Source organism: Bufo bufo, chromosome 2 (assembly GCF_905171765.1).
Source record: "Bufo bufo chromosome 2, aBufBuf1.1, whole genome shotgun sequence".
In the NCBI taxonomy this organism is placed as follows: domain Eukaryota; kingdom Metazoa; phylum Chordata; class Amphibia; order Anura; family Bufonidae; genus Bufo; species Bufo bufo.
The window spans coordinates 640,749,502-640,821,590 of NC_053390.1; the positions used below are offsets into that span (position 1 = coordinate 640,749,502).

Consider the following 72,089-nt stretch of genomic DNA (forward strand, 5'->3'; position numbering starts at 1 on the left):
TAAGTTGCCTAATAATTATGCACAGTAATAGTCACCTGCACACACAGATATCCCCCTAAAATAGCTAAAACTAAAAACAAACTAAAAACTACTTCCAAAAATATTCAGCTTTGATATTAATGAGTTTTTTGGGTTCATTGAGAACATGGTTGTTGTTCAATAATAAAATTAATCCTCAAAAATACAACTTGCCTAATAATTCTGCACTCCCTGTATAATGGCAACTGCTCCTGTCAATGTAACCATTGCGATCTGTAGGTTTAAAATAGGTTTTTGTTTTTATCCTCCCTTGTTCGACCGCAATTTCCAGATCCAAGAAATGGATCATCCTCTTGCTAATATTCTCAGTGAATACAATATTCCAGGGGTTATCATTGATATATACAATGAACTCTTTAAGCGCGGTTTCTGTGCCACGCCAAATACAGATACAGTCATCAATATACCTCTTCCATATTTGCAGACTGCCTGCTTCATTCTCCACACACACCAGTGGGTCAATGTAAAAATGTTCCCAGTATGACAAAAAAATATTCGCAAAACTGGGCGCGAATTTCGCACCCATCGCAACACCCGATACTTGCTAATAAAAATGATCCTCATACCAAAAATAATTATGGGTAAGGCAGTATTTAATGCAATCCACAATAAATGTTTTATGCTCCTCACTCATCTTCTCATCCTGGTCCATATAAAAACGTACACCCTTTAGTCCTATTTCATTGGGTATTATGGTGTATATGGAAGTAACATCAAGTGTCACCATATACGTATTGTCTGGAAGTGCACTAAACCCCCTAAGGATTTCCAGGATCTGTCCCGTATCTCTAAGGTAGGAAGGGGTCGTAGGCACATATTTCTGTAAGAATATGTCAATATATTCTGAGACCCTACTAGTTAAGGAGTCCAACCCTGAGATTATGGGCCTCCCTGGCGGCTTTTCAGCGTTTTTGTGTATCTTAGGGAGAGCTATTTAGGAAGGATATTTAACACTGAGTCTGAGTCTGAGGGAATTCAGTTCCTCAACCCCTGACGAAGCCTAAGGCGAAACCCGGGTCGGGTGTGATTTTATGAAATGTCTTTTATCACATGGACTTTGTAAGTACAATAAATTGGATACTTACTTTTACCACTTGGGTATTGCGCTATGTGTCTCTTTGTCTTGTGAAGGAATTGGTGCCGTATATTGAAGTTTTTGGTTGGTATCAAGACGCTGCAGGAGATGTCCATAGGAGTTATAACAGCTGCCTGCTGGAGCGTGTGTTGAAGTCTGCATTGTGTCTATTACTGCTGGTATCCCTGCAACTACTTGTGGATTTGACTGTTTTAAGGAGACTCAGCCTACTCCTGGATAAGGGTTCCGCTGCTTATTTGTGACTGTGCATCTAGCCCCCCCTTTTTTTCTATCCCGTACATCATGGCCTTTATCGCCCATTGTCATCACCACTTACATCTCTCACATAACACCTTCAAGTTGTACCTTGTGGGCGTCCAACACCACGCCATGCTCCGTAACCCGGGAGGGGGCTCCATTTTTTCATCGCATGCAGTCAAGGCCACCTTGCGTGGGGTCCAGAAAGGCAGGGTCAACCCCCCTTCCCGCAGACAGGCGGTCACGGGCGAGATGTTCCGGAGGATGTCATCAGCCCTTAATGGCAACCCTTTTGGGCCCTTCTCCAGCTTGGTCATCAAATCTGCCATGTACCTGGGCTTCTACGGGTTCCTTAGGCCAGGTGAATTCACTTGCAGCTCAGCAGGGCGCATCGGTCTGTTAAAGGAGCAACTAGTGTGGAGCCAGGGCCACTATACGCTCAAATTATTGTCCACTAAGACAAGCCAGACAGGTCCCCCAGTTGAGGTGAAATTCTTCCAATCTAGCAATAATTGGTGCCCGGTACAAGTCCTCAGGCAACTCATGAACGCCATCCGTGAAGCTCCCCCTAACAGCCCACTGCCCATCCGTACACTTGCATCAGGCTTAGGCTTTGACCCTAGCTCAATCTCTGGCCATTCCTTCCGTATCGGAGCCGCATCCGCAGCTTCCAAGATCAGGGTCCCCGCTCATGTCATCCGGAGAATGGCACGTTGGCGCTCGTCATGCTTCGCCAGGTACATACCAAACCCACAGATAGAAATTTCGCTAGCTTTTCATTCTCTGGTATTGTGATTCAATAAAGTCTTGCATTAACTACCTTGGTTTCCTTTTTGCCCCCTTATAGGCTGCTCTCGTACCCGGCTCCAGGCACAACTCAGCCGGTTAGATGTCGAGACGGGCACGCCTGCCCGGGTCCAACTTTTAGCCCCGACCACAAGTTTGAAAGGCTGAAGCTCAGCCTGCATTTATGGGAGGGGCTTGAGCCTATATCAGCCCCTCTCACTGTTACCCGGCAGGTGTTTCGGTTATCGACCCACCCTCCCATTCCCCATATTTTCTAATCTTCTCCTCCAGGGCAGCCCCCTTATAGGCTGCTCTCGACAACTAACCGGCTCCAGGCACAACTCCGCTCTGGATTCCTCTGCTTTAAATCGGACCTTTTTTTTATTATGGCCATTCTGTGGTGCTTCACTTTGCACTTCCCCCCCCCCCCCCCCCCCCCCCCACCATCATTGGTGGCAGCGGCAGTTCCGATCGGAGTCCCAGAAGTGTAATGCTGGGGCTCCGATCGGTTGCCATGGCAACCAGGACGCTACTGAAGTCCTGGCTGCCATGGTCAATTAGTCAGCATTGTACTCACCTGCGCTGGGGCCGCCAGGCGCTCCTTGTTCTCAAACTCACAGGTCTGTGCGGCGTATGCTTATACAATGCTGACTAACTGACCATGGCAGCCAGTACTTCAGTAGCGTCCTGGTTGCCATGGTAAACGATCGGAGCCCCAGCATTACACTGCTGGGACTCCGATCGGAACTGCCACTGCCACCAATGATGGGGGGGCGCACTGCCAGCAATGATTAATACTGGGGAGGGAGGGGGTATGAGGGTGCACTGCCAGCAATGATTAATACTGGGGATTGAGGGTGCACTGCCAGCAATGATTTATACGGGGGGGAGGGTTTGTCAGCGCACTGCCATCAATGATGTTTAATACGGAGGGGGGATCCACACTGGTCACCAATGATTGTAATACTGGTATGGGGTGGTTAGGGCGCACTGCCCATGAATGATTTTAATAGTGGGGCGCACTGCTGCCCGGCGGCACCCGACCTCTGACAGGGTGCGTGATCCGCACAATTAACCCCTCAGGTGCGGCACCTGAGGGGTTAATTGTGTGGATCACAGTGCCCTGTCAGAGGTCAGGTGCCGCCGGGCAGCAGGGAGCCAGTATGTATGCGCCTGTTGGTATACATAACTTCAAGCCTCCCCATCACCATTGGAACGCCTCTGTGTTAGAATATACCATCGGATTTGAGTTTTCACAATCTAACTCAGATCCGATGGTATATTCTAACCACCAGGCGTTCCCATGGTGACGGGGACGCTTGTAGGGAGGAGTATGCCTGACTCATTGACCACAAGCATTTTAAGCAGGGAGGAATCATTTGTTCAGATGTCAATTCAGCAGATCTTTATCCAAACCGCGATCCCACCAGAAGAGTACTGTTTTCAGAAGATATCACCCGACCCGACTCACACTTCCAAAGATCCAGGGTTTTTTAGTCCGTGATAGTTTTCAGCCAGCTTTCTTGCCAAACTTTCCAAGTGTCCTCACATTCCAGCTCTGCTCACACACACAGCAGTGTGTCCACCACCAGATCTTTGGAAGTGTGAGTCGGGTGATATCTTCTGAAAACAGTACTCTTCTGATGGGATCGCGGTTTGGATAAAGATCTGCTGAATTGACGGCTCCTGGTTCACGCTCACTCTACCAACAGAGCTCTTCTATTGAAGATACCTATGAGGTCTCTATCCACACGCCTTACAAGTGGAGTCTTGTGAGTATATTGCATTCACCCGGTGCGATAGGTGTTTAGAGCATACTACACCATAGTGCGTTTTGTTACTACATTTCAGGTTTCCATGCCATTGTTGAGAGTTATCGATTGCATGTGGTCCTTTTAACTGAAGATTTTACGAATATAAGGGAAAGAGAAGAAACAGAAAAGAATCTTCTCCTGCAGCGCAATCCTTCTTCTTATCACTTTATTTAGCAGACTTTTTTACCCACATTGTCCTAGGATTTGCAGCGCTTGAGGGGACAAATATCCTGTACAGAGATTTTACTTTTTATTCATGTTGTGGGACTATTTGTGCACTTCTAGTAATTATTTGGTGGCTGAAAATATGACATGAAGGTTTTTCAGGTTCGCTGCCATTCAATGGGGCCCGCTGCGAACACACGGTTCGCGAACATTTGACCACAAACGCGAATACCGTCCCGGCCAATGTTCGTCCATCACTATTGGACAGATGACATAAGTCACTGTAGACACCCTCTATAGAAAAAGTATTGAAAATGAAGGGAAAAAATATGCTAGTTTTCACTTATATTTTTCCTATCTCTGGCCCTGACACACAGAAGGTATTGGACAGATGTCACAAGTCAATGCAGACACCCTCTATAGAAAAAGTATTGAAAATGATGGAAAAAATAAATTGATAGCTATATTATATTGCTGCCACCACACACAATATTCCTTAAAAGGACTTTTCGGTCTTTAAAATGTTTTTCAACTAAGTAGATTGCGATCACACTCCCTACACTATCTGTCCCTTCCCAAGCAGCATCTCTATGTCTACAAATGAGCCGAACATGCGTCATCGGGTGCTACATAGCTCCCGATGACGTGTTACGGCCAGCCAATCACTGTAATGCCAATAGCTAACATGGCTATTGGCATTACAGTGAGTGCAATACTTACCTGCATGTTTTTTGGCTGCATTGCAGCTGTGAAACAAGCAGGGAGGAGACTCGAGCATGGTGCTCGAGCACATATGGTACTCGGCCGAGCATGCTTGCTCAATACTACAAAATACTTTATATTTGTATTGAAAAAGGTTTTCCTCTGGTGTCATGGCCTATGCAGCATACTTGTAAGACAAAATAGTATGGTTATGTTTGTTAAGTTAGGATACAGAAAAAAATAAATGATTGTGCTTACTAAAGGTTTCTCTGTAAGTTCAGCAAAGAGAGCAGCAGCAACAGGAAAGGTTTAGCAAGGTTAAACACATATCTAATGGTGTGTTTTTCAGACCCTGGATTTCAGAAATGGTTGGTCACAGAGCACTCTTCCTTTGAACTTGAAACTAAATACTACAGTCTGTGAGGAGAAAAGCAGCTGTATGTTCTCTTCGCTAGTCTTACTTTATTTATACGTGCTCTCCTGCTATTTTGACTTTATTTAGCACTAAATTGAATGTTGAAGTAACATTTAAAAAATTATATTTTCCCACAGCGGTAGTGCTGTAATAGTTTACTCCTATTGATTCCGACTCCTGAACACATCCATAGAGGAGTTATTAGCTGACATATATAAGGTGTCTCAAAAGTAAGGAAACAAACCATATAAAATGAAAACATTTTGGCAGACAGTGATCCAATTTTACATGCAAGCTGTGTGGGAAGGGAGAGATGTATTAGGTCATGTCACCAACATGACGGCCAGCTTAAATAGCACGACATTGGATTAAACTTTGGTATTTAAAATGGGAAGGTTGGTATGTGACATATCAAATTAGTATAGCATTTTTTCCAGAGAACAATGTTGTTTTTCATATTAATGTAACTTCATTCATTCTCATGTTAAGAACACGATAGACATTATAGAACATGTCCAATTGTACGTTTTGAAGAGCAGAATAGGCAGTTGTAGTGAAGGGAGTAAGAAATTTGCATCATGCACATGGTTGGTATCCATATTTTGCTGATCTGCATTTTTTCTGACCGTAAAATTGATATGGTGGTATGCATAAGGACAAAAACAATGATATTTCTTTTCTTGTTTACAGGCAATGTGAAGGATGGCATTGTGTTTAGCTTGTCCTCATTTCAGGTGAACGAAGCAAACATAGGCAATGGCACCCAGGGAGGGAGTGGCAGTCCTCACAACAATATCTTCCTAGGATCGTGCAGTGACAGGAGGGCACACCCTTTCTTCCCTCAGGCACATCCTCATGTTGAGGCTCCTGCCAGATGGTGATTGAGTTGCCCTTGGTGTTAGGTATTTTGGCAGGGTGCAAGGCAGGAGTGTAGATGCAGGTACAATGACTGGCAAAAGGTGTTGGAGTCAGTGACCAGGCCAGGTGGTACAAACACGTCTCTTTTTACTAAGTGCAGAACAGGAGTAGTAGTTCATCCAACAGTATGAAGGCATAGTTGTAAGGCATATAGTGCAATGCTTCCTCATCAGCAATTAATGGTGATTTTGGTACTTCTTCTCTTTGTCTTTCTAAAGTCTTTCTGCAGAAACTTAGGCTGGCAATGAGGTTCTTGTAAGTGTTCTATAATTCCCAGGCTTTTGGGTACAGAATAAAGATACATCTGGCCAGACCGTCTCAAAGTGTGAAAGGGGGCGCTGGCAATATTCCCTCTCATGGAAACAATGTCTATATCAGCCTTAAATAAGCACAGCACCTTACTGACTGACTGTGTGTCACCGCCAGTTCTGTGAGAAGGTCTGGCAGACGTCCTTCTCTACCTCTTGCATGATGTTCTTTGTTTTGGTTTCACTTTGTCATCTCCTTTCCTTCTCCCAGGTGTCACCTATTTAGACTAATCGTCTCCCTTTATATTCCCTCCCATACTGCCTCACTTTGCGGTTTATACTACTTCCTGGATGAAGTGTTCACTGCTGGAGGCTGCTGCTGCTGTTTACTCAGATAAGTATTTTCATGTATTGTGTTTCCATTGCTGGCTTGATTCTAGGTGACCCTGACTCCGTCCGTATTAAGTGCAGGGAGCCAGTGGTCGTGTCCCCTCACTATTATAGGGTTTTCAGGTGTCACACAGTCTTAGGTTCGTGGGCATGCAATCGTCTACCATTGAGACCCTTGCATTGGCTTAGAAGTCAGGGAGAGCTGTTAGGGTTTTGTAGGGCTCACCTATATGCTCCTTAGTTTGGGATCAAGCCAGTCGGACGTTTATTCATAAGTTTCAGCTATCTGCAACATCATCCGTGACACTGTGTTCTGCCCAGCAGGATTAGGGAAAATGATTCCAGATCACGATTTCCACAGTTTGGTATTTCTATAGTGATTATTGTGGTTATAGCACCATCTAGCGGTGTTAAGCTGTAATACACTTTGTTTTTCCTGTTACAAAGACTGCTGCATTGTGGGAGTGCAAGGCATTCTGAGAAAGAGAAGTCTTCAGTCTCTAGGACACCGTTCAGAGCTGTCCTTCTGCATATCTCCTTCTTAAACTCCACCGTCCTTGTAAAATCATATCTGGTGAGAGATCTACCTTTGTTTCAGGGATATTATGTTATGAAGAGCTGTTCAGCTAGTAATAATTGTCACTCAGGGAATTGTTATTACTGTTAGCTAACCATACAATCTTATGTACAGGCAGCCATTTTGCCATGTGCTTCAGTGTTAATGCAAATGTTATAGTACATGCTATCTTTACTTTATACTTATACTTGCTATTATTATAGTTTTACCAATTAAATACTCCTTTTTTCCCAATCAAATACTCCTGTTTTACCAATAAACAAGTTAGACGACAAGGAACAGTCCTCTTATTTGGAAGACAGGAATGGTTAATGCTGAATTTAAGACTGCATACTGTGTGAACGTGTAAGAAGACAGAACAGACTGCAATGCATGACCTTGCAAGTTTTGGACCTTCTAGACTTCCTTCTCATTCTCTCTTGATTTGGAGCACTTTGGACAAAGCTGCAACTGTCTCAGAGATGATGGTTCTCTGGGACTCTGGTCTGGGAAAGAGGAGCAAGCAGACATATGTCCTCTCAGTAGCACAGCTAGGCTGTCACTACTGTCTAGGGGTGGACCCAGCTCCTTCCACCAAGCTAGTTACATACACACTCCCCAATCACTGCCCTGTATGGAAATAAGAATGAGCTACATGGACATGGTCATGTAACCACAGCCCAGAATGGGAGATAGGAGCAAAAAAGGTAAAAAAAATACATTACAAAATTACAGCTGCCTTCATAAATGATTATTTTAAAAGATGTTGTTGCAAACCATAAAACCACTTTAAGCCCTGGGTGGCAAAATCCAACATCATATTGCAAGGGCCTCCTCCCTGTTTGGTATGCCACTGCTTGCTATAGTGTTTTATGTAGTTTATAAGATAGGGTTAGTAGGTATGCTTGTATACTATATGATTTAGATAGAGATATTCAAATAATTCTTAATTTTTCAATTTTGTGTCTCCTTTTTGTAAATCCAGGCTACAGTACATGTTGTATGAGATAGGGACAACGTTTAATATTTTGCTGGTAAGCAAACTATATTTGTCTTGTGTTAATTGATAGACGTTAGGTGACTTTGGGAAGTATAACGCTATTGTCCTTGTTTACAGTGTGGCTCCGCTGTGTAGCATAGAATAAATACAGCAGGAACTTCAATATTGACAACTATTTCTGAATATTAATTGACGATTACAGTCATGCCAAAGCCTAAGTCTAAAATATACAAACAAGTCTACAAACAAGTTTATTTGAAAAGAATACATGTCCATCAAGTGCCACTTCTTGGTAAAGTATACACACTGTATATTTACTATATTGACTTATAGGAAAACAAGAAAAACGTGGTTTATGGAATTTTACTTGACAGTTATTTCGCACAGTTCACTAGGGAGAATAATCCCATCCTGACTGCATCAAATGCCTGTTAAACAGCAGCACCGATCGATATGCTGACTTTGTAGATCTTATTCTTAAAGTCTCTGTAGAAATTTCATTGTTAAGAAGTCATGTAGGTGCATGTTCACTAAATGGCAGTTTGTTTGTAATGAATTGTTGATTTTACTACTCTGTGTAATGTCCAAAAGTAGTTGTTAAAATAAACAAAAAACTCAGAGTACTGAACATACAAAGTCCTTAGACCTTACAATATATGCTACATAGCATTCTGGTCCCAAACAGCAGTTCTGGGAAACTTTACCCAGTGGTGTATAAGATAAGATGCGGCTCCATTGTAGCCTCCATTATTTCAACAAGAATTAAAGGGCTTCTGTCACCCCACTAAACTTTTTTTTTTTTTTTGCTTACTTATAATCCCCACACTGCGATTTATGCCTACATAATCAAATTAATCATTTTGGTCCTGTAGATTTTGTTTAAAACATGCTTTTAAAATATGCAAATTACCTTGCTACCAGCAAGTAGGGCGGCTACTTGCTGGTAGCAGCCGCATCCTCCGATCCTAAAGACGCCCCCTCCGCATTGTGATTGACAGGGCCAGCGGACGGGATCTTTCTCTGCTGGCCCTGCCTGTTAGCATTCAAAATATGGCGCCTGCGCCGCAGCCGTACCTGTCTTCAATCGGCGCAGGCGCACTGAGAGGCGGCCGCTCCATCCTCAATGCGCCTGCGCCGATGACGTCACATCTCAGGCGCATTGAGGATGGAGCAGCCGAGCGAGCGGCCGCCTCTCAGTGCGCCTTCGCCGATTGAAGACAGGTACGGCCGTGGCGCAGGCGCCAGATTTTGAATGCTAACAGGCAGGGCCAGCAGAGAAAGATCCCGTCCGCTGGCCCTGTCAATCACAATGCGGAGGGGGCGTCTTTAGGATCGGAGGATGCGGCTGCTACCAGCAAGTAGCCGCCCTACTTGCTGGTAGCAAGGTAATTTGCATATTTTAAAAGCATGTTTTAAACAAAATCTACAGGACCAAAATGATTAATTTGATTATGTAGGCATAAATCCCAGTGTGGGGATTATAAGTAAGCAAAAAAAAAAAAAAAAAGGTTTAGTGGGGTGACAGAAGCCCTTTAAAGGACCTGAGGTTTGTTTTTACCCCTATACACCCTTTTTCATTACCCTTCAGCTATTTCCTAGGTTTGTCTGCTTACTGTGTAGTTTCTCTTAAAAAAGTCCTGCATCCAATAACAAAAATAACTAGGGCTAGGCTTACTGTCTCCAGTGCCCACTATGGTACATAAGCACTAGATTACACCTACATACAAGCACTTCTGTATTTTTTGCAAAGGGAATGTTTCAACAGAAAATGACTTTGGGGCACATCATAGACACCAGTCTTAATAACCCATATACCTGGCGTTGTATCCGCCGGAGTTATGAAGAGCTGGAGGCCTCTGCATAACTTCGGCGGATCCTCCGCCGCTTCTAAATGTAAGTCAGCTTCCGAGTTGTCTTACATTTAGACTATTTTCTATGCCTAAAACAGGCATAGAAAAAAGGTAAATGAGATGGGCCTGTCTGCCCATCCCCATTTGCGACTTCTTCCCGCTCAGATCAGAGAAGTCACAGATTGCAGAGCAAAGAACCTTTGCGCCACAATCTGCTCTAGAAATACGCCTAATTTAGACATATTTATGTCTAGTAAATGATCTCCCTAATTTTTAAATCACATTTTCTTGTTTAATGAATTTTTTAAGAATTTATGATTTATTTTTAATTTTCCATCATGTCACTATTTATAATTAAACAAAAATCATAAAATCCAGCATTTTTTGCTCTGGCCACTAAGTCTAATAATAGGCGCCACCTCTTGGTCTGTAGAGATCACTTAACTGCAGTTCCTTGCTTATCTGTCATTCTAATTGTGTCAGTAATTATTTCAGCTCTGTGTATAGATAAGACAGGATCCACCATTCACAATAGGTTATTGTGAAGATATTTGTATTAGGTTGCCTGTGAAATGTACAATGTTATTCGTTGATTTGACTGTGTTTGTGGCATCTGAGCGCTGTTTGGATATGTTAAATGTCTATGTGTACTGTAAAGGGTGGGACATTGTATATTTGAGTATTGGTGTCTGTCCTATTGTCTCCACGTGTGTATTGGCGATTTCCCTTTGTCCTGAGAGATAATTGACTTACTTCTCAATTGTCTCCAGGATAGAGGGCTCTGTAAAACCGGTCTGGGCCGGACAGCATGCTTACAGCCAGGCCCCAAAAATACTTTTACTAACTTCGGAACCCCTGGTCTGATTCGTGCCTTTTTATTTTTATTTTTTATTTTTATTGAAAATAATAGAACATACAAATAAAGTACATGCTATTAAAACAACACATCTTGTAAAAGATACATATTGGATGACAGAAGATATACATGAGAAAAGCATTATATTTCTTGGATACAAAGTTATGATAAGCTTCATATTATGAAGGACTTACAATCCCCTTGATCCCACAATCCTGTGTGGGTTAGGTTGATTCCCCATTTTAAGTGTATATGATATAATTATTGATATAGGCACAATAAGCTATTAGGTAAAATTCCTAAAATTGGACCATGCTTTCCAAATAGACCTAAAGGAGTTAAACCTCCGATTCTCCCAAGCCAAGACCTCTTCAAACCTGTATATTTGATCTAATTTCTCCGTCCATTGAGATATGGAGGGTACATCTGGTGATAGCCAAAGTTTTGGAATAAGGAGGCGAGCTGCACTAAGCATACAATGAAAAAGGCGAGTGGGGGTCCCCCCAGAGAGGGGAGGATAAGATCCCAATAGTGCCAATTGGGATGACACAGAAATCTTCGTTTTGCAAATTTTATTAGCTATACTAAAGATTTCATTCCACCACTTCTGTATCACAGGGCATGACCACCAAATATGGTAAAATGAATCTCTTTGATCTCCGCACCTCCAGCATTTGTCTGACCCATTCAGGCTATATAGGCAAGTGATGTCTGGAGTCTTATACCAGCGAGTCAAGACTTTGTAGCCGTTTTCTTGGGTTCGGACACATCTGGAAGATCTGTGTGGTATTAAAAGTAGTTGTGAGATCTCATCTTGGGAAAATGTCACTCCCAAGTCTCTCTCCCAATGGCCTATAAAGGCAGGTTTAACCATATTTAACGGCGTAATCAATTTTTTGTATAATCTTGAGATAAGTTTGGTGTTTCTAGAATGGTCCACCAATAGGCTTTCAAACCACGTTAATGGGCGTAGTAGAGCTTCCATAGGAATATTTTTATTGATAAAGGAGCGAAGGAAAGTAAGTGTGGAAAAGGTTTACAATCTGGGAGAACATGGAGAATCTCCTCGTTGCTTAATATTGTGCTCTCATCTCCATATAGGGAGAGGATCTGAATTGTGGAATTTTTAACTGAGGGAGGTAGACAATCTCTCAAAATGGGGGATGCGTGTGCCATTATATCTTTTATCTGGAGCAGAGGTGATGGAAGTGGGACTGCATATTGTGAGGATTGAAGCCAATTCCATGCCGACAATGTCGTCTTTACTATAGGATTGAGAGGTCTATTCAGGACAGGAAATTTGACTTGTCCCACTAGAAGACCTGAGATGCACGCACCCATGTCATTCTGTTCCATGCAAACCCACGGCTTGTTCACAGGGCTCTTCAACCAATCCACTACCCTTGACAATAATACAGCTTTCCCATATATTTCAGGGTCCGGTAAACCTATTCCTCCTTTAGCCTTAGGCCTGCAGAGAACAGAACGAGCGAGTCGAGCCCTTTTCCCATCCCAGACAAATGAACTAATTTCACGTTTAAGTTTAGTATAATAAGTCCTAGGGACTGGAACAGGCAGTACCTGTTGTAGGTAGGTCAGTCTGGGTAAAACTAGGGAAGTGACGATATTTTTTCTGCCGAACCATGAGAGTGGAGGATTCTTTAGCAGTGACAGCTGATCTGCTATTGATTTTAATAGAGGGGAGTAATTCATATGAAATAATGAAGTGGGATTTGGGCCAATCTTAACTCCAAGATACGTAATATAAGGGGTATCCCAGTTAAAGGGAGAGCTATTTTTCAGTATATTTCTGACTGGGGAGGGGAGATCTATACTTAATATATGGGACTTGCTCATATTAATCTTAAAATTAGAATAGAGACTAAATTGTTCCAGGGTTCTGTATATCAGAGGCAGGGCTATAGTCGGGTTAGTGTTTATTATCAAGAGATCATCTGCGAATGTGTTCCTGTTGGCCAATTTTAATACCCTCAATCCCTCTCTCTCTCCTAATTGACTGTAATAAAATTTCCATGACTAAGACAAAAATTAGTGGTGAAAGGGGGCATCCCTGTCTGGTGCCATTACGGATATTGAAGGGCTGGGACAGAGTATCATTAATAATAATGGAAGCTGATGCATGGGTGTATAATGAGAAGATAGCTTTAATATATGGATCTGGAAATTTAAAGGCTTGAAGAACTTCTTCCATATACTCCCAGCTAACCCTATCAAATGCTTTTTCCGCGTCCGTGCTAAGGAGGACCAGAGGACGGCGTAACCTCTTAGCATAATATATAGCATTCAGAACTTTAGCCGTGTTATCTCTGCCCTCCCTACCACGGACAAAACCCACTTGATCATCTTTGATTAGAGTTGGAAGAAAGTTGAACAAACGAGATGCTAGCATTTTAGCTAAGATTTTTAAATCCAGATTTAATCGTGATATAGGGCGATAATTAGCACATAAGGAGCTATCCTTCCCTTCTTTTGGGATAAGCGTAATATTTGCCCTAGTCATGTCAGGGGTAAGCGGAACACCAGACAGGGAGCAGTTATATATTTTTAATAGGTACGGGCCTAATATATTTCGAAAGGTACGGTAATATAAAGCAGGGTAGCCATCTGGGCCAGGGCTTTTCCCATTTGGGAGTTGTTTAATTGCTGTCAATACATCTTCTAGCGTGAATGGGGCTTGGAGAATTTGGGATTGACTCTCAGATAGAGTTGGTAAAGAGAGTGAGGTAAGGAATGCCTTAACTGATTTTTCTGGAGATGGAGGGGATGGGTTAGTATCCTTTTTTTCAGAGTCATTTATATTGTAATGTGAGTAATAAAATTTTTGAAACTGACTAGCTATTTCTGGAGTAGAGAAAATCTCACCTATGTCTGGGGATTTAATCTTGTGTATATAATTATGTGACTTTCTCTGCTTCATGCGTTGCATCATGAATTTTGACGCTTTATCCCCGTGTGCATAGTATTTAAACTGTGTATGGAGATAATATTTTGCCGAAGAAGTATTGAGAATGTTTTTTAGTTTAGATCTAGTTTCTGTGAGTTCCTCAAGATGAGCTTGTGACAGGGATCTTTTATGTAGGGTCTCTAACTGTTGGATCTAGGACAGTAATGTGTCAACTTGTTTTTTCCTCTGTTTTTTAATTCTTGCTCCCAAGTTAATAAATTGGCCCCTCATGTACGCCTTATGGGCATCCCACAAAATGTGTGGAGAAGTTTCGGGGAGGGAGTTGAGAGAAAAGAACTCTTCTAATAAAGGTTGAATAATTTTTAAATTATCTTCAGTTGTAATAAGCTGTTCATTCAGCCGCCATTTAAATGCTCGTGGTGCTAACGATGGAGCCAAGATGTTTAGGAATATGGGTGCATGGTCTGAGAGGAACATATTACCAATGTATGCCCGATTACACAATCCTAGATGCTCTTTAGAAATCAATAGGTAGTCTAATCGGTGGTATGAATGGTGGGGTGAAGAAAAGAAAGTGTAGTCCCGTTCGGAGGGGTTAAACAGACGCCAGACATCTAACAAGGCGCTTTGATGCATTTTTCTTTTAAGATGTTTGAGGGCCTTAAAAGAGATTGCAGACTTCTTAGAAGTCGAGTCTAATGATGGTTCCATTGCAATATTTAAGTCCCCTCCAAACAGCACCACTCCCTCCTTGTAAGACTCCAAAAGGGAAAGGACCTCCACCAACCATAATACTTGATTAGTATTAGGAGCGTAAATATTAGCAAATGTATAATGTTGATTAGCAATGGTACCCTTTAAAAAGATGTATCTACCCTCCACGTCCTGCGTGTGTGAAATATAGGAAAAGGGGAGGCCTCTTCGGAACCCGACGCTCACGCCTCTAGATGCTGCTGAGTTGGAGCCACAGTGATACCACTGTGGGAAAAGAGACCTGGAGAGGTTAGGGTATTTGTTGAACTTAAAGTGTGTCTCCTGTAGCATCAGTACTGAGCAATTTTCATTCTTCATTTGTGTGAATATTTGGCTACGTTTAGCAGGGGCATGGAACCCTTTGACATTTAACGAAGCTACACATAGGTCAGCCATCATCCAAGAAGATGTCCGATCGATGCAAGCTCTGGAAAATCTTATGTGTGTGCAGAATGGGGGTACTTAGCCTTTCTTGGCGGAGCATCTGGGTTCCAAAGACGCACCCCCTCCTCACGGGGAAGTATCCTAGACAATTGAAGAGATCTGTCATCATAACAAAAAGAACAAAAAGAACAAAACAAACTTGAGAACATAGATAGCATTCAGTTGTTATCATTTTGGAAAATAGAGCTGTTACTCTCATATTAGGGGGTAGGGGGGGAATAGTACACAACATATTGTGACCCAGTATGTCACCCTCATATGGGCCTATAGGTAGGAACCTTAAATGGCACAAAATAGGTGAGGAAACAAAACATTATATTATTCAGATAGGACATAGAACATATATGTGATTAGAGACATAGAGTTCTATTTAAAATACTTAGCGAAATCCTGGACTAAAAGTCCATTATATACGAAGTAGCTGGAACCTGATGTGGAAGTAACGAAATCTTCAATCTTCATTAAGAGGAAGGCGTCTTGGCGTGGAGGAATTACGTCCTCTTCTTGATCTTTGAGATTTAGCTGGATGAGGAGTCTCCCAAGGAACAGCTGTTGGAAGGTTAGTTGATGTAATATTTCCTTGGATAACGTCCCAGTTTTCAATGTGCAGGTGGTCAATTTGCAGGTTGTCAAAGACTCTATTCAGGTCTTGAAATGAGGATATGGAAAATCTCTGACCGTTGAATACAAAGGAAAAACCAAAAGGAAAGAGCCATTTATACATCACTTTGTTGTTGCGTAACCATTCAGTTAATGGTTTTAGGGCCCTTCTTTTCTTTAAGGTTGTTTGTGCTAAATCTTGGTATATAGAGATAGGACAATCATCCACACTCACTTGTGGGGCATTTCTAGCTTTGTTCAGGATAGCGTCCTTAACAGGGTAATGGAGGAATTTACAGATCACATCTCTTGGTGGTTCTGTAACTTGAGGCTTGGGGCGCAGCGCTCTGTGTACTCTCTCTATATTAATTTCATAAGAGGAATCTGGGCCCAGTAGCTGCAAGCATATATTCATCACTGTTTCTTGTATGTCTTCTGCTCCTACTGATTCTGGTATACCTCTAAATCGCAAGTTGTTGCGTCTTCCCCTGTTCTCCTGATCTTCCAGGAGTGTGTACAGAGAATTTAGATGCCTTTGGTGAAGGGACAAAGCGGAGGAAGTTTCTGTTTGATGCGATATTATCGCCAGCTGTGTCTCTTCTAATACCTCTACTCTCCTCCCAATATGGCGCATATCTTCCTTAATAGATGTGAGATCCGTTTTAAGCGGGTCTAGAGCTTCACATAGGGCCTCCTTCAAGAATGATCTTGATACAGGCAGGGTGTCAATTACAGGGGAGACTTCCCTTACCTTCTCAGAGGCAGCAGCAGCTTTCCCACTGTTCCCCGCCGCTCTCGGCATTCCGGGCGCCACATGTATCTGTGCTGCTTTCTTTAGGAATTTATCCATAGATTCGCTAGGTATCGCTTCTTTAGATTGCCCCTGTGTGTCCACGGGTCTTTGGCCACCTATCTTGACCATTCTGGCACCAAAAAGCTGGATTGAAAAGGCTATGAGGGTTTCTTATACAGCAGAGCTGCAATTCAGGCTGCCATCTAGCTCCGGTGCAGGCTCCGCCCCCCTGATTCGTGCCCTTTTTTAATATGTTGTTCCCCTGAATGGATTGATTGTGAATATGTAATTTTTATGTGAATATGATGTATAGTTTTAAAGTTATAGTATATGTGTAAAACTGTATTTCTCTGCCTGTGATAATTACATTTCCCATTGTGTAAGGTAATTGTATCACAGGCAGAGAGGAGGATTTTGTGTGGGCTGTAACCCTTGTTTTATTGGCTACTGTAAGATAATGTGTGTGTGTCTCCCCTGCATGGGAGCACGTAATAAAAAGAGCTGCATCTGGCAGCTCAGGCAGTCTTCTTCTACCCTTCATCATGTTTCGGCTGGTGTTTGGGTATCTGTGATCGTTGTGGGATTTATACTGTTCCTGTGGATGCTGCATGTTACTCTGAGGGATTTTACAGAATTTCATCCGAACTGACTAGGGAATTACTGCAACCAAGGTCCGTTCAGCGAAAAGCAAACGAACTACACGCTACCCTTAATAGAGTTCGTTACAGTGATTGGTAGAGATCAGTGAATCAAAGCTGACGAAGTGGAATTAGATTCTAATTTCAGGAATTGTTTGATTCGCACCGAATCCAAATTTCCTCACTCATCGTGGTAACAAATTACATTTTTTCCTAAAGTGGCTGCTGCACATGTTAGGACCTGGAGCAAGGAACTCTGGGAACGAGGGATTAACCACAATGCCATGCATGCAGCCAATCGGCACCCAGCCAGCCCTGTGATGTCACAGCGCTATAAATAGCTTCAGCCATCTTGGATTCAGCCATTTTCCAGTGTACTTAGTGCAGGGAGAGATGTTAGCAGGCGCTAGGGACAGTGCTAGGAAAGACTTAAAAACGTATATTTTGCTCAATAGACGTTCAGGGAAAGAGCATTAGAAGTGTAGGAAAAGGATAGGGAGTAGGGTTGAGCGAACCCGAACTGTAAAGTTCGGGTTCGTACCGAACTTTAGGATTTTTTGACCCCGCACATTTCAGTAAAAGTTCGGGTTCGAGATCGGTGTTCAGCGATTTAATGGCGCTTTTGAAAGGCTGCAGGGTAGCCAATCAACAAGCGTTTAACTTGTGTGCCCTTAGAAGCCATCACAGCCATGCCTTTTAATGGCATGGCTGTGATTGGAAAGTGCAGCATGTGACCCAGCCTCTATATAAGCTGGAGTCATGTAGCGCCGCACGTCACTCAGCTCTTACTAGTGTAGGGATAGGATGCTGCTGCTGTGAGGGAGAGAATAGGAAAGAATCTGATATTAGAACTTGTTAAAAATTAGTTTTATCCGTCTGTTAGTTAGGTGGGCGTCAGCGGCCATTTTGTGCAAGTTCAGTGCACCAACACTGCATATGTGCCAGGGGAAGGGAAAATAGTATAGGTAAACCATCTGTGAGTTCAGGGACCCAGGGGGTGACATATTCAAATTTTTTTTCTGTAAAGTACCCCTGTGCTGCATATAAATATTATTTTTTTTGCTAAAAAGTACATTTGCGCCCAGCACTGCATTTGTGATAGTGAAAGAAAATCCATCTGTTTATTTGTGGGTGAAAAATTCAGATATTTTTTCCATTAAAGTACCTTTGCGGCCTGCACTGCAAATCTGATAGTGAAATAAAATCAGTAAATCCATCTGTTTCACTGTGGGTGAAAACCATAATTTTTTTTTTCCATAAAGTATCTTTGCGGCCTGCGCTGCATTTCTGACAATCCAATAAAATAGTTAAATACTGCTGTTACATTGTCCTTTGAACAAAAAAAAATCACTTTTTGTGCTAGATAGTACATTTGCGGCCTGCGCTGCATTTCTGACAGTCCAATACAACCGTTAAAGGGGTATTCCCATCATAATGATCACTGTTAAATCTGTTAATGATTTGACAGTGATCATTTTTGTAATTATATTTGATTAACCAATTCCCACGGTTTATGAGAAAATTCATTCTCACTTACCTCATTGTTGTCATTCAGTCTCCCCTGGTTACGGCCACCGCTGTTCTCCGGAATCCCGGTGGCCGCGCTTGCGCAGAAGACTCCTTCTTTTCTCCCGGCCGGGCCGCTCGCTATCCTGAACGCACATGCCGCCACACATGCGCGATGGTGACTTTTTCCTGGCCAGAATAGTACAGAGCCGCGAACGCGCACACCGGCTCTGTACTATTCTGGCCAGGAATAAGTCACCATGGCGCATACGGGGCAGCGTGCGCATTCAGTCCAGGAGAAGACTTCAATCAAGATGAAGCCCGCCCCCAGCCAGAATCCAGGAAGTGAACGGCGTGCTGGCAGCAGGTAAGTATAAAAAAGTGAAGTGGGATAACCCCTTTAAATACTGCTGTTATATTTGTGTTTGAAAAAAACACCCTCGTTGTGCTAGATAGTACATTTGCGGACTGCGCTGCATTTCTGGCAGTCCAATAAAACCAGTCAATACTGCTGTTACATTGTTGGTTGAAAAATTAAATTTTTTTGTGACCGTGAAGTAATTGTATTAAATTTGCCTGTCACGCTGTTGTGTGACCTCCAACTTAATTGTTGACCATTGGCGGTTACATTGTTGCCTGACATAAACCATTTGTTAGTTTGGTTGGTGAACGCAAAGAATGAGGAGAGCTTCAAATAAGGGACGTGGCCCTGGTCGTGGTGCTGCTGGTGTTGGTGGAGCTCCTGTTGCAGGGAGAGGATGTGGTCGATCTGTGCCAGCTACACGCACAAGTGAACAACTTCTTCAGGTGCGAGTAGGCGACAGAAGCTTAAGTGTTATTTGGTAGGCCCGATTGCCGCTCTACGAATGGTGAGGCCAGAACTAGTACAGGAGACAGTAGATTGGGTTGCTGACAGTGCCTCCAGTTCCTTCACATTGTCTCCCACCCAGTCCCCTGCTGAAAGATCAGAGTTGGCCCCTGCAGCCCATGGCCATCAGTCTTTCACCTCATCCCCTTGCAAATCAGCCAAGCAGTCTGAGCCCCAAGTCATGCAGCAGTCTCTTCTGCTTTTTGAGGGCTCTGCTAGCAGGGTTTCCCATGGCCATCCACATAGCCCTGCCCCAGAAGTGTAAGAGATTGAGTGCACCGATGCCTAACCACTTATGTTTCAGGATGAGTACATGGGAGGACCACCTCAGCACCTCTCGGATGATTATGAAACACAGGTGCCAACTGCTGTGGCTTTCTGCCGTGTGCAGACCGACAAGGAGGGCAGGGGTGAAGACTGGGTGGAAGATGATGTGTAGGACGATGAGGTCCTCGACCCCACATGGAATCAAGGTCATGCGAGTGACCTGTGTAGTTCGGAAGAAGAGGCGGTGGTCGCACAGAGCCACCAGCACAGCAAAAGAGGGAGCAGGGTACAAAAGCGGAGCGGCCGTCCCCTAGACAGTATGCCTGCTACTGCCCACCGCAGCAAGGGACAGAGCACACCAAAGCCACCTCCAAGGAGTTCCCTGGCGTGGTAGTTCTTCAGACAATGTGCTGACAACAAGACATGAGTGGTTTGCACACCGTGCAATCAGAGCCTGAAGCGAGGCATAAACATTCTAAACCTGAGCACAACCTGCATGACCAGGCATCTAAGTGCAAAGTAGGAGCTGCAGTGGAGTAGACTCCTAAAAAAACAAGAAAGGTCTCTGGCTCCTCTTGCTTCCTCTTCTGCTCCAGTCTCGGCCTCTTCATCCCCCTCTGGAGTGACAGTGGCACCTGCCACCCCGCAAACAGAGGATGTGCCAGCAACGCCACCAGCTCGGTCACCAAGCATCTCCACAATGTCCCATGGAAGCGTTCAGCTCTCCATCTTCCAAACACTGGAGCCAAAGAAGAAGTACCCCTCTACCCACCCACGATCCCTGGCCCTGAATGCCAGCATTTCCAAATTCCTGGCCTTTGAAATGCTGTCATTCAGACTGGTGGACACGAACAGTTTTAAGAATCTGATGGCAGTGGCTGTCCCACAGAACGTTGTGCCCAGCCGCCACTACTTTTCCAGGTGAGCCATCCCTTTCCTGCACAACCAAGTGGGGGACAAACACAGGTGTACACTGCACAACGCCATCTGTGGCAAGGTCCACCTAAATACGGATACATGGACCAGTAAGCCGTCAGGGACATTATATCTCCCTAACAGCTCACTAGGTAAATGCAGTGGCTGCTGCGTCTGAGGCGGATAGCAGTTTGGTGCATGTCCTTCCACCACCGAGTATTGCAGGGAGTTTCTCTTTGCTTCCTGGTGCTTCATCCTCCTACTCCGCTTCCTCATTCTCTACCGCCTTCTCATCCGGTCAGCGTAACACCTTCACCACCAACTTCAGCACAGCAAGGGGTAAACGACAGCAGGCAGTTTTAAAACTTATCTGTTTGGGGGATAAACCCCACACTATGCAGGAGCTGTGGATGGGCATTGAACAACAATGCAGGAGGCAGCATTTCAGCAACATGGTGGAGCAGTATGTGTGCACACACCTACACGTACTGACTGATGGGTCTGCGCCCTTCAACTTCTGGGTCTTCTGGCTCACGTTCATTGAAATGAACCAGGCAGGGATCCCACAGAACATGTCCGTACCTTGTGCAGAATAGACATGTATACCAGCCTCACCCAGCCATTGTTATACTCCAGGGCACTTTCTCATTGTTTTATTTATTTATATTTTCCAATGTTTTGGGGTGTACCCTAATTTAAACAACAACAACAAAAATAATATAAAAAAAAAACACAGGGTTGGCTACCTCCTCCACCACCGCTTCCACTTACACCGCCACGTCCACCGCCTCCTCAATCTTCTACTCCATATGGACCTACACTTACTAGATCAAGATTATTTTTTTTTATTTAAACGTTTTTTATGTTATTTTAAGTCCTTTCTCTAATTTGTCTGTTACATTGTTGGGTGACATTCACCAATTTTTGGCTGTGATATACCCCTGATCTACAGGGTGTGCCATTTATATGGATACACCTTAATAAAATGGGAATGGTTGGTGATATTAACTTCCTGTTTGTGGCACATTAGTATATGTGAGGGGGGAAACTTTTCAAGATGGGTGGTGACCATGGCGGCCATTTTGAAGTTGGCCATTTTGAATCCAACTTTTGTTTTTTCAATAGGAAGAGGGTCATGTGACACATCAAACTTATTGGGAATTTGACAAGAAAAACCAATGGTATGCTTGGTTTTAACGTAACTTTATTCTTTCATGAGTTATTTACAAGATTCTGACCACTTATAAAAAGTGTTCAATGTGCTGCCCATTGTGTTGGATTGTCAATGCAACCCTCTTCTCCCACTCTTCACACACTGATAGCAACACCGCAGGAGAAATGCTAGCACAGGCTTCCAGTATCCGTAGTTTCAGCTGCTGCACATCTCGTATCTTCACAGCATAGACAATTGCCTTCAGATGACCCCAAAGATAAAAGTCTATGGGGGTCAGATCGGGAGACCTTGGAGGCCATTCAACTGGCCCACGACGACCAATCCACTTTCCAGGAAACTGTTCATCTACGAATGCTCGGACCTGACACCCATAATGTTGTGTGCACCATGTTGCTGGAAAAACTCAGGGAACATGCCAGCTTCAGTGCATAAAGAGGGAAACACATCATCATGTAGCAATTTCGCATATCCAGTGGCCTTGAGGATTCCATTGATGAAGAATGGCCCCACTATCTTTGTACCCCATATACCACACCATACCATCAATTTTTTTGTTCCAACAGTCTTGGAGGGATCTATCCAATGTGGGTTAGTGTCAGACCAATAGCGGTGGTTTTGTTTGTTAACTTCACCATTCACATAAAAGTTTGCCTCATCATCATTGAACAAAATCTTCTTCGTAAACTGAGGGTCCTGTTCCAATTTTTGTTTTGTCCATTCTGCAAATTCAGTGCGCCGATCTGGGTCATCCTCATTGAGATGCTGCAGTAGCTGGAGTTTGTAAGGGTGCCCTTTGTGAGTAGCTAATATCCGCCGAAGGGATGTTCGACTAATGCCACTCTCCAGTGACATGCGGTGAGTGCTACGCTGTGGGCTCTTGCTGAATGAAGCTAGGACAGCCACTGATGTTTCTTCATTAGAGACAGATTTCATGTGTCCACATTTTGGCAAATCCAACACTGAACCAGTTTCACGAAACTTAGCAAGCAGTTTGCTAACTGTAGCATGGGAGATGGGTGGTCTCGTAGGGTGTCTTGCATTGAAATCTGCTGCAATGACTCGGTTACTGCGTTCACCAGACATCAACACAATTTCTATCCGCTCCTCACGTGTTAACCTCGGCGACATGTCAATGGCTGTAAACAAAGAGAAACTTGTAAATAACTCATGAAAGAATAAAGTTACGTTAAAACCAAGTACACCATTGTTTTTCGTGTGAAATTCCCAATAAGTTTGATGTGTCACATGACCCTCTTCCTATTGAAAAAACAAAAGTTGGATTCAAAATGGCCGACTTCAAAATAGCTGCCATGGTCACCACCCATCTTGAAAAGTTTCCCCCCTCACATATACTAATATGCCACTGTTTCGAGTACTCCACCAACATGGCCAGTGGCGATGACGCCGTTATCAGCGTTACAATACCACTTCTATGTCTCCTTGAGAAAACACTTAGGGCGATGATGGAAGAGGATGTGGCCCAGGACAAGGAGGAGGAAGAGGGGTCATCTCTAACATTTTCAGGCCAGTCTTTTAAAAGTGGCTCAGAAAGAGGATTTTTGCAATAGCAGAGGCCAGGTACAAATTTGGCCAGCCAGGGCCCACTACTGGAGGACGAGGAGGATGAGGAGGAGGAGGATGGGGATGAAGCATGTTCACAGCGGGGTGGCATCCAACGCAGCTCGGGCCCATCACTGGTGCGTGGCTGGAGGGATACGGAGGACGCAGACGATACGCCTCCCACAGTGGACAGCTTGTCCTTACCTCTGGGCAGCCTGGCACACATGAGCGACTACATGCTGCAGTGCCTGCGCAACGACTGCAGAGTTGCCCACATTTTAACGTGTGCTGACTACTGGGTGGCCACCCTGCTGGATCCCCGTTACAAAGACAATGTGCCGTCCTTAATTCCCTCACTGGAGCGTGATCGGAAGATGCGCGACTACAGGCGCACGCTGGTAGAAGCGCTCCTGAGAGCATTCCCGACTGACGCCGGGGGACAAGTGGAAACACAAAGCGAAGGCTGGGGAGGAGGAAGATGTCGCCAATGCAGCTGTGTTAGGGTTAGCATGGCCGACATGTGGAAAACCTTTGTCACCTCGCCGCAACAACCGGCCCCAACTGTTGATATGGAGCAGGAGGCAGCATTTGAACAACATGGTGGAACAGTACCTGTGTACACGACTACACGTACTGACTGATGGTTCTGCCCCATTCAACTTCTGGGTCTCCAAATTGTCCACATGGCCAGAGCTTGCCCTGTATGCCTTGGAGGTGCTGGCCTGCCCTGCAGCCAGTGTACACTCTGAACGTGTATTTAGCACGGCAGGAGGTGTCATTACAGACAGACGCAGCCGCCTGTCCACAGCCAACGTGGACAAGCTCACGTTCATTAAAATGAACCAGGCTTGGATCCCTTAGGACTTGTCTGTACCTTGTGCAGAATAGACAGTTCTAACAGCCTCAACCATCCATCCTTGTACTCAAGTGCACTTATTCCTTTTTATTTTATTTTATATGTCCCAATATTTTGGGGGATACCCCTATGTAAAAATGCAAAAGAACACACATCTGTGTTGGCTAACTCTTCCTCCTTCGCCGCTGCTTCCACCTAGACCGCCACGTGAGCCTACACGGCCACATCCACCAATTTACCGCCTCCTCAACCTCTTCCTCCTACATCATTCCTAATTTTTATTTTTTTAAGGTCTTTTATGTTTTTTTCATTCATTTCCCTATCCACATTTGTTTGCAGAACAGTTGCCATGCTCTTAAGCACATTTTGCTGCCTTTTGCAGCCCTCTAGCTCCATGACATTTTTACAGCCATTTTAGTGCTCAAAAGTTCGGGTCCCCATTGACTTCAATGGGGTTCGGGGTCAAGTTCGGGTCAAGTTCGGGTCCCGAACCCGAATTTTTTTTTCAAGTTCGGCCGAACCTGCCGAACCCGAACATCCAGGTGTCCGCTCAACTCTAGTTGCGATCAGTGATGAATGAAGCATCTGAGGGGTTCAATGATGGGGGGACGTCGCAATCGCCATTCCCTGTCATTGCACCTGCTTCTCACGAAAATTGAGCTATTCCTCACTAGGCAAATTTTTTGGTAAAATTTGGCAAACCAGCCAAATCAAAATTCGCTTATCTCTAATTAATAGGTTGCTTTGCTTTAAAATTGCTTACATGTACATATAATTTGTAAAATAGTTATTCAATTCTTTATAATAAGTTTAATTTCCACAACAGAGGAAATCTGTTTTCAAACAAATGAGAATAAAAAAATAGTTTTATTCTTCAGATTTGATGAGGTAATTAAGAAGCATCTGTCAAAATAGTAATTAAACGAGAGATGCTGTAAGGCACTTTTTAAATAACTAAAAAAAAGTGAGAAAATAAAGATTCTGGCTCCGAATCAAATTTTGTCTCTAGGTGCGTGCTAAGAATTGTTTAGTCTTAATAAAGTTTACTTACACCTGCCTGCCTATAATTCAGTGGCATCCAAGGAAACTTGCTATTATAGAAAGTTCACAAATTCAATGTACACATCGTAATACCAATATACTGATCAATCTTCTTCAATATTGTCAGGGTTGTTTTGGGATTCTGATTCATTGTGGATCTGGGAATTGAGCGCTCCAAGGTCCGGGATGATAGCAGATAAACAGCACGTACACAGTGACATGCACTGGCTACATTCCACTAGGGAACGAAGCTCTTTGTTTAAACAGTATAATAGTGGGAACTTTTCAGGGCATAGTCAGAAGCTCCCCTACAAGGGGATGACTTAGTTAGGAACTTATTCAGTGTTTTCCCGATCTAGTCTCTGACTGTTGTCACTGAAATGACTTCCCAGCTGATGTGTTGCTGTCAGATGATGCCTGCTCTCTGGGTGATGTAAATTCTTTATCCTTTGATTATAGATAATTGTAAAAAGACACATTTGCCTAATTAACCACTTCCCGCATTATAACATACATGTACGTGGGGGAATGTGGTGCTTTACCGCATTCCCACTTGCATGTATGTGACGCGATTAAACTGTCAGAGCACAGCGCGATGCGCTGACAGTTCAGTTTTGCCGGCATATGGGGGTTGCTAGGCAACCAGTGACAGTGGCGGGGAGCGAATCGCAACATTCCCCAGCCGGCGATCGCTGTGATTGGTCCATTACTGCAGATGGACCAATCACAGCGAATTGAAGTGATTTAGGGAGGTACTGTATGTACTCTCTTTCTCTGAACGTCCCAATTCCTGTCAGGAAATCGATCACAGAAGGAGCTTTGTCAGAATCCACTCACCACAAATGTTTTAACCCCTTCAGTGTCGAAATGCCACTCTTCTGTGCCCTAATCTGTCAGCCTGTCATCATCAGTTCTGTGAATCATCCCCTGCCTCACACATAATTAACCCCTTCAGTGATGATTTGCCACTCTTTTGTGCCTGTCACTCCAGCCCTTCTGTCAAGACACCCGTCACTCCATCCTGTCCGTCTGTCAAGACACCTGTCACTCCAGTCTGTCCGTCAAGACACCTGTCACTCCAGTCTGTCCGTCAAGACACCTGTCACTCCAGTCTGTCTGTCAAGACACCTGTCACTCCGGCATGTCCGTCAAGACACCCGTCACTCCATCCTGTCCGTCCATCAAGACACCTGTCCCTCCAGTCTGTCCATCAAGACAACTGTCACCCCAGCCTATCTGTCAAGACACCTGTCACCCCAGCCTGTCCATCAAGACACCTGTCACTCCAGCCTGTCCGTCAAGACACCTGTCACTCCGGCATGTCTGTCAAGAATTCTGTCACTCTGGCCGTCCATCAAGACCCCTGTCACTCCGGCCTGTCTGTCAAGACACACGTCACTCCATCCAGTCTGTCCCTCAAGACACCTGTCACTCCAGCCTGTCTGTCAAGACACCTGTCACTCCAGCCTGTCTGTCAAGACACCTGTCACTCCAGCCTGTCCGTCAAGACACCTGTCACTCCAGCCTGTCCGTCAAGACACCTGTCACTCCAGCCTGTCTGTCCATTAAGACACCTGTCACTCGAGTATGTCCATCCATCAAGACACCTGTCAATCCAGCTTGTCCGTCCATCAAGACAGTTGTCACTCCAACCTGTTTGTCAAGACACCTGTTACTCCAGCTTGTCCGTCTGTCAAGACACCTGTCACTCCAGCCTGTCCATCTGTCAAGACACCTGTCACTCCAGCCTGTCCGTAAAGACACCTGTCACTCCAGCCTGTCCGTAAAGACACCTGTCACTCCAGCCTGTCTGTCTGTCAAGACACCTGTCACTCCAGCCTGTTCGTTAAGACACCTGTCAATCCAGCCGTTCTGTCAAGACACCTGTCACTCCAGCTTGTCCGTCAAGACACCTGTCACTCCAGCCTGTCCGTCCATCAAGACACCTGTGACAAAGCGGCTTTTAATTAAAGCTTTTAAGATACACTCTGGTGCTCCGAATCAAAGTACCCCCCAGGGGTTTATATCCACGAGTGGCTGAGAGACTAGACGCTGACACATAGATGGTCAATGCAATCTCTACTTTATTACAGAAAGTAAGCGGTATATACATCTTCAGAAAAGAGAAGTACTTTATGAGGCCCAGGCATTATTTCATTGGCTCAAAAGGAAGAAGAGATAAGAGAAAAAGAGATAACGCTCTAGCATCTGCGCACTGTGCACTACTTTGGAATGTGAACTAATGTAAACATCTGGTTATCGTCGCCATGTTGTAATGGCGTCTATCCTAACAATAATACTGCACACGTCATATATGACACTTCAAAGAGGCGTTCTTCTATAGGCAGTGAGTAATATGTGTGTATAATATTCATCCAGCCAAGGGATTGGATTTAGCATCCTTTCACAGTGCACACATCTTCTTCAAAGCATCTGTGGGGAGATAGAAGACAAACACTGCCCACAGCACAGTTCTCTGCCCCCCCCCCTTCTTCTCCTTATAGCATTGCATAGACAGAGCTCGACTAACAGCAGAAAGGGGAGGGGGGAGGCTCCTGAGATAAGAAGTTTGTAACAACTTAAGATTCACCAGTTACAGTCCTAGAGATACAAAAAATATAGAATAAAATTCACACATCTATAACACCTGTCACACACTCCCAAGTTGCATAAAAAAAAAAATTACCCTGTCACTACGTGTGCCATTCTCCTGTGTGTACATACTCGTGTCCTGTGCTTGAGTGGCACCATTTTATAAAATATAAGTCTCCTATGCCCCATGTGGATTTGTGCCACCTACATTAACACCTTTTTGCCACAATAAGGATATTGGCACTACTCTGTTCCCCATACTAGACCCCTGTATATAATTTTCAGCCTCCTGAGGCTCATCGCCAGCCATCTGTGACACCTGTCAATAACTGCCAATTGACTCAGGGAGTTTTTATCCTAAAGGATATACAGGATTTAAGTTTGCTGTTCAATAATAAAATACAAAATAATAAAAAAGCAAAAAAAGACAAAAAAAAATCTACTTTAGTTTACAGTTTAAAATTACTTAAACGGCTTTTCACTGCCGCAGAGGCATATGCCCTGCTTTTTGAGGACACTAACTCCAACAGTGGAGATGAAGTGACATCTTTAGTTTCATCTTCCTCAAATGATTCATCTAATGATGAACCGCCTCGTAGGCGTCCTAGGGGTAGTGCGCAGTCGCAGCCCCGTACAAGTGACTCTTCATGGATCCCCGCAGATAACTATGTGCCCCAGGTGCCTGAATTTACAGCCAATCCAGGCATCAATGTAGATACCACAGGTTTCAGTGAAATTTATTTTTTCTAATTATTCTTCACTGATGACCTAATTAACTTGATGGTCGAACAAATATATATATGCAGAGCAACTTATTGCCTCCCATCCAGACAGTTATCTTTCAAGGCCCCAGAAATGGACCCCTACACCTATATTAGAGCTGGTTTTAATTGGTATCATTACAAAATTATGATTCACAATTTTTAGGGTTTTGGTATAATCATGGCTGTTAAATGTACACAGTATTTTATTTTGCACACAATCTGTTTATAGTGCACAAATAGGGGGCAAGATCCAAGCTCTAATATAGGTGTAGTCTCCGCAGCATTTTAGGCTTTTTACCTAAGGTTGGACGCTTCCCGCGCATGTGCTGGGCGGGCGCATCGTGTGGCGCTCTGTGCGGCTCTTTTCCTTGGTGACGGGTGTGGGCGTTTCCCGGCACCACACGTCATCCACTTTCTGGCTGTACGTGAGGTGGTGCATGGGAGAGCTCGGCGTCTGTCGCACAGTGACCAACGGCGTGCTTTCATGATGCGAGCCGCCTAATCATGCCGGGTAAGCGACCTCATTAACCTCAGGTAACATAGTAATATAGTACATAAGGCCAAAAAAAGACATTTGTCCATCCAGTTCGGCCTGTCATCCTGCAAGTTGATCCAGAGGAAGGCAAAAAAAAAACTGTGAGGTAGAAGCCAATTTTCCCCACTTTAGGGGAATAAAAAATACCTTCCCGACTCCAATCAGGCAATCAGAATATCTCCCTGGATCAACGACCCCTCTCTAGTAGCTATAGCCTGTAATATTATTACACTCCAGAAATACATCCTGGCCCCTCTTGAATTCCTTTATTGTACTCACCATCACCACCTCCTCAGGCAGAGAGTTCCATGGTCTCACTGCTCTTACCGTAAAGAATCCTCTTCTATGTTTGTGTACAAACCTTCTTTCCTCCAGACGCAGAGGGTGTCCCCTTGTCACAGTTACAGTCCTGGGGATAAATAGATGATGGGATAGATCTCTGTACTGACCCCTGATATATTTATACATAGTAATTAGATCTCCTCTCAGTCGTCTTTTTTCTAAAGTGAATAACCCTAATTTTGATAATCTTTCAGGGTACTGTAGTTGCCCCATTCCAGTTATTACTTTAGTTGCCCTCCTCTGGACCCTCATCAGCTCTGCTATGTCTGCCTTGTTCACAGGAGCCCAGAACTGTACACAGTACTCCATGTGTGGTCTGACTAATGATTTGTAAAGTGGTAGGACTATGTTCTCATCACGGCATCTATGCCCCTTTTGATGCAACCCATTATCTTATTGGCCTTGGCAGCAGCTGCCTGACACTGGTTTTTGCAGCTTAGTTTGCTGATTATTAAAATTCCTAGATCCTTTTCCATGTCAGTGTTACCGAGTGTTTTACCACTTAGTATGTACGGGTGACTTGCATTATTCCTTCCCATGTGCATAACTTTACATTTGTCAGTGTTAAACCTCATCTGCCACTTATCTGCCCAAGCCTCCAGTCTATCCAGATGGCTCTGTAGTAGTATACTGTCCTCTTCGGTGTTAATTACTTTACACAGTTTAGGCCTCATGCACACGACCGTTGTGTGCATCCGTGGCCGTTGTTCCGTTTTCCGTGATTTTCTGCGGACCCATTGACAGATCAGGTGCTGCCAGGCAGGAGGGGGCAGACCCCCTCCCTCCCCAATATTATATTCATTGGTGGCCAGTGCGGCCTCCCCTCTTCCCCCCCTTGTTAAAATCAGGTTCCGAATCCCCCATCATTGGTGGCCAGTGCGGCCTCACATCTCTCCCCCCCTTGTTAAAATCCCATTCCGAATCCCCAATCATTAATGGCCAGTGCGGCCTCACATCTCCCCCCCCTTGTTAAAATCACGTTCCAAATCCCCCATCATTGGTGGCCAGTGCGGCCTCACCTCTCCCCCCCCCCCCCAGTTAAAATCACGTTCCCCCATCATTGGTGGCAGTGGAGAGTTCCGATCGGAGTCCCAGTTCAATGGCTGGGGCTCCGATCGGTAACCATGGCAACCAAGACGCTACTGCAGTCCTGGTTGCCATGGTTACTTAGCAATTTTTAGAAGCATTATACTTACCTGCAAGCTGCGATGTCTGTGACCGGCCGGGCGCTCCTCCTACTGGTAAATGAAAGGTCTGTGCGGCGCATTGCCTATAGCACAGACCTTTCACTTACCAGTAGGAGGAACGCCCGGCCGGTCACAGACATCGCAGGTAAGTATAATGCTTCTAAAAATTGCTAAGTAACCATGGAAACCAGGACTGCAGTAGCGTCCTGGATGCCATAGTTACCGATCGGAGCCCCAGCGATTAAACTGGGACTCCGATCGGAACTCTCCACTGCCACCAATGATGGGGGAACGTGATTTTAACTAGGGGGGGGAGATGTGAGGCCGCACTTGCCACCAATGATGGGGGATTCGGAACGTGATTTTAACTAGGGGGAAAATGTGAGGCCGCACTGGCAACCAATGATGGGGGAACGTGATTTTAAATAGGGGGGGAGAGGGGAGGCCGCACTGGCCACCAATGAATGTAATACAGGGGAGGGAGGGGGGGTCTGCCTGATCTCTTACAGAGGGCTATGATACGCACAATTAACCCCTCAGGTGTGGCACCTGAGGGGTTAATTGTGCAGATCACAGCCCCCTGTAAGAGATCGGGTGCTGCCAGGCAGCAGGGGGCAGTCATGTACACAGTTCGTAGGATATTCTAACTTGAAGCGTCCCCATCACTATGGGAACGCCTCTGTGTTAGAATATACTGTCGGATATGAGTTTCACGATCTAACTCAAATCCGATGGTATATTCTAACATAGAGGCGTTCCCATGGTGATGGGGACGCTTCAAGTTAAAATATACCATCGGATTGGAGAAAACTCTGATCCTATGGTATATTAACTCCTGACTTTACATTGAAAGTCAATGGGGGACGGATCCGTTTGCAATTGCACCATATTGTGTCAACGTCAAACGGATCCGTCCACATTGACTTGCATTGTAAGTCAGGACGGATCCGTTTGGCTCCGCACGGCCAGGCGGACACCAAAACGAAAATTTTTTCATGTCCGTGGATCCTCCAAAAATCAAGGAAGACCCACGGATGAAAAAACGGTCACGGATCACGGACCAACGGAACCCCGTTTTGCGGACCGTGAAAAAATACTGTCGTGTGCATGAGGCCTAAGTGTCATCTGCGAAAATTTATATTTTACTATGTAAGCCTTCTACAAGACCATTAATAAATATATTAAAGAGAATAGGGCCCAATACTGACCCCTGAGGTACTCCACTAGTGACAGTGACCCAATCTGAGTGTGTACCACTAATAACTAGAGATGTCCCGAACTATTCGCCGGCGAACAGTCCCCGGCGAACATCGCTTGTTCGCGTTCACCACGGCGGGCGAACATATGCGATGTTCGGTCCGCCCCCTATACGTCATCATTGAGCAAACTTTGACCCTGTACCTCACAGTCAGCAGACACATTCCAGCCAATTAGCAGCATACCCTCTCTCCCAGACCCTCCCACCTCCTATCAAAAAGCAAGGACAGCATCCATCTTAGATTCATTCGGAAGCTGCAGTGTTAGGGTCCATTCACACGTCCGTTGTTTCTTTCCTGATCTGTTCCATTTTTTGCGGAACAGATCTGGACCAGATCTGGACCCATTCATTTTCAATGGGTCCTGAAAAAAATCGGACAGCTCAATGTCTGATTTTTTTTTTTGAGGACCCATTGAAAATTAATGGGTCCAGATCTGGTCCAGATCTGTTCCGCAAAAAACGGAACAGATCAGGAAAGAAACAACGGAAGTGTGAATGGACCCTAAGTGAGAGGAGGGACAGTGCAGCTGCTGCTGATTTAATAGGGAAATTGATAGTTAGGCCAGTGTTCTGTGTCCACTCCAGTTCTCAAAGACTCATCTGATCTGCTGTAAGGACAGCGTCCTGACAGCACCCCAAAAAGCCCTTTTTAGGGCTAGCACATTAGTCTGCTTTTTTTTTTCTCTGTAATCTAATTGCAGTTGCCTGCAAGCGTGTGTGTCAGGCCTACAGTGTGTACTGTGCCCGCTACTGCCAGTGCCCAGTGCCACCACTCATATCTGGTGTCACAGTAGCTTGCATTTAAAAAACTAAAATATTTTTTTCTCTGTAATCTAATTGCAGTTGCCTGCAAGCGTGTGTGTCAGGCCTACAGTGTGTACTGTGCCCACTACTGCCAGTGCCCAGTGCCACCACTCATATCTGGTGTCACAGTAGCTTGCATTTAAAAAATAAAAACAATTTTTTCACTGTAATCTAATTGCAGTTGCCTGCAAGCGTGTGTGTCAGGCCGACAGCATGTACTGTGCCCACTACTGCCAGTGCCCAGTGCCACCACTCAATCGGAACCGGGGTGCAAATGCAACTCAGCAAAACAGGCAGCCATGTTAACTAAGGGCTGCTATTTGTCAGATTCATTACACATGTGCATTACAGCTCCGGAGATGCAGGATGTTGTGGGGATCATGGGATGCTTGTGAATATGTTATGTATATCAAATTATAGTAATGTGTGCACATATTTACCCTCCCGGTGGGGGGTGTAGACCACCTCTTCCTCCTCTTCTGGAGCTGGGGGGGCGGAATCAGGTGGCTGGGAAGGTCCGGCCTCCTCATCAGTGGCCTCTGTATCACCTATATCTTGGGGTGAAGTGGCCACATTTTCTTCCTCCTCCTCGATCATCTTTTCTTTTCTTTTTTTTTTTTTTGTGGTGGCGGACCGAGGGAACAGGTTGACCTGTAATAATGACACAATGTTAAGAATTTATACAAACAACTCATAAACCATAACCAAGGTAAAGATCAAGAAAATCCTATTTGGTGGAATCTGCATGGTATTATGAATTATACCAATTGTGGATTTACCTTTTAAAAAAAAAAAAAAACTAGTCTAAGTTACAAGGTAGGATGAGGTAACATGGGATTTGTTAGGAAGGTGCCCTATAGGGTATTGTGACTGGGTAATAGATGTTTAGGTAAACCAAACAACAGTTTGGAAATTAGATATGGCCCTATTCACATCAGCGTTCAGCCTTTCCGTTCTCTTGCTCCGTTATAGGAGCAGGAAAACGGAAAGGACGGATTCGGCTCATAACTGAGCCGAACGGAGCCTACGGACCTCATAGACCCCCATAGACTATAATGGGGTCCGTTAGGTTTCCGTTTAGAAGATGATTTTGGAGCGGAGACAAAAGTCCTGCATGCAGGACTTTTGTCTCCGCTCCAAAATCATCTTCTGAGCGGAAACCTAACGCACCCCATTATAGTCTATGGGGGTCTATGAGGTCCGTAGGCTCCGTTCGGCTCAGTTATGAGCCGAATCCGTCCTTTCCGTTTTCCTGCTCCTATAACGGAGCAAGAGAACGGAAAGGCTGAACGCTGATGTGAACATAGCCTAAGGGGTTATTGGATGGTGTTATGTTGGGTATATAATTTTTTTTGTGTCTGCCAGCGTTAGACTATCTGCTAAGCCACATTTTGAAGATCTGCTGCCAAACCGCCCTCCCTCCCTGTTGATTTAGTTGTCAAGGTAACTTTATAATTAGAAGGAGGCTTAAAGTCTCCCCTTTAAGTGTCACTTTGACGGTGACCACCCTTTAACAGTGACTTTGATGGTGACCGGCCCTAATACACAGTGTTTTTCATGGTGAACGCCCCTTTAACTGTGAACTCCACAGCTCCCGTCAATTGGCAGTTTGGATTTAAGTGAAAGGCTGGCAGGCTTGTATTGGATAATACAGGTCATTTTTTAGGAATATCTCGTGTACGTCGTAGAGAGCCGAGACCCTGCAAGATTTCTTTTCAGGTAGCAAGGGATGTGTATACCAAGTTTCGTTTAAATTGATGGTTTCGTTTTTAAGGAACATACATACATATATATATATATATATATATATATATATACTTCACAAATAACGAGGCAGCACTTCCAGCTTTAGGTGGTAGGGTGAAGACCCCAAAACTTTAATCCCAGCAACGTTTCGGCCTGCTCAATGAGGCCTTTATCAAGCTTGATAAAGGCCTCATTGAGCAGGCCGAAATGTTGCTGGGATTAAAGTTTTGGGGTCTTCACCCTACCACCTAAAGCTGGAAGTGCTGCCTCGTTATTTGTGAAGTATATATCGTGGAGGAGGGGCCGGCCTCTGTGGGGATTTGCACCCAGTTCATCACGTCTGACTGTGCTGCTGCGTTATTTGTGATTTTATATATATATATATATATATATATATATATACACTCACCTAAAGAATTATTAGGAACACCTGTTCTAGTTCTCATTAATGCAAATATCTAGTCAACCAATCACATGGCAGTTGCTTCAATGCATTTAGGGATGTGGTCCTGGTCAAGACAATCTCCTGAACTCCAAACTGAATGTCAGAATAAGAAAGAAAGGTGATTTAAGCAATTTTGAGCGTGGCATGGTTGTTGGTGCCAGACGGGCCGGTCTGAGTATTTCACAATCTGCTCAGTTACTGGGATTTTCACGCACAACCATTTCTAGGGTTTACAAAGAATGGTGTGAAAAGGGAAAAACATCCAGTATGCGGCAGTCCTGTGGGCAAAAATGCCTTGTGGATGCTAGAGGTCAGAGGAGAATGGGCCGACTGATTCAAGCTGATAGAAGAGCAACGTTGACTGAAATAACCACTCATTACAACCGAGGTATGCAGCAAAGCATTTGTAAAGCCACAACACGCACAACCTTGAGGCGGATGGGCTACAACAGCAAAAGACCCCACCGGGTACCACTCATCTCCACTACAAATAGGAAAAAGAGGCTACAATCTGCACGAGCTCACCAAAATTGGACTGTTGAAGACTGGAAAAATGTTGCCTGGTCTGATAAGTCTCGATTTCTGTTGAGACATTCAAATGGTAGAGTCCGAATTTGGCGTAAACAGAATGAGAACATGTATCCATCCTCTGGCTACTTCCAGCAGGATAATGCACCATGTCACAAAGCTCGAATCATTTCAAATTGGTTTCTTGAACATGACAATGAGTTCACTGTACTAAAATGGCCCCCACAGTCACCAGATCTCAACCCAATAGAGCATCTTTGGGATGTGGTGGAACGGGAGCTTCGTGCCCTGGATGTGCATCCCTCAAATCTCCATCAATTGCAAGATGCTATCCTATCAATATGGGCAAACATTTCTAAAGAATGCTATCAGCACCTTGATGAATCAATGCCACGTAGAATTAAGGCAGTTCTGAAGGCAAAAGGGGGTCCAACACCGTATTAGTATGGTGTTCCTAATAATTCTTTAGGTGAGTGTGTGTGTATATATATATATATATATATATATATATATATAAAATCTTGAATCCCATGCAAATTAAGTGGGGGATGTATGTAATGGTCGGGGTCCGGGTCGTTGACCAGAATGCTGAATGATGTTTGCAGTTTATGTAGATATAAACGTGTGAAACGTATGAAATCATCTGGTGACATCATACATCAGTACCGTGCTGTGTGTATAACAATATATATACAATCTCAGCGAGGTAAAGATGTATGATGAAACCAGAAGATTTTGTACATGTCACAACAGGTATTAAGCAATCATTTGAAAAGGGCTGAAATACGGATGTAGTAGAGTTAACACACATGCTTTATGAGACGTGTTATGTAAACTTAATGCAATTAAATACGTTAAGATATTTTAAAAATACCTTGTGTTTCAAGATTACGTGATGAGTTAAGAAATTTGAGTTAAGAGGTTGTGTGTTAACCATACTACATCTGTACGAATTAGCAGCATAACTGAATATATACATTACTGAGTGTTGTAGAGAGAAATACAAAAATCATGTAAGCATTGTACCTGGGCATAATCGCCGACTATACTCATCGACCTGATCTGGGTGTAGGCGATTCAGGTCGCAATACTTTTTTTGAATGGCCTTGTGGTCATGCCATATCCCTCTTTGTAATTTTAATTCGACCCAGACAGACCGTACGATGGCCACTTTTTCTACCCTTTTGAGGGTCCAAGGGTATCCCTGCTCCAGATTGCGCTGAAGGATAAAGATGAAAGCATATAATCCCAATTTTTTTATTATACAAATATTCAAAGAAATATGCACAAAAAAAATTATCTGAAAGTAGTTACGTCTTTAACCCCTTCACACATTATGACGTAAAGGTATGTCATTGCGTGACAGGGGATGTATGGAGCGGGCCTCTGCAGTGAGCCCGCTCCATACGCACGATCTGCCGGCTATATGATACAGCCGGCATCCGGCCGCACTCAAGGCTCATCGCGGCACCTGTGACGTGATGCGCCTCCATCTTCCTTCCAATCGGAGCCCCTGCAGTGAAATCGCGGGGCTCCGATCGGTTGCCATGGCAGCATGGACGCTGCTGAAGCTATTCAGCCCTGCCATGGCTTTCTCCATACTGAGCTATGCACGAGGCATAGTGCTGAATGGAGAGTGTAAAAATCCTATTCACCATAATAGATCTCTATTATCGTGAATAGGAGACGGGATCAAAAGATCCCATGTATGAGGCCCATATGGGGGCTAATTGCTGTAAAAAAAAAAGTTAAATAAAGTTTCAATAAACACCACTATATTAACCGCCTCCGGACCGCCTAACGCAGGATCGCGTTCCGAAGGCGGTCGATTCATTCCTCCTGGATGCGCCGGCGCGAGATTACGTTCAGAGCCGGCCCGCGCATGCGCATCGCGGGCCGGCAAAAGGTAAAGGACAAGTTCGTCATCAGCCTGCCAGCCAATGATCGTCGCTGGCAGGCTGATGATTTTCAAAAAAAGAATCACAAGCAAGTTAACACATTATATTTCTAAATATAATGTGTTAAATGGCTTCTGTGCTCCTCTGCTGGTCCTTTTCGTCGGTTGGTCCCAGCAGAGGAGCACACATCACTGTGAGAACACACCAAACACTTCACTTAGCCCCAGATCACCCCCCATCACCCCAATTAACCCCTTGATCACCCCTTGATCGCCCCTGTCAATCACCTAGTGAAAGGGAAAAAAGTGATCAGTGTAAACTGTCACTTTTTTTTTCCACTGGTATTGACTGTTAGGTTTTAGGATAGTTTAGGCCCCTTTGTTAGGTAGTTAGCGTCGGTTAGCGCCCAGCCCACCGCACCGCAGTCACTGATTCGCTGATTAGCGTATCGCTAATCAGCATTTGTACTTTTATAGTATCTGTAAGTGATCAGAACTGATCACAGTCAGATCTATAATAGTATTAGTGTCACCTTAGTTCGCCCTCCACCCAAAACGCAGTGTTTGCCCGATCAGGACTGATCGGTCGCCCACACGTGCGTTCACCCACGCCCGCCCCGCCGCAGTGACAAAAAAAATATTATTTTTTGATCACTGCACAATCACTTTACAAGCGCTGCGGATTCCGGTACTTCGCTAGCCTCCCATTTGTAAGACAGGCTTGCTTTTTTTCTTGGGTACTCCCTAAATTTAGTTGACCAAATAGTAAACAAGGGGTATTCTTCTGAAGAGGCCTACAGGATTCTGACCCAGTCGGATGAGGAATGGGAACCCTCATCTGACGAATCTAGCGGGTCAGAATATGAACCTGTAGAAAGCAGTGGCAGTCTGACCCAAAGTTCGGACGAGGAGGTTGAGGTCCCTGATAGCACCAGGCGTACCAGGCCCCATGTTGCTAGACCACAGGTTGCGCAGGATCCACTTCAAGGGCAGCAGAGTGGGGCTGGCGCTGTCGGATTACATGGTGAGGCATACACCAGCAGAGCAGCCCATCCTGGACCTAGTACCAGCACTGCCGTACAACATGGTGAAGTGGCGAGCACCAGAAGGGCAGTTGAAGCTGGTACGGTGGCACGTGCATTAGTTCCCTTGTCGCAGACAGGCCTGTAGAGCCCCTAGAGTCCCTGAGGTGCTGGCAAACCCTGATTGGCAGCCCCCAACTTCAGCCGCACCAGTAGTTCCCCCTTTCAACGCCCAGTCTGGAGTTCGGGTTGAGACAGCTCAGATCGGTTCGGCACTGGGATTTTTGAGCTGTTCTTGACTGCGGAGCTCTTGGACTTAGTCGTGGCAGAAACAAATCGGTATGCCACTCAATTTATAACCGCCAACCCGGGAAGCTTTTATGCCCAGTCTTTCCGGTGGAAACCAATCCAAGTTTCCGAAATTAAAATTTTCCTGGGCCTTCTCCTCAACATGGGCCTGACAAAAAATTATGAATTGCGGTCATATTGGTCCATGGACCCAATTCATCACATGCCTATGTTCTCTGCTGCCATGTCCAGGACACGATTTGAGACCATCCTGCGTTTCCTGCACTTTAGCGACAACAGCACCTCTCGTCCCAGAGGCCACCCAGCTTTTGACCGGCTCCACAAAATTCGGCCCCTCAGACCAGTTCAACACCAAATTTTCAGATTTGTATACCCCTGAGCAAAACATCTGCGTAGACGAGTCCCTTATACATTTTACCGGGCGCCTTGGCTTCAAACAATACATCCCAAGCAAGCGCGGTATGGGGTCAAATTGTATAAGCTCTGTGAAAGGGCCACAGGCTATATCCACAAATTTCGGATCTATGAGGGTAAAGATCAGACCCTGGAGCCGGTCAGTTGCCCTGACTACCTGCAGAGCAGTGGGAAGACAGTCTGGGACTTGGTGTCACCCTTATTTGGCAAGGGGTACCATTTTTATGTGGCCAATTTTTACACAAGTGTGTCCCTCTTCAGGCATCTGTTCCTAGAACAGATTGGCTGCTGTGGCACTGCGCGACCTAGTCGCCGGGGCTTCCCCCAACGGCTCGTTACCACCCGTCTTGCAAGGGGGGAGAGGGCTGCCTTGTGTAACGATGAACTGCTCGCGGTGAAATGGAGAGACAAGCGTGACGTTTACATGCACTCCTCCATTCACGCAGACACGACAATACAAATAGAACGGGCAACCAGTGTCATTGAAAAGCCCCTCTCAGTCCACGACTATAATTTGCTCATGGGAGGGGTGGACTTCAATGACCAGATGTTGGCTCCTTATTTAGTTTCCCGACGTACCAGACTCTGGTATAAGAAGGTGTCTGTATATTTGATTCAATTGGCTGCATATAATAGTTTTGTTCTCTACAGTAAGGCTGGGAGAACAGGATCCTTCCTCAAATTTCAGGAAGAGATCATCGAGAACCTCCTGTATCCAGGAGGTTCCGTGGCCCCATCCACCAGTGTAGTGAGCCGTCTACACGAGCGACATTTCCCCAGTGTCGTTTCTGGTACCTCAACCCAAGCGCCACCCCGAAAAAGATGTTGTGTCTGTAGCAGGAGTGGAATAAGGCGTGACACCCGCTATTTCTGTTCTGACTGCCCTGACCACCCTGCCCTATGCTTAGGGGAGTGTTTCCGGAAGTACCACACACAGGTACACTTAGCATAGGGATTGCGTTCCACAGGACAGGCACACAGGGCTATTAGGGCCCTTTCACTCACAGCTGCTGCAAACCTCTCCTTTCACCTGGGACAAAGTGCATAATGTACTTCGCCACATCTCTGGGCGCTTTGCACATTGTCCCATGGGGAAGTAGAGGTTTGTCCTATAAAGGTAAAAAAAATAAAAATAAATCACCGGTAAGCAAAAAAGTTAAAGTTTATAAAAGTTAATGTTCTGTTCAAATGTTATAAAAACTTAATGTTAATAAATTTATTGCGTTGCGGCCTGGTTTTTTCTTTTTTGTTTTGTTTTTTTTACCTTCTAGGTAGACCAACCAATGAACGAGCTGCAGCACTGATGTGCATTCTGACAGAAGCATTGCGCTGCTGTCAGATTACACAAAAGTCAGTGTATGCGGCGCTGCAAGACGAGATTTCTCCTCTGCAGTAAAAGATATGTTTGCCGAGGCATATGAGCTGAGGGGCGCGGTGTTCATATGCTTTGGCAAACACTTTGTATATAAAAAAAAATAATGAAAATCCCAGCAATGATTTATTCATCCACATCGATTGATGTGAATGGAGAAATCGGGTTTGCCAGGGGATACGAGCTGAGTGGGTTTGGATGCTGGGCGGAGCTCCTATGTCCTGGCAGACGCCTTTCCCCTCCTTTTTTTTTTTTTTGGCAGAGATTTTTTCGTCCACATTGATCAATGCGAATGAATAAATCTGTGCCGTTCATTTTTTCTTTCAGCCCAGAGGCTGAACGGAAAAAAAAATCTCATTACCCGTATGCTCAATATAAGGAGAATAGCAGAAACTACTAATGCTGGCCATACATGTAATGATTGTGGAGACCCTCAAATGCCAGGGCAGTACAAACACCCCACAAATGACCCCATTTTGGAAATAAGACACCCCAAGGTATTCGCTGAGGGGCATATTGAGTCCATGAAAGATTGAAATTTTTGTCCCAAGTTAGCGGAAATGGAGACTTTGTGAGAAAAAAAAAAAAATAATTTTTTCAAACTTGTGCAAAAAAAAAAAATCTTCTATGAACTCGCCATGCCCCTCATTGAATACCTTGGGGTGTCTTCTTTCCAAAATGGGGTCACATGTGGGGTATTTATACTGCCCTGGAATTTTAGGGGCCCTAAAGCATGAGAAGAAGTCTGGGATCCAAATGTCTAAAAATGCCCTCGTAAAAGGAATTTGGGCCCCTTTGCGCATCTAGGCTGCAAAAAAGTGTCACACATGTGGTATCGCCGTACTCAGGAGAAGTAGGGCAATGTGTTTTGGGGTGTCATTTTACATATACCCATGCTGGGTGAGATAAATATCTCAGTCAAATGCCAACTTTGTATAAAAAAAAATGGGAAAAATTGTCTTTTGCCGAGATATTTCTCTCACCCAGCATGGGTATATGTAAAATGACACCCCAAAACACATTGCCCAACTTCTCCTGAGTACGGTGATACCACATGTGTGACACTTTTTTGCAGCCTAGGTGGGCAAAGGGGCCCACATTCCAAAGAGCAACTTTAGGATTTCACAGGGCATTTTTTACACATTTTGATTTCAAACTACTTCTCAAGCATTAGGGCCCCTAAAATGCCTGTCACCACAAGAAGACACCCCAAGTAATTTCGTGATGGGCATAGTGAGTTCATGGAAGTTTTTATTTTTTGTCACAAGTTAGTGGAATATGAGACTTTGTAAGGAAAAAAATATAAAAAATCCGCATTTTCCGATAACTTGTGACAAAAAATAAAAAGTTCCATGAACTGACTATGCCCATCAGCGAATACCTTAGGGTGTCTACTTTCTGAAATGGGGTCATTTGTGGGGGTTTTCTACTGTCTGGGCATTGTAGAACCTCAGGAAACATGACAGGTGCTCAGAAAGTCAGAGCTACTTCAAAAAGCGGAAATTCACATTTTTGTACCATAGTTTGTAAACGCTATAACTTTTACCCAAACCATTTTTTTTTTTACCTAAACATTTTTTTTTTTATCAAAGACATGTAGAACAATAAATTTAGATAAACGAACTACACACAATGCAGTACGAATACTTAAAAGCACAAGCTAAGATTTTTCTTGCACATCCCAGGTCAAATTCTGATCTCTCATGGTATGAGAAACTCTTTACTCAGACAAAATCCCCCACTAAAATAATTGCTAATATAACAAGACACCTCAGTCTGATGGACAAACCTAATGCTCTATATTACATTAGAGAATGGGAAAGTGATTTAAACCGGACATTCTCAGAAACCGAAGTTAGCATATTGTTATCTGCTCCAAAACAGATATCTAGATGCATTACAATACAAGAAAATGCTTATAAGCTCCTCACTAGATGGTACTTGACACCACACAAACTGAGCAAAATATATGTCCTTACTTCCAATAAATGTTGGAGATGCCTTACACAGGTGGGAGACTTCCTCCATATTTGGTGGTCGTGCCCTAAGATAACAAATTTCTGGAAAGATATCTTTTTCAAGATTAGAAAGACCTTAAATTTATCAGTGGAGAGACTTCCCTGTCTTCCAGAAATAGCTCTACTCTCCCTTTTACCGACTTCTTTGTCAAAAATAGAAAAGAGTTTGATAAGAATTTTGCTAGCTGCTGGTAGACTACTTATTGCAATAAAGTGGAAATCTGATGACATCCCTTCTAGACGTCAATGGTCCGCTAAAGTAAATGACATAGCCAGATTGGAGGAACTCTCACACTGGGAACTTAGAAACCACTCCAAATTTGATAAAATATGGAGACCATGGAAGTCAGAGACATAGATTTAGATGTTCTTATTTACGTTTATAAAGTACGGATTAATAAAAAACACATACACCAATCCTTGACAAATAACACTGTAAAGGGCCAGGCTTGTCTGAATTGGAATCTCTCTGAACAATATACTTAATATACAAGAAACTCTGATCCGGAGCGATTTTTTAACTGCTTGAAAACTCAAATATGATTGTCTAGAGGAACTATTGTTTGTTCCCCCCCCCCCTTCTAACACACTTGACCCTCACCCCCCTCCCCCCCCCCCTTCCACCAGTTATCCCTAACCTTCTGACATTCCCTCTTCCTTAACCTAACCCCATCCTCCTTAATCATTCTTAACAGACATTTATATTGTATTATGGTCTAGATACTGCAAGGTTTTCCCTCATTTTGATACCGTAAACTTTATGGATAATTATACAGTATCTGTTATCTTAATTTTTCAAGCCTATATAACAAGTCCCGTAAACTATCGCAAACTGTCTTACTGCATAATGTTCAAATGTTATCACACCTTGTAATACAATACGGTGAATTCATACTTCTCTTCTAAGTGTCACTGTAGACCATTTTATATTGTGATGGATGATTATTTTTCTTGTAACTGTCTAGTTAAGTGACGGTACGGTATTGGGTGCACAGCTGGTTTGCATCCCCATGGTGCACGTTGCGTAACGCTAAATGAACCAGCAAATACTGGTGGTCTGACAAAAAAAAGATCATGGACATAAATTTTAATCTATATATATTGTGTGTATGGTATATAGTGTGTGGTATGTATTGCATGGCAGAAAAACGGACGTGCTATGTGCATGTGATAGATATTTATCATTATCTGTTGTCCATACATACATGCTACTGACATAGTGCTGCAAAGTAACAAGAATACTCAGTGCACCAATCAGTAGTATCTGCTATTGGGGGGGCGGGCGGCGGAGGAAAAAAAAATATTTGCATACACAAATATTTAGAAACACTCAATCTACATATAAATAATTTAGATGTAGATCGAGTGTTGCTAAATGCTAAATATTGTTCTGACATGCATGCAATATGAAATAAAATACAGTGCTGTAATACAATACTACTTACAGTGAGAAGAATTTCTTCTTCTTCCTTTTGAAATCGAATTTTGCCCATTTTCGATCGCCGATTTTAAGACAGAATGAACGCCAAACTCCACTGGAAGCAATGCAAAACCGAAATCAGGGCACATGTCACATGACAAGATTACGTCACTCATAAGATCGATTCCTCACGCGATCATTCATAACATTCGAATAACAAGATCGATTCCACCCTGCTTCTTGCAATATAGCGAATATTCGAAAAAATTATTTTGAATCGATTGATTTAGCTAATATAGTGGTATAATCTTATTTGTGGGCCAATGACTCATTGGCCCACAAGCAAGAAGCAGGGAGGAATCATATATTTTCAGATGGAAAAAAAATATATAAAAAAAAACGAATATTCGATTTCGCGAATATATAGAACTATATTCGAAATATTCGCGAAATCTCGAAGTTGCGATATTCGAGATCAAAATTTGTTTTTCGAATATTCGCGCTCAACACTAATGACGATGTGTCCGTGGATGTCACGTGGGTGCCCGCTCAAAGAGAAGAAGAACAGGGGGATAGTTCAGATGGGGAGACAGAGAGGAGGAGGAGACGAGTTGGAAGAAGGGGGGGGTCGTCGCAAGGAGCTAGTGGCACAGTCAGACAGCATGCATCGGCACCCGGGGTCAGCCAGACAGCACGCCAATCAACGCATGCTGTTGCCACCACCAGAATGCCGTCATTGCAAAGCTCAGCAGTGTGGCATTTTTTTTGTGTGTCTGCCTCTGATAACAGCGATGCCACTTGCAACCTGTGCCAAAAGAAACTGAGTCGTGGGAAGTCCAACACCCACCTAGGTACAACTGCTTTGCGAAGGCACATGATCTCAAATCACAAATGCCTATGGGATCAACACATGAGTACAAGCAGCACACAAACTCAAAGCCGCCATCCTCCTCCTGGTCCAGCATCTTCAGCCACGTCAACCACTGCTGTCCTCCTTGCCCCCTCTCAACCATCCACCACTCCGCCTTTCACCTTCAGCAGTTCCTGCTCATCTGCCCACAGTCAGGTGTCTGTCAAGGAAATGTTTGAGCATAAGAAGCCAATGTCACAGAGTCACCCCCTTGCCCGGCGTCCAACAGCTGGCTTGTCGGAACTCTTAGCCTGCCAGCTTTTACCATACAAGCTGGTGGAGTCTGAGGAGTTCAAAAAATTTGTAGCTATTGGGACCCCGCAGTGGGAGGTACCCGGCCGAAATTTATTTTCACAAAAGGCAATCCCCAACCTGTACTCTATTGTGGAAAAGGAAGTCATGACATGTCTGGCACACAGTGTTGGGGCAAGGGTCCATCTGACCACTGATACCTGGTCTGCAAAGCACGGTCAGGGCAGGTATATCACGTACACTGTGCATTGGGTAAACCTGCTGAGGGCTGCCAAGCATGAAATGCGTGGCTCTGCAGAGGAGTTGGTGACACCACCACGACTTGCAGGCAGGCCTGCTGCCACATCCTCTACTCCTCCTACTCCATCCTCTTCGCTAACCTCTTCGGCTGAGTCCTCTTCTGCTGCTGCGTCTTACTCCACATCAACTGCACCCCCCAGCTCACCCAGGGGCTATTCCATATCCCGGATACGACAGTGTCACGCCGTCTTGGGGTTGTCTTGCCTGAAAGCAGAGAGCCACACCGGACTAGCACTCCTGTTTGCCCTGAACGCACAGGTGGATCAGTGGCTGACTCCGCACCAACTGGAGATTGGCAAAGTGGTGTGTGACAATGGAAGCAATTTGTTGGCTGCATTGAATTTGGGCAAGTTGACACATGTGCCGTGCATGGCACATGTGTTGAATCTGATCGTACAACGCTTTGTGCATAAGTACCCAGGCTTACAGGACGTCCTCAAGCAGGCCAGGAAGGTGTGTGGCCATTTCAGGCGTTCCTACACGGCCATGGCACACTTTTCAGATATTCAGCGGTGAAACAACATGCCAGAGAGGCGCTTGATTTGCGACAGCCCGACACGTTGGAGTTCAACACTCCTAATGTTCGACCGCCAGCTCCAACAAGAAAAAGCCGTCAACGAGTATTTGTATGACCGGGGTGCTAGGACAGCCTCTGCGCAGCTGGGTATTTTTTTGCCACATTACTGGACGCTCATGCGCAATACCTGTAGGCTCATGCGTCCTTTTGAGGAGGTGACAAACCTAGTCAGTCGCACCGAAGGCACTATCAGCAACATCATCCCATTTGTTTTCTTCCTGGAGCGTGCCCTGCGAAGAGTGCTGGATCAGGCCATAGATGAGCGTGAAGAGGAAGAGGAAGAGTTGTGGTCACCATCACCACCAGAAACAGCCTTATCAGCATCGCTTGCTGGACCTGCGGCAACGGTGGAAGAGGATTGTGAGGAAGAGGAGTCAGAGGAGGAATGTGGCTTTGAGGAGGTGGAAGACCAACAACAGCAGGCGTCCCAGGGGGCTTGTTGTCACCTTTCAGGGACCCTTGGTGTTGTACGTGGCTGGGTGGAGGAAGAGACCTTCAATGACGTCAGTGAGGACAAGGAATGGGACATGGCTAGCTTGGTATCCAACCTTGTGCAAATGGGGAGTTTGCAGTTGTGCAAATGGACTGTTTGCGGTGCGTTAAACGGGGAGTTTGGTCTGTCAGAGTTTGGTCTGTCACTGTGAAGCGGGCGTAACTCTTACACTACCTGATCGATACAACATCATACCTGATCGTATACACAAACTGGATGTTTTAAAGCACGTTATTCCAAACAATTTAGGAATGTTAGGTGATTTATGACCTTTATGGATTAAAACCCGACTCTGCGTCAACTAAGTAATTTTCCATGGGAGTTTTGCCATGGATCCCCCTCCGGCATGCCACAGTCCAGGTGTTAGTCACCTGAAACATCTTTTCCATCACTATTGTGGCCAGAAAGAGTCCCTGTGGGTTTTAAAATTCGCCTGCCTATTGAAGTCTATGGCGGTTCCCCGGTTCGCCCGTTCGCAAACATTTGCGGAAATTTTATGTTTGCGACATCTCTACAGATGATAGAAAGGACAGACATCTTCCTTCGGCTCAGGTGGTGGAGCCTTCACTGCCTGAAATTGGGTGCATGCCACTGGGTGATGCAGCGGTTGCTGTGGCAGGCTGGACCACCACATTGGAGTCACTGTATGGTGATGCTGCATATGTTGACGCTTCACCTTCTGACCACAGATTCGACAAATGGCCATGTACACCTCCCAGGGCGGCTTAACAAAAAACTGCTACACCGCCTAGTAGGTGATTTTACCCGCTACACTCTGCACTGACTAACTGCTACCGCCACAGGTCTACCCCAGGAATATTTGGCTCCCGACCTCCCACTGCTGCCACCATGCTGACTCCTGGCCACACTACCGACTTGCTCCCAAATGCGATCTGCTACATCATCATTGAGTCCGTCTGCAAGTCACTGATGTCCTCCCCAATGGTCTCTGAGCCAGGAGCCTGACCGCTCGCAACACCAGCTCCCACTCCACTCTCCTCATCACTACTTGCCCGCCTACCGGAGGAAGTGGCGGATGTCTCCTCCGGATCTTGGCTGGGCAGTAGCTGCTGACTTTCCTCTAGTAGCCCGTCATTGCTGTATAGTGGAGCTGTGCCCACAGCATATAGTACTTCTCTGGCTGAGGGAACAGAAAAAGACAGAGGCAGGTTGAGGACAGGTGAGGGCACAGAACCTGCTCCATGGCCATGCCAACTAAGGGTTGTGTCTGACGAACCCACCGACTCTTGGCTGGGGGTGTCTGATGTCACTTGCGAAGAAGGCAAAGATCGAGTCAACCATTCAAGAACCACTGGGTTGCTGGTCAAGACATGACCGCTAGCTGACACTGGGAGCTCAGGCCTCTCGAAGTAACCCCTGTTGCCACACCCCCTTACTCTGCTGTGAACTCTGCCTGCGCCAGAAACATTTAGGCATCTGCCCCTCCCCTGTGAAGGGCCTGTCACTTCTCTGTCTGACTTACAGTTAGATCAAATAATGTATATAAAAAGGAAATTAATACACGCAAAAAAGGGCTTTAATTTTCTCACTTCACCATACAACGGCTAAAAAGCCCTTTTTCTTTTTCCCCACTCATACATGCCAAAAAAAGGCTTTAGAACATAGAACTGCGGCCGTGAACGGAAAATATTTTATTTTTTGCCACTAATACATACCAAAAAGGGCTGTAATTTTCTCACTTCACAACACGACTAATAAGCCCCTTTTTTCCCCGCACTAATACACGCCAAAAAGGGCTTCAATTTTCTCACGTCACCACAAAACAGCTAATACCTCTAATACATGCCAAAAAAAGGCTTTAGAACATATAACTGCGGCCGTGACTGGCAAATAACGTGTTTTTTTTTTTGCCACTAATACACGCCAAATAGGGCTTTCGTTTTCTCACTTCACTACACAACGGCTAATAAGCCCTTTTTCTTTTTCACCACTAATACACGCCAAAAAAGGCTTTAGGACATTTAACTGCGGCCATGAACGGCAAATAATTTTTTTTTTTTTTTTTGCCACTAATACAAGGCAAAAAGAGCTTTAATTTTCTCCCTTCACTACACAACGGATAATAAGCCCTTTTTCTTTTCCCCCACTAATACTCTACAAAAAAAGGCTTTAGAACATATACAGTATATATAACTGCACCTCACAAGGGCTAATAAGACCACAATAACAAAAACAGTTTTCTGGAATTATAGAGGTATTGCAAACCTGAAATGAGCAGCAGTATAATGGCAATTTGGATCCCCAGTCAGTGCAGCAAGGTGTAATAGAATTGTTCCTATTACCCAGGCTGTACACTTCCCTATTAAACCCTGTTCTGCTTCAGTACTGTGAAATAATTCCTCCCTATCTTTTCCCTACACTTCTAATGCTCTTTCCCTGAACTTCTATTGAGCAAAATATAAGTTTTCAGGTCTTTACTAGCACTGTCCCTAGCGCCTGTTAATATCTCTCCCTGCACTAAGTACACTAGATAATGACTGAATCCAAGATGGCTGAGGCTATTTATAGGGCTGTAACATCACAGGGCTGGCTTGCTGCTGATTGGCTGCATGCATGGCATTGTGGGTGATCCCTCGTTTCCAAAGTTTCTTGCTCCATGTCCTAACATGTGCAGCAGCCATTTTAGGAAAAAATATGATTAGTTTCCAAAAAGCGTGAGGAAATTCAGATTCGATGCAAATTGAATAATTCCTGAAATTTGGATCTAATTGCACTTCGTCAGCTTCGATTCGCTCACCTCTAGTCATTACTGCAGCAAAATGTAGCAGCAACCTACCTGTGTGTATTAAGTTGAAATTGAGCATCAAACCAGTCATCTGTTTACATATTTTTCAGTTTCCACACAGGGGAAATGTAATTTTTTTTTTGGGGGGGGGTCCATTTAATTAAGCAGCACATATATACGTGAACAGTGAGCACAACATCATGGCTGCATGGTGCATGTCATCAACCTAGTGGTGCAGTGCTTTCTAAATAAGTATACTGGCTTGCGCAAGGTGCTGGCAAAGTCCAGGAGACTGTCCAAGCAATTCAGCCACTCTTACATGGCGATGAACACTCTCCTGTACCTGCAGCGACAGAACAACTCTTCATCCGCGACATGTCAACTCACTGGAATTTGACATTGCACATGCTCAGGTGTCTGTACAAGCAGCGGAAAGCTATGAGCGATTTTGTCATGCACTAGACAGCCTCAGCAGTAGGTAGCATGTGTTGCTTCGAGGTCAGGCAGTGGCAGCTCACGAAAGATGTCTGTCGGGTGCTGAAGCCCTTCGAAGAGGCCACAAAGTTTGTCAACAGGGACAACTGTGGCATGAACTATGTCATCCCTCTCATATTTCTCTTAGAACAGACGCTGATGCTCATGCAACAGAGGCCACGGTGGAAGAAGAGCAGCTGATGCATCTTACTGTTTGCCCCTATAGCTGTTGGGGTCACACTAAGGGAATTTGCCATGGAGGAGGAGAATGATGAAGATTACAAAGATGAGGATGAGGAGCTGCCACTGCAAGAGGAGGAGGAGTCAGAGGTGGAGGAGCAAGAGGACGATGGTGATTTTTTCTTCTTTGGTAGAAAGGAAGGACAAATAAATTTACTACCAAGAGACACTGTGTACGAAGCTTGCCACAGCTCACGACAAGCAGAAACCTGCCGCCAGTATGTTTGAGTGGGAGGCCCCCCTCTTCCCCCCTGCAGAGTCATCCCCTTCCCGCTGCCATGAGCAGCAGAAGCCACAGTAGCAGCCATTTCAGTCTCTGCTGCTGTGTAAACCCGATATACTGACAACAAGTCAGTATGAGGAAGGGCGGTGGCATTAGCAATCGTCTCTCCCCATACTCTGGAGGAGATTGCTGCATGCAAGCAATCAGTAGATGGATCAGCAGAAGGAAGGTACTCTTCCTTCCCAACTATCTGCTGTAATATAGTCTCATGTAAAGGGACCTTTAGAAAAAAAGGCTTTAAAAGAAGTTAAAAGAACTGTACACAATTTTAGATATCTGTCCAAGAAATCTCTGAAAGTGGAGCAATTCTAAAATATATATATTTTTTAAACGATAAAAGTATAAAATTATATCCAAAGTAGGTATAAACCAAAAATCATTGATCTTACTAAAGTACAGTTTTCTTTTGAATTCAATTATCTCCACTACTAAATTCAGATAAGTTTACTAAATTTTAGATAGTTTCCCAAAATTGAACTTGTACACTTTGAATAATTGTATTCATAGCCATCATTATGTACGTGTGAGTTCATGGCCTTTGTATTATCTCCTGTCATGCTAGATAATGGAATGTGATCTTTCTGGTCATTAAGAGAAATGATAAGACATTTTTGTATTACCTAAAGTGATGACATTTATTTCAATATCAGTGAAGACATACCAATAAGAAATTTAAAAGGAAATTATTTTTAAAGGTCACATATAGAACCATTTTTTTCCACTTTGACGACAGAATTGCCAACATTTTTATTATTTCATGCAGGATCTCCCTGACCTCTCTAGAATATATTAGAGGAATAGAGATGAAATTCCTAACCTTTTGTCTGGACACGTGAGGCACAATTTATTTCAAGCTTACTGCAACAATTTGTTTGGAAATTGTAATAGATAGTAGAACTGGTCCAACTCCAAAAGTCTTCATTTCGGGAATCTAAACTGGCTTATCGCCCAGCCACAATAACCCTTATTGTGGCTGGGCGATAAGCCAGTTTAGATTCCCGAAATGAAGACTTTGAGTTGGACCAGTTCTACTATCTATTACAATTTCCAAACAAATTGTTGCAGTCACACGTTGTCACACGTCCGTAGTGTATTGCGGATCCACAAAACACCCGGCCGGCACCCCCATAGAACTGCCTATAGGACATGTTTTATTTTTTACAGAGCCGTGGACTGGAAGTTCGGGGCCAAGCTCCAGAAATGCGGATGTGGACAGCACACTGCCCCATAGAGAATGAATAGGTCCGCACACGTTCCGGATAATTGCAGAACGGGTGCATACACATTCTACGGACGTGTGAATGGACCCTAAATCTGTAAATTTTTTGTGTATGCGAAGGGGATATCAATCATGACATTAAAAGTTTAAGTAATTAGAGTAAAAAGAAAATGGCATTTCAAATATGCATGTTACTAAAACAGGCTCCTAGATTAATGTAACAGACAGACATTTTCTAGCATCCCTTATGTCAGATATTGTATGGCATGAAATAATGACTAATAAGTTAGGATAATAAAACAAATCTAAAAAGAGTGACCGCATCCCATGTGGACAGGGGCGTAGCTAATGGCTCATGGGCCCTGGTGCAAGAGTTCAGCTTGGGGCCCCCCTTCCCTCAGTGCTTTGTGGCCAGGGGCAGGAAGCACAAGGCCTTCATGCTGCCCGAGGCAAAAATTTAAACGGCACCCCCTTGAGCCAGAGGTGTAAATTGACCAGCATGCACTTTCTATAATACTGGTGTCTTCTTATGCACCACAAGGGTCTTTGGGCCCCCTCAGGCTCCTGGGCCCGGTAGTGACTGCTACCTCTGCACCCCCTATAGCTACGCCCCTGCATGTGGAGCAGATGTAGAAAGTGTTCCATTTAGCACGTTTTCCCAGCATGCGCAGTTTAAGTGAAAACATTATTATACCATGAGACATAGCAAACAGGAGACAAAATGCAATTTTTGTCTTAACCTTCTGATTAATTCAATTTGCATTGATAAATACGCTGAGAGCCAACAACATACAGATGGTACCTAAAAAGGTTTTCAAGGTTAAATTAATTCAGTAAAATGGTTGGCTCACCTTACCAGACTTTAGGTCATTGAAAATCTAGTATAGTATCAAGTGTGTTATCATGAATTAAAAAGGAAATAAGCATCAAATAGTTCCCATCTCTCGTCTAGTACATCCAAAGCTACTGCAGTACCATGAATTGATAACTAAGACAGCCAAATACTTTAAAAAAACCTGCCTCTTTGAAAGGCATCATTTTCTTCTGTTTATTTATGTGAATAAGTCTTGTGCCTTTTTTTTCTCAGTGATACATTGGGCTTTATTTTTATTTTAGTATTTTTTGTTTTATTTTTTTATTAAAAAAAAGAGAAAAACAGACTATTATTATTTTTATTTTTTTGCTAATGGCACATTGTGCAACTAAAGTATATATTTTTTTTATGATGTCCTCTTTCCATGATCGCTTTGATATATGGAATGTATGGGTTATGGTGGCTGGGGGTTGGACTAGAAGCTCCATTGTGGTATGTGATGTCATTTTTAATTTTGTCTATTTTATATTTTTATTTTATTTTACACTTTGGGGACATTTAACTTTACATCTAAAAATTTTTATTTCTGACATATTAGCCCCAGTTACAGGGGTAATACAGCCCCAGAGAGGTTATACAGGGCTGCACAACCTTAGTACAAAGCTGATCTGGGTGTGATATGACCCAGCAACTCATGCAGACTCCCACCCCCTGGTGATCACATGACTACTGGGCCTGGTGCAGGAAGCTGCATTGTCACGTCCTGATCGCATCACTCATTCACAGCACTCATTCAGCACTGTGTATAGAGCGATGAGGAAGGCAGGGATAGTGTAAAACCATCCCTTTGTTCTCTATAAGGAACCCTGCTGTCACCAAGAGTAGGATCCCGCAGCTTCATGAATAATGGGTATTTAAAAAATATATATATTTTAATGTCCGTGTAGAGATATATGCCAACCACCCGAAAATATATAGTCAATGGGCAGTCAGCAAGTTGCAAAAGTTAGTTTACACAAAGATTTCTGAACAATCAGACTGATTTTACAGATATTAAAATTGGTTTGAGTTTGTCGACATTGTCAAGTGTGTGGGAGCTCTTAAATCTACTGCTGTGAAATTCTCCAAGATAGATCCTTTGTTCCCAATGAGAGAAACTGCTGTCAGAGCTATATCAAAGGTATCTCATCTAGCCAATCTATTAACCACTCTGTATGGATGATGGGGATGAGGGGCTAGAACCCCAAAACTGAGTGTCTCTTTCCGTTAGTTTCTAGTATGAGGTAGATTTTTTCCTTCTGGAGGAGAGTTAGTTTGCATAGTTTTTCCCAGGGATCAAGTACCCTTTAAGAGATATGTGAAAGGCATCTCATCCAGTTAACCAGAATCCTTGTGACGGTAATGTACACTACACACAGGGGGGAGGATAGTGACCACTGCGCTCCACCCTCACCCCTGGTCCTGCCTACTTGCCTCGCAAGTCCTAATGACAGGGGACAACTAGATGGCAGTCCCTAACTTAGGATACGTGCTGGGAAGACAGACAAGACAAATAACGGAATGTGAACGGACCGGGTCAATACCTAGAGAGCTACGCAGTACTAAGGAATGAGCAGAGAATAGTCAGGAAAAGCCAAGGTCCAATACCAGGAGAGAAAAGAAGTACAACAGGAGTCCGCAAAGAATCGTCAGGTGGAAGCCGGGGTCAGGATACCAGGAGAGATGCGAAGTACAGGAGGAGCAGGCAGAGAATCATCAGGGAACACAGGATCAGGTAAGTATGCAGGAACAAAACAATCACCAGATACCTAAAATTAACAGGCAACCTGTGGCCAGCAGGCTGCCTGTATTTATAGTGGGGAGTGAGGGTCATGTGACGTGGCCAGCATCACATGACCGACAGACCGACCAGTCGAGCACCGAGTGATCAGCTCGGCGCTCAAGGCAGACCTAGGAGCAGGGAGCCTCCCAGCTAGCAAAGCTGCCCTGGGAACAAGGTCAAACACAGATCCTCGCTCCCGAAGATAAGCAGCAGGTCTGCGGCTGATGGGAGACCAAGTGCGCCTTCGGCACCCTGTTACAGTACCCCCCCCCTTTTACGAGGGGCCACCGGACCCAAGACTTCAGGCGATGGCCTTTCTAAATGAAATTTTCGAACAAGTCTAGGAGCATGAACCTCCCTGGCAGGTACCCAAGATCTCTTTTCAGGTCCATACTCCTTCCAGTGAATCAGGTACTGCAAGGAATTACGCACCTTCCTGACATCCACTATTTTAGACACCACATACTCAACAGCATCATTAACAAGAACCGGCAGAGGCGAGGCTACTGGTTCAACATATCTTTTAAGTAGAGATTTATGGAACACATTATGAATGTGGAATGACTCGGGCAGCTCCAACCTAAACGATACTGGGTTAATCACCTCCATGATCTTATATGGTCCAATAAAACGAGGAGCAAATTTTTTAGAATCTACCTTGAGAGAGAGATTCTTGGAGGATAACCACAACCTATCCCCAACCAGAAAATTTGCGCCCCTTGAACATTTCCTATTGGCTTTGAGTCTTTGAGAACTTTGAGCCTTTTCTAGGTTAATTTGAACCCGGGCCGAAACTGTGTACAGTTCAGAAGAGAGCCTATCCGCCTCAGGGTTAGAGGAGGAGACGGATGACCCAGAATGAAAATGGGGATGAAAACCATGGTTACAAAAGGAAGGGGAGACCCCAGCAGAAGAATTAACACGGTTAATCAAAGCAAATTCAGCCAACGGAAAGTATTTAACCCATAATTGCTGGTCATCAGCAACATATGACCTCAGGAATTGTTCCACAGACTGATTAAGGCGTTCAGTCTGCCCATTACTCTCACGGTGGTAGGTGGAGGAAAAAGACAACAAAATCTGACATCTTTGACAAAAAGCCCTCCAAAATTTGGACACAAACTGCACACCCCTGTCAGATACAATATTTTCCGGGATACCATGTAACGGTACAATTTCTTTCACAAAAATAGATGCCAGGGTCTTGGCATTCGGGAGTTACGACAGAGGAATGAAATGAACCATCTTGCTAAACCTATCGACCACTACCCAAACTACAGTGTTACCCTCCGCTGGCGGCAGGTCAGTAATAAAGTCCATCGAGATATGGGACCAGGGTCTATTGGGAATGGATAGGGGTCGTAGGTTACCAGCAGGGCGAGTCCTAGTTTTTTTTAGACCTAGCACAAACCTCACAGGCTGACACGTAGGACTTGACATCCCTAAATAGAGTGGGCCACCAATAGGATCTAGAAACCAGCTCTCTAGTGCCCTCAAAACCAGGATGTCCACAAAAGGCAGAATCATGACACTCACCCAACAGCTGGAGACGAAATTGTATGGGAACAAACAACTTATCTGTTGGGGTGGTTACCGGTGCCAGATGTTGTTCAGCCTTAATGAGAGCCGAGATATCTTGCGTTAAGGCTGCTACGAAGATATTTGCTGGTAGGATGGATTCAGGTGGTGCCTCTGTAGGCTGAAAAGCATGGAAGCTCCGAGATAATGCATCAACCTTCACGTTTTTACTTCCAGGCCTGAAAGTAATGGAGAATTCAAAACGAGTAAAAAACAGTGCCCATCTAGCCTGACGGGGATTCAACCTCTTAGCAGATTCGAGAAACATAAGGTTCTTATGGTCAGTGACAACAGTTACACAATGCCTTGCCCCCTCCAGAAAATGCCTCCACTCCTCAAATGCCCACTTAATGGCCAGCAACTCCCGATTCCCTATGTCATAGTTTCTCTCGGTTGAAGAAAATTTTCTGGAAAAGAATGCACACGGTCTTAGGTTAGTTAGACTAGCAGGACCTTGTGAAAGGACTGCTCCTGCACCGTCCTCAGACGCATCCACCTCCACAATAAAAGGTCTCTCCTGATCTGGCTGGATCAGAATGGGAGCTTCTGAATGCCTTTAGTGTTTCAAACGAAGTAATGGCCTCAGTAGACCAGTTCTCCAAATCCGCCCCTTTCTTAGTAAGGTCGGTCAACGGTTTAGCAATTACTGAAAAATTCTTAATAAATTTACAGTAGTAATTGGCAAAACCTAAGAACCGTTGTAAGGCCTTTAAGGATGAAGGCCTTACCCATTCCTTAATAGCTAGTACCTTACCAGGATCCATCTTGAAGGCGTGAGGGGTCAGGACATGCCCTAGAAACAGTATCTTCTGTACACCAAAGACACATTTCTCTTGTTTAGCAGACAACTGATTCTCCCTCAACACCTCTAATACTTGTCTAACATGAGACACATGAGATTTGAAATCAGGAGAAAATATCAAAATGTCGTCAAGATAAACAATGACAAATTTACCTAAAAACTCTCTAAGAATATCGTTCATAAAGTTTTGGAACACAGCTGGGGCATTGCCGAGTCCAAAAGGCATAAACTGATATTCAAAGTGCCCTGCCGGAGTATTGAACGCCGTCTTCCATTCGTCTCCCTCCTTGATTCGGATTAGATTATATGCCCCTTTCAGGTCAATCTTAGAAAACCAGGTTGCCCCCAGAACCTGGTTAAATAAATCCGGAATCCATGGGAGAGAGTATCTATTCTGGATAGTGATCTTATTCAATTTCCAGTAATCGATACAAGGCCTAAGACCACCATCCTTCTTCTTAACGAAGAAAAACCCTGCTCCCATAGGAGAGACAGAAGGTCTAATGTGCCCCTTATCGAGGCTTTCCTTAATATAATCCTCCATGGCCTTGCGTTCGGGCTGAGAGAGATTATAAATACGTCCCTTAGGAAACCTGGCACCTTCTACTAACTCTATGGCGCAATCATAAGGTCTATGGGGTGGTAGAACCTCCGGGGTAGGTGATGAGAACACATCAGAATATTCCCTAATGACCGTGGGTAATATATCAGATTCTACTGAGACCCCAGCTTGTACCACAGACAAGCACGCGTCACACTTAGGTCCCCATTTCACCAACTCCCCCCTGGACCAATCAATAGTGGGGTTGTGTAATCAGAGCCAAGGCAACCCTAGTACCACCTCGACCAGTAAGTTCTCCATGACTAAGAGGGAACATTTCTCAGAGTGGCACACCCCCACGGTTAAAGAAATCTCTGAGGTACATGACCTAACCATACCACCTACCATGGGAGTGGAGTCAATAGCCATGACATGGATAGGAGTAGGAAGAGAAAAAATTGGAATACCCAGTCTAATGGCGTACTCAGAGTCAATAAAGCTGGCCGCTGAACCAGAGTCAATAAAGGCCTTATTCGGCCATTTATTAACCCCCAGAGATATTGTTATAGGTACCAAAAGCTTACATTTCGTAATATCAGGGTGTACCTGGTCTTTAGGTTGCCTTGCCTTGGGAGACTTAACGCAGAAGGCCTTCTTTGTACACTGGTTGATCCAATGGTCAGGATCTCGGCAGTAAAAACACACTCCACGTCTGCGGCGCAGATTCCCTTGAGTCATGCCGACCTGCATGGGTTCTTCGGTAGAGACCTCAGCGTTGTTTCTGGGATAGACCTCAGGCTGGACCACCATCTGAGAAGAGAACTGTCGTTCCTGTATTCTCTCTCTAACCCGTCAGTCAAGTCGGACTACAAGGGTCATCATCTCCTCTAGAGTCTCTGGAAGCTGATAACTCACTAGAAGATCCTTTAAGTTATCAGACAGACCTGACCTGAACTGACTCTTAAGTGCTGGTTCATTCCATCCTGAGGGAACACACCACCTTCTGAATTGGGTGCAATACTGCTCCGCAGGTAGATCGCCCTGAACCAGAACTTTTAGAGCAGTCTCGGCTACCAGTGTTCTGTCTGGTTCATCATACAGGGTACCCAGGGCCTGAAAAAAAACCTCCACTGATGTTAAACAACTGGCGTCAGCAGGTAAAGAAAATGCCCAGTCCTGGGGATCACCCTGTAACCGGGAAATGACAATGCCCACGCGTTGACTCTCGGGGCCAGAGGATACGGGGCGCAAACGGAAAAAAGTTTACAATTTTCTTTAAAGGAAAGAAACTTCTTCCGATCTCCAGAAAAGGGCTCAGGAAGCTTAATCTGGGGCTCTAAATGTGGACTGGAGGCCTGAGGGATGGAAGTACCTTGTCCTAGCTCAAAAGAACAGAGTTTCTCCCCTAGCTCCTGCACCATCTGCGTCAGGTTAGAGACATGGTCAGTCAGGGTCACCAGAGGATTCATGATACAGTGGTTAGGTTACGGCCTGTTAATCTGTGACGGTAACGTACACTACACACAGGGGGGAGGATAGTAACCACTGCGCTCCACCCTCACCCCTGGCCCTGCCTACTTGCCTCGCAAGTCCTAATGACAGGGGACAACTAGACGGCAGTCCCTAACTTAGGATACGTGCTGGGAAGACAGACAAGACAAATACCAGGAGAGAAACAAAGTACAACAGGAGTCCGCAAAGAATCGTCAGGTGGAAGCCGGGGTCAGGATACCAGGAGAGATGCGCAGTACAGGAAGAGCAGGCAGAGAATCGCCAGGGAACACAGGATCAGGTAAGTATGCAGGAACAAAACAATCACCAGATACCTAAAATTAACAGGCAACCTGTGGCCAGCAGGCTGCCTGTATTTATAGTGGGGAGTGAGGGTCATGTGACGTGGCCAGCATCACATGACCGACAGACCGACCAGTCGAGCACCGAGTGATCAGCTCGGCGCTCAAGGCAGACCTAGGAGCAGGGAGCCTCCCAGCTAGCAAAGCTGCCCTGGGAACAAGGTCAAACACAGATCCTCGCTCCCGAAGCTAAGCAGCAGGTCTGCAGCTGATGGGAGACCGAGTGCGCCTTCGGCACCCCGTTACAATCCTGCTCTGCACTAATGAGGAGCAAGAAACCTAAAATACAGATGGTGTTTCTTTTGGAGGAGTCTCTGGCTTGGCTAATATAAAGTAGATTTCTATCTTTTGAGGGGGGCTAATTTGTATTCTTTCCCATAAATCACTAATTATAAGTAAGACCTTATACATTGGTATCTCTTATTAAACTTGCACACTTGAGCAAGCCAAGGAGAAATAATTGATGGCTGAATGAGCATTTGTCAAAAATCACCGAAAAAGATACAAAACATCCTGCATGATATGATAACTAATTATGCGGATGTACATAACAACATCTACAGGGAGTGCAGAATTATTAGGCAAGTTGTATTTTTGAGGATTAATTTTATTATTGAACAACAACCATGTTCTCAATGAACCCAAAAAACTCATTAATATGAAAGCTGACTATTTTTGGAAGTAGTTTTTAGTTTGTTTTTAGTTTTAGCTATTTTAGGGGGATATCTGTGTGTGCAGGTGACTATTACTGTGCATAATTATTAGGCAACTTAACAAAAAACAAATATATACCCATTTAAATTACACTGCTCAAAAAAATAAAGGGAACACAAAAATAACACATCCTAGATCTGAATTAATTAAATATTCTTCTGAAATACTTTGTTCTTTACATAGTTGAATGTGCTGACAACAAAATCACACAAAAATTAAAAATGGAAATCAAATTTTTCAACCCATGGAGGTCTGGATTTGGAGTCACACTCAAAATTAAAGTGGAAAAACACACTACAGGCTGATCCAACTTTGATGTAATGTCCTTAAAACAAGTCAAAATGAGGCTCAGTAGTGTGTGTGGCCTCCACTTGCCTGTATGACCTCCCTACAACGCCTGTGCATGCTCCTGATGAGGTGGCGGACGGTCTCCTGAGGGATCTCCTCCCAGACCTGGACTAAAGCATCTGCCAACTCCTGGACAGTCTGTGGTGCAACGTGACGTTGGTGGATAGAGCGAGACATGATGTCCCAGATGTGCTCAATTGGATTCAGGTCTGGGGAACGGGCGGGCCAGTCCATAGCATCAATGCCTTCATCTTGCAGGAACTGCTGACACACTTCAGCCACATGAGGTCTAGCATTGTCTTGCATTAGGATGAACCCAGGGCCAACCGCACCAGCATATGGTCTCACAAGGGGTCTGAGGATCTCATCTCGGTACCTAATGGCAGTCAGGCTACCTCTGGCGAGCACATGGAGGGCTGTGCGGCCCTCCAAAGAAATGCCACCCCACACCATTACTGACCCAATGCCAAACCGGTCATGCTGGAGGATGTTGCAGGCAGCAGAACGTTCTCCACGGTGTCTCCAGACTCTGTCACGTCTGTCACATGTGCTCAGTGTGAACCTGCTTTCATCTGTGAAGAGCACAGGGCGCCAGTGGCGAATTTGCCAATCTTGGTGTTCTCTGGCAAATGCCAAACGTCCTGCACGGTGTTGGGCTGTAAGCACAACCCCCACCTGTGGACGTCGGGCCCTCATATCACCCTCATGGAGTCTGTTTCTGACCGTTTGAGCAGACACATGCACATTTGTGGCCTGATGGAGGTCATTTTGCAGGGCTCTGGCAGTGCTCCTCCTGTTCCTCCTTGCACAAAGGCAGAGGTAGCGGTCCTGCTGCTGGGTTGTTGCCCTCCTACGGCCTCCTCCACGTCTCCTGATGTACTGGCCTGTCTCCTGGTAGCGCCTCCATGCTCTGGACACTATGCTGACAGACACAGCAAACCTTCTTGCCACAGCTCGCATTGATGTGCCATCCTGGATAAGCTGCACTACCTGAGCCACTTGTGTGGGTTGTAGACTCTGTCTCATGCTACCACTAGAGTGAAAGCACCGCCAGCATTCAAAAGTGACCAAAACATCAGCCAGGAAGCATAGGAACTGAGAAGTGGTCTGTGATCACCACCTGCAGAACCACTTCTTTATTGGGGGTGTCTTGCTAATTGCCTATAATTTCCACCTGTTGTCTATCCCATTTTCACAACAGCATGTGAAATTGATTGTCACTCAGTGTTGCTTCCTAAGTGGACAGTTTGATTTCACAGAAGTGTGATTGACTTGGAGTTACATTGTGTTGTTTAAGTGTTCCCTTTATTTTTTTGAGCAGTGTATTTATTTTTACCAGTGAAACCAATATAACATCTCAACATTCACAAATATACATTTCTGACATTCAAAAACAAAACAAAAACAAATCAGTGACCAATATAGCCACCTTTCTTTGCAAGGACACTCAAAAGCCTGCCATCCATGGATTCTGTCAGTGTTTTGATCTGTTCACCATCAACATTGCGTGCAGCAGCAACCACAGCCTCCCAGACACTGTTCAGAGAGGTGTATTGTTTTCCCTCCTTGTAAATCTCACATTTGATGATGGACCACAGGTTCTCAATGGGGTTCAGATCAGGTGAACAAGGAGGCCATGTCATTAGATTTTCTTCTTTTATACCCTTTCTTGCCAGCCACGCTGTGGAGTACTTGGACGCGTGTGATGGAGCATTGTCCTGCATGAAAATCATGTTTTTCTTGAAGGATGCAGACTTCTTCCTGTACCACTGCTTGAAGAAGGTGTCTTCCAGAAACTGGCAGTAGGACTGGGAGTTGAGCTTGACTCCATCCTCAACCCGAAAAGGCCCCACAAGCTCATCTTTGATGATACCAGCCCAAACCAGTACTCCACCTCCACCTTGCTGGCGTCTGAGTCGGACTGGAGCTCTCTGCCCTTTACCAATCCAGCCACGGGCCCATCCATCTGGCCCATCAAGACTCACTCTCATTTCATCAGTCCATAAAACCTTAGAAAAATCAGTCTTGAGATATTTCTTGGCCCAGTCTTGACGTTTCAGCTTGTGTGTCTTGTTCAGTGGTGGTCGTCTTTCAGCCTTTCTTACCTTGGCCATGTCTCTGAGTATTGCACACCTTGTGCTTTTGGGCACTCCAGTGATGTTGCAGCTCTGAAATATGGCCAAACTGGTGGCAAGTGGCATCTTGGCAGCTGCACGCTTGACTTTTCTCAGTTCATGGGCAGTTATTTTGCGCCTTGGTTTTTCCACACGCTTCTTGCGACCCTGTTGACTATTTTGAATGCAACGCTTGATTGTTCGATGATCACGCTTCAGAAGCTTTGCAATTTTAAGAGTGCTGCATCCCTCTGCAAGATATCTCACTATTTTTGACTTTTCTGAGCCTGTCAAGTCCTTCTTTTGACCCATTTTGCCAAAGGAAAGGAAGTTGCCTAATAATTATGCACACCTAATATAGGGTGTTGATGTCATTAGACCACACCCCTTCTCATTACAGAGATGCACATCACCTAATATGCTTAATTGGTAGTAGGCTTTTAAGCCTATACAGCTTGGAGTAAGACAACATGCATAAAGAGGATGATGTGGTCAAAATACTCATTTGCCTAATAATTCTGCACTCCCTGTATAAGGAAAAAATCGGGGAAAATAATGCACTAACAGAATAGATGCAACATGATATATGGACTAAGCCCTTACTCTGATATGATAAAATCTGAGACTCTCAGCCAATACATTTTGATCAAAACACATCCGTGCCGCCTACCCGTGCCAAGGTGGTCTCAGTCAGGCATGTCCTACGCTAAACCTACCTATATTCAGGAGAGCAGACACCTGGACATATAGTGTGCTGCTCCCAGTTACCTATATGTGCATCAAGCAACCAATGAGAGAAGAAGCACACACACCTGAATGTACCACCTAATCAAAATCTGTGATTTTTAATAAAGGAGTGGCACCTTCAAGTGTGAATGCACTCCTATTATCTGGGGAGTAGCATTCTTGTACACTTTTTGCCTCACCTATCCCACATGCGACTTTAATTAGGTGGTACATATAGGTGTGCGTGCATTATTTTCCGTGATTTTTTCCTGAATGACTATTTGGTCAAGATCTATCTTGTGTATAACTGGCTTGAGTTACAGTTGATAATAAATATAACCATGTATCAGATTATTATTTGATAATCTATTAGTAATAAAACAAATGTCATCATAGCAGAATAGATCCAGCGATAGAGAACCTGGATCGACTTTAGAGACTATTTGCAGCAACAGTGTTTCTCTTCAACTTTGCAGCCTGCCTAGAATCAGCTCACAAGTAGTGTTGATCACGAATATTCGAATTGTGAATTTTTATTGCGAATATCGGCACTTTAAGAATTTGCGAATATTTAGAATATAGTGATATACACTCACCTAAAGAAATATTAGGAACACCTGTTCTATTTCTCATTAATGCAATTATCTAGTCAACCAATCACATGGCAGTTGCTTCAATGCATTTAGGGGTGTGCTCCTGGTCAAGACAATCTCCTGAACTCCAAACTGAATGTCAGAATAGGAAAGAAAGGTGATTTAAGCAATTTTGAGCGTGGCATGGTTCTTGGTGCCAGACGGGCCGGTCTGAGTATTTCACAATCTGCTCAGTTACTGGGATTTTCACGCACAACCATTTCTAGGGTTTACAAAGAATGGTGTGAAAAGGGAAAAACATCCAGTATGCGGCAGTCCTATGGGCAAAAATGCCTTGTGGATGCTAGAGGTCAGAGGAGAATGGGCCGACTGATTCAAGCTGAAAGAAGAGCAACGTTGACTGAAATAACCACTCGTTACAACCGAGGTATGCAGCAAAGCATTTGTGAAGCCACAACACGCACAACCTTGAGGCGGATGGGCTACAACATCAGAAGACCCCACCGGGTACCACTCATCTCCACTACAAATAGGAAAAAGAGGCTACAATTTGCACGAGCTCACCAAAATTGGACTGTTGAAGACTGGAAAAATGTTGCCTGGTCTGATAAGTCTCGATTTCTGTTGAGACATTCAAATGGTAGAGTCCGAATTTGGCGTAAACAGAATGAGAACATGTATCCATCCTCTGATGGCTACTTCCAGCAGGATAATGCACCATGTCACAAAGCTCAAATCATTTCAAATTGGTTTCTTGAACATGACAATGAGTTCACTGTACTAAAATGGCCCCCACAGTCACCAGATCTCAACCCAATAGAGCATCTTTGGGATGTGGTGGAACGGGAGATTCGTGCCCTGGATGTGCATCCCTCAAATCTCCATCAACTGCAAGATGCTATCCTATCAATATGGGTCAACATTTCTAAAGAATTCTATCAGCACCTTGTTGAATCAATGCCACGTAGAATTAAGGCAGTTCTGAAGGCAAAAGGGGGTCCAAGTATGGTGTTCCTAATAATTCTTTAGGTGAGTGTATATTTGTAATTTCGAATATTCAAGATTTTTTTTTAAACCGTACACATTATCCCTTCCTGCTTGTAGCTTGTGGGCCAGTGATAAGGCTGCAATATCTTTGACTTTAGGAGTAGTGTTGATTGCGAATTTGGTACTGCGAATTTTCGTACTGCAAATTTTTATAGCAAATTTTTCAATTGCCGATTTACGCAATCAAGAAAATAATGACTGATAACGAATTCTCAAATTTGCGAATATATGGCAAATATTCACCCAAATATTAGCAAAATATCACAAATTCGAATATTGCCCCTGCCGCTCATCACTACTCACAAGCAGCAGAGAGATAGGCTAGGTTAATGCATTCTGATTACCCTTGTGAGAACTGTTCAGCCTGGTATAAATTGTATTCTTGCCACAGTATCCACCACTTTAATCTTTCTTTCAACATAATCTCACTTCCAGTATAATTTTATATTGACCACAGGTGTGCATTTCACTTGCCCTGTTGTTCGTTAATTTTCCGAGTTTTTGATATTGATGTTCCACCCTCAAAATACTGTAGGTCATCAATATCGGATCGGCAATCTGCTGTTTAGGGGCCTGGAGTGCTGCAGCCTTTTCCTAGGCCAGTGACCTGGCCTAGACACAGCTCAATCCCATTCAAGTGAATGGGGCTTAATTGCAATACCAAGCACAGCTGCTATCCAATGAACATCACTGTACATAGCAATCTGTAAGGAGGCCATGGCACTCACTAGAGTGCCACACTGCCACAGTCTCGTCAAACAGCTGATTGGCAGGATGCCAGGAGTTGGAATCCACAGATCTGATATTAATGACTTATCCTGAGAATAGGTCATCAATATAAAAAAATTGGAAAACCCCTTTAACTTTATCCATATTATCTGAAAGCATCTTGGACATATAGATCAGGATCACAAAGGAACATAACATGAAGTCATTATCTCTTACCTGAGCAAAGTTCAGCTCTTATATGTCTCTTACAAAATACTGTTTTACACTGTGTAAAGTCTTCGGGCAAATGTTGCTAATTATTAAACATTATATGTAATGTTATCAAAAGAATATTATTAAAAATTGATTATTAAACTGGATCCAAAACCTAAAGGCATGCAATAGCATTGACAATAAATTTACATATGCCGGGTTCACATCACTGTTTATTTTTCCGTTCTTTAGAGTCAGTAGAAGAACAGAAAAATAAACAAAAAAATGGATCCTGTATTTTAACACCTTTCACGCCCGATGACGTACATGTAAGTCATTGGGCAGGTCCTTAAACATGGCACCTGCTCCTGAGCTCTGCGGGCGCCATAGCCAGGGGTGGCCGCCTGCTTCTTATAGCAGACACCCACGGCTCATGTCTGCAATCGGCAGTAATGCCAATCGCGGACATTTAACCCCTCAGATTCCGTGGTCAATCCTGACCACGGCATCTAAGCGCGCTGAAAACCGAAAGCGCAAGCTTTCGGTAATTCTTCGGCTCCCCTGTGTAGCGATCGGAGGAGCCAGAGCTTGTGTACAGCAGCCTCTGTCTTTGTGAATGACAGGAGGCTGCTGCATAGTATTTCCTATGGAGCCTTTGACTGTAATAGGGCTCCATAGGAAAGTAGTAAAATCATCATAGATTCCAATGCAAGTGCATTGGAGTCTATGATAATAGCAATCAGATGATTGATTGTTATAGCTACCTATGGGAGCTATAAAAAAGTTTAAAAAAATAAAAGTTTAAAAATAAAAATAAAAAACATAAAAATTCAAATCACATCCCTTTTCCTAAAATTAAAATAAAAGAACTAAAAAATAAATAAAAAAAATACACATCATAGGTGTTGCGATGTGCAAAAACGCCCATAGTATGAAAATATTTTCACCATACGGCAAACAGCAAAAACGGAAAAAAGCGTCCGAATGGCCGATTTGCCGTTTTTGATCGCTTCATTTTCTACAAAAAAATTAAATAACAAGTGATCAAAGAGTCATACACACCCCAGAATTGTATCAATGAAAAGTTCAGATCGCCCCGAAAAAAATTAGCCCCCAAACAGCTCTGTACACATAATTACAAAAAAGTTATAAGGGTCAAAATATAGCAACAAAAAAATAAAACAGATTTTTTTCCCCACTTTAAATTTTTTTTATCACTATTAAAACGCAAGAAAAACTATACATATAAGGTATTGCCGGATTCGTACTTACCTGTAGAATAAAAGTAACTGGTCAGTTTTATCGCACATCTAACATTGTAAATAAAATAAAAAACGTAAAACTGTGGTGGAATTGCTTTTTTTTTGCAATTTCTCCCCATTTGGATTTTTTTTACTGTTTTCCACTATATCATATGCAATATTAAATGGTGGCGTTGGAAAGTACAACTTATCCCGCAAAAAAAAAAGGACTCATATGGCTATGTGAACATTTCCTGGCTGCAGAGAGCCTTTATAGTGGTGTAGAACACTGTGCCTTGCAGTAACACGCATAGGGAGTCTGCTGTGGTAGTGAAATAATATTGTAAGTCCATATGACAGGCAGATGACAGGCGTCGCACTTAGAATCACTGCACACTTTACTTATTTGGGCAGTCACGGGGCCAAAACTGACCAAATAAATCAAGCATGACCTCAGCCTTACAAGTCGATGTTAGCGCCAAGAAGAAGCGCACTCCTTTTACACCGTCGTCGGCTGATTCCACATAGATGTCTACAGAACCTGTTCTATTAAACGCTTATACAAGTAGAACCCCTCGACAGAGTGGAGAGGGTGTCAGCAGTATGTTTTGACGTCACAGATTATTTTATCCTTCCTCTGATCCGTCAGAACAATAACCCACAAAAAACGGATCATGTCTGTGGAGCATCCGCTTTCACTCGGTCAGCATTTGGTCAGTAATCATCAGTATTGCTAATGCCAAAAAAACAGGAGTGGATCAAAAAACAGAGATGACACGTGAACAGAATAGTTGCATGTCTTCCGTGTTTTGTACCCACTACTGCTTTTGGCTACAAAATTATAAGCCACTTCTGATGGGACCATACAGGCCTTACAGCTACTACACAGACGGCATCCGGGACAGATCAGAAGAAGAGTCAAATAGGTGATGATGTCAGCCAAGCCAAAAAGTCTAAATAGTGGTCCAGTCATGAAGTGGGGAGGGTGGGAACAACTCATATCTGGTGTCACAGTAGTTTACGTAAAAAAAAATACAATTTTGACTGTAAAATAATAGCAGTCAGTTGCCTTAACGTGTGTGTGTTTCAGGCCCTGCCAGTGCACAGTGTCACACCAGTGCAACTCATATCTGGTGTCACAGTAGTTTACATTAAAAAAAAAAATACAATTTTGACAGTGAAATAATAGCAGTCAGTTGCCTTAACGTGTGTGTGTTTCAGGCCCTGCCAGTGCACAGTGTCACACCAGTGCAACTCATATATGGTGTCACAGTAGTTTACATAAAATAAAATAAACAATTTCACTGTAATATAATAGCAGTCAGTTGCCTTAACGTGTGTGTGTGTTTCAGGCCCTGCCAGTGCTCAGTGTCACACCAGTGCAACTCATATCTGGTGTCAGTAGTTTACATTTTAAAAAAAACGACAATTTTGACTGTAATAGATTGAATAGCAGTTAGTTGTCTGCAAGCGTGTGTGTCAGGCCTACAGCGTCTACTCTGCCAACTTCTGGCAGTGCACAGTGCCACTCATATCTGGTGTCACAGTAGCTTGCACACATAGTACAACTAAACTAATCTAAAAAAAAATGACAGGCAGAGGCAGGCCACCCCGCAGGGGCCGTCGTGGTCATAGTGCTGTGATTCCCTTTGGCCCTAGAATAATGCCCAGTGTTCAGAGGCCACGTACCCTGAACTCAAAAAGTTCTGAGGACATAGTTGACTGGCTAACACAGGACACCCAATCTTCTACAGCTTCCGCTTGGAACCTTGACGCACCATCCTCCTCCAGCTCAGCTTCGGGCACCTCTCAAGTTACCACTCGCCTGCCTGCCGCCACCACCAACACTAGCACCACAGCCGCTTCACTTGATCTGTCAGAGGAGTTATTTACACATCAGTTGGAAGAAATGAGTGATGCGCAACAATTATTGCCAGAGGATGTAGATAACAGGGATTTGTCTCAGTCAGGCAGCATTACACACATGGACTTACGGTGTGATGATGATGATGCTGTACCCGCTGCTGCTTCCTTTGCTGAGTTGTCAGATACAAGTGAAGCGATTGATGATGACGATGTGTCCGTGGATGTCACGTGGGTGCCCGCTCGAAGAGAAGAAGAACAGGGGGAAAGTTCAGATCGGGAGACAGAGAGGAGGAGGAGACGAGTTGGAAGCAGGGGGAGGTCGTCGCAAGGAGCTAGTGGCACAGTCATACAGCATGCATCGGCACCCGGGGTCAGCCAGACAGCACGCCAATCAACGCATGCTGTTGCCACCACCAGAATGACAGCATTGCAGAGATCAGCAGTGTGGCATTTTTTTTGTGTGTCTGCCTCTGACACCAACGATGCCATTTGCAACCTGTGCCAAAAGAAACAGAGTCGTGGGAAGTCCAACACCCACCTAGGTACAACTGCTTTGCGAAGGCACATGATCTCAAATCACAAACGCCTATGGGATCAACACATGAGTACAAGCAGCACACAAACTCAAAGCCACCATCCTCCTCCTGGTCCAGCATCTTCAGCCACGTCAACCACTGCTGTCCTCCTTGCCCCCTCTCAACCATCCGCCAGTCCGTCTCTCGCCTTGAGCAGTTCCTGCTCATCTGCCCACAGTCAGGTGTCTGTCAAGGACATGTTTGAGCGTAAGAAGCCAATGTCACAAAGTCACCCCCTTGCCCGGCGTCTGACAGCTGGCTTGTCGGAACTCTTAGCCCGCCAGCTTTTACCATACAAGCTGGTGGAGTCTGAGGCCTTCCAAAAATTTGTAGCTATTGGGACACCGCAGTGGAAGGTACCCGGCCGAAATTTCTTTGCACAAATGGCAATCCCCAACCTGTACTCAATTGTGCAAAAGGAAGTAGTGGCATGTCTGGCACACAGAGTTGGGGCAAGGGTCCATCTGACCACTGATACCTGGTTTGCAAAGCACTGTCAGGGCAGGCATATCACCTACACTGCGCATTGGGTAAACCTGCTGACGGCTACCAAGCATTTAATGCGTGGCTCTGCAGAGGAGTTGGTGACACCGCCACAACTTGCAGGCAGGCCTGCTGCCACCTCCTCTACTCCTCCTATGGCAAATGTGTTGAATCTGATTGTACAACGCTTTGTGCATAAGTACCCAGGCTTACAGGACGTCCTCAAGCAGGCCAGGAAGGTGTGTGGCCATTTCAGGCAATCCTACACGGCCATGGCGCACTTTTCAGATATCCAGTGGTGAAACATGCCAGTGAGGTGCTTGATTTGCGACAGCCCGACACGTTGGAATTCAACACTCCTAATGTTTGACCGCCTGCTCCAACAATAAAAAGCAGTCAACGAGTATTTGTATGACCGGGATGCTAGGACAGCCTCTGCGGAGCTGGGAATTTTTTTGCCACATTACTGGACGCTCATGCGCAATGCCTGTAGGCTCATGCGTCCTTTTGAGGAGGTGACAAACCTAGTCAGTCGCACCGAGGGCACCATCAGCGACATCATCCCATTTGTTTTCTTCCTGGAGCGTGCCCTGCGAAGAGTGCTGGATCAGGCCATAGATGAGCGTGAAGAGGAAGAGGAAGAGTTGTGGTCACCATCACCACCAGAAACAGCCTTATCAGCATCGCTTGCTGGACCTGCGGCAACGCTGGAAGAGGAGTGTGAGGAAGAGGAGTCAGAGGAGGAATGTGGCTTGGAGGAGGAGGAAGACCAACCACAGCAGGCATCCCAGGGTGCTTTTTGTCACCTATCTGGTATCCGTGGTGTTGTACGTGGCTGGGGGGAAGAACAGACTTTTAGTGAGATCACTGAGGATGAGGAACGGGACATGAGTAGCTCGGCATCCAACCTTGTGCAAATGGGGTCTTTCATGCTGTCGTGCCTGTTGAGGGACCCTCGTATAAAAAGGCTGAAGGAGAACGACCTGTACTGGGTGGCCACGCTACTAGACCCCCGGTATAAGCAGAAAGTTCACATACATGTGTAAATTCCCCTTCGTGATCGTTACCTTGTTGTGGTGAAGGGGCTTGCAAATCACAATGAAGCGACCACCTCTATGAGTGTGTTGGCAATGGCAATGTTGGCACACCCCAGATGATAAGGTTGTTGCTTCATTGTGAACAGACCAAAAGCGATCAGCTGGATAATTTTGCATAGAAAAAACATAATTTTTCTTTGTGATCATCTAAGGTGATCATTAAAGCCTACTAAGCCAACAATGGGAAAACACTGCAGAATAATTGTTTTCTGGGTCACTTAACTGTCACTGAACTACCTCAGCACGACCATAGACTTTGAAAAACCCCCATCGCCTGCAATCTCCCAAACGTGCGCACGAGCACAGTCATCACTACACCAAGATTGCCGCATAGGGGAATAAAATTTATGTCATGAGTGTGTCAACTATTGACAACTCTTTGCGGTTGTCTAAAATCTATTCCATACACGTCCCCTGATAGGGGACATAACAGGGATTAAACTGATAGGAATAGTACTACTTAGGTGGTCGGTTGGATTGTAGCAGATAATGCTTCCAGTCGGTTAAGCACCACCCTGTCTTCCATCAAGTCCAGTCTCAGTAGCCAAGAGTCTGGTCAACAGAATCCTCACCCTGATCCTCCTTCCTCTCACCATGGAGAGTCTGGCCAAACAAGTGATCTCACACTCGGATATTCCGAGGAGCTCTTTTCATCGCAATTACTTGATTTGGCCCTCTCGCCAAGCACGCTTGAAGAGGGACATGAGATCTTGTGCCCTGATTCCCAACCTCTTGAGCATCCACAGTCACAAGAACATGACGGTGCGGAGCAGCAATTAGTGTTTAATGAGGTGGATGATGATGAGACACAGTTGCCAATGAGTCAACCGCAATTACTGTCTCAAGAGGTTGATGAAGAGGATGAGAAACAGTTGTCAATCACTGAGGTTGTGGTTAGGTCAACAAATCAAGAGGATGATCACAGTGAGGAAGTGGAAGAGGAGGTGGTGGACGATGAGGTCACTGACCCAACCTTGGAAGGTGGAAATCTGAGCGAGGACAGCAGTGCAGAAGGGGAGGGATCTGTAACACCGCAACAGGCTGGAAGAGGAAGTGGGGTGGCAAAAGGGAAAAGGCGGGCTACACCAAACAGGCACGCAACTGTTCCATGGACCACCCTTTTGCGGAAATCTCCCTTGCCAAGGGGTAGGTATTCCCCAGTATGGCGCTTTTTTGAGGAAAGTGCGGACGACAAAAGAATAGTAGTTTGCAACCTGTGCCACACCAAAATGAGCCGGGGCGTGAACACTAGCAACCTCACCACCACCAGCATGATCCGCCACATGGCATTCAAGCACTCTAATAAGTGGGAAGAACGCCTGGGTCCACAATCTGTGTCTGCGGGTCACACCACTGCCTCCTCTTCCCCTATGGTATGTGCTGGCCAATCGCCT

The 72,089-nt window shown here is 44.5% G+C and overlaps 1 long non-coding RNA gene across 1 annotated transcript; it reads right to left on the minus strand.

Annotated features, from left to right (window-relative positions):
• Positions 1 to 8,016: 8,016 nt before the first annotated feature.
• LOC120991727 lies at positions 8,017 to 27,642 on the minus strand. The gene is made up of 3 exons (XR_005776783.1): positions 27,630 to 27,642; positions 16,766 to 16,772; positions 8,017 to 8,153 (listed from the first exon to the last, which is right to left on the minus strand). It is a non-coding gene; the product is annotated as an uncharacterized LOC120991727 (long non-coding RNA).
• Positions 27,643 to 72,089: the final 44,447 nt, after the last annotated feature.